This window comes from Lactuca serriola, chromosome 5 (assembly GCF_051521515.1).
Source record: "Lactuca serriola cultivar US96UC23 chromosome 5, Lser_US96UC23_V15, whole genome shotgun sequence".
NCBI lineage: Eukaryota > Viridiplantae > Streptophyta > Magnoliopsida > Asterales > Asteraceae > Lactuca > Lactuca serriola.
In genome coordinates, this window is record NC_136412.1 from 274,795,312 (window position 1) to 274,867,400 (window position 72,089).

Below are 72,089 nucleotides of genomic sequence, written 5' to 3' on the forward strand. Positions count from 1 at the left end.
TTGACTAAAGGTGTGCAGAAGAACATTAGTTATGTCCTGGAAAATGTTCCAATCCGAACTAATTTTTATATAACTGCGATACAAAAGTAAAAAAAGAGCACTATATATGTTTATGTTCGGTTTATGATTAAAAAGAAATAAAGATGTTAGATTTCACTACATAACCATCTTTTGAGATTATGACCTCAACAAAAACAAATACGTAACTCCTGTTTGTCATCAAAAGTTTATGTTTCCATATTTTTTTTCTTTTCTTTTTTTGCTCTTTGTTGCAGATTAATTGGTTTGTCTAGGACTCACATACTTACCATCCATTACCTCCATCCCCTATACTAGGAAGGTCTTAGGAAAAGTTGAAGCACGGTGCTATATAGGATTGGATGAATGTTTCATAGTACAATGCCTTAAGGAAATTTGCAAGTACAATGCCTTAATTAATCTGCAGTAATTAACCATCACACCCTCAGCTCCATAAAAATAAAAGCCAAAGTTCTCTATTTCTCATGGCCAGGGGTTTAAACACTAGATTTTGGTTAAATATGCAGGAAGTTAAGCAAGAATTCAGTTGAAACTAAGGATACTTGGAACTTTGAAACAGAAATACAAAAAGATTGCACGGAAAAGGGCATCACTAAATCATTAATATATATATATATATATATATATATATATATATATATATATATATATATTTTTTGAACGATAAATATAAATATATACTAAACTACTCATAAATTATTCTATCTATATCCCAAAGTGATATCTATATCCCAAAGTGAGAGAAAATATACGTTGTGCTTTTCACAACATTAAACCCATGAAGAAGTTTGCATGCACAACGACAAAAAATAAATAAACAAATAAACACATATCAACCACAAATAATATGCCACATATTTGGATATCAGTACCTTAGATTATCGGAAATCACTCAAAACAAACCTTTTAAGGTGAACCAATTTGTTAGGGTAGCAATTTAGTCGCCGGTTAATATATATATATATATATATATATATATATATATATATATATATATATATATATATATATATATATATATATATATATATATATATATATATATATATATATACTAGTTTATAACCCGTGCGAACCACGGTTATACAATTAATTAAACTTTTAAAATAAAACTAAAAATTATTAATCAATTATTTTAAATAAATTATTAATTAAGAGATTTTTTAGTTATATAAATTTCAATCATTTATTTAAATAAATATGTGAAATTATATCACTTTATAATGTGTATTAAGTTTATTTTAATTTTTATTCTAATGTTATTAATTTAATATAATTAGAGTGAAAATTTTAAAATTTGAAATTTGAAATGGAGAATTAATAGGTTTTCAATTGTCATGTATTAATTAGGAGATATAATATGATGACACATGCCAAAATGCGAATAAAATATGCATTAATTAGGAGGCTTAATAAGATGACACATGTCATAAGGAGAATTAAATTATTCTTTTATTAGATAGGGATATATATATATATATATATATATATATATATATATATATATAGGTAAAGGTTCAAATGAGAACCATAAAAGATTAAAAACCTAAGAAACACTATTATTAAGGCTATTTTTCTTATTTCATAATACCTGATGCATTACTCTCGTTTTACAAAAACAAAAGGAATTATCTCATTTATTTCAACCACGTGTGATAAATAACACGACCACCACTGCCGACGACCCAGTTCCGCCACCATGGCTGCTCCACCACCGCCACAGCGCCCACTGTCGCCACCATCATCGATGCCAGCTCCACCTCCTCTACCTCCCTTCCTCTCTGCAGCTTCCGATTACCTGCGAGAAACATACATCTATCGCACAAACTTCAGATCTGGAAGCGCCACTTTCAGATCTAGATATATTGTCACTGCCTCTTCTCGTTCATTACTCCGATTCTCCGTTAACGACCTCAATCTACCACCCACAACTTGGCCTCCTTCAGTTCCATTCTATCTCTAAATTGCAAAAATGTTTCAGATCTGGAGAGAGAGCGTTACCACCGACGTTAAATCACCTCCACCACCTTCATCGTTAAACAACCACCTAGATCTGACAGAGCACTAGAAAGCTTATTTGATATGCTTTGCAGGAACACTAGATCTGATGGAGAATGAAGTTATTTGTTGCCTCCAGATGACCGAACACCTCCAGATTTGTATTTTTTTAGCCAATCTCCTCTGGATCTGAAGCTAGGAAGCACTCTCAGATCTGGAAACAAGAGTTTTGAAGATGTTTGATGATATGCTCATGAAAAAGGTACGTTTTAAGTTGTGAATGATGTAAATGTGTTATTTCATGTTAGATTTGGTGTTTATATGTGTGGTGTATCTGTATTGTATCTGGTGGTAATGTTTACATAAAAAAATTCTGCAAAAAAAAAAAAAAAGATGCACACTAGGTGCTTGATGAAATGCCTCAATAAAATTAGATAAATTATTGAGTTGTAAATTTAGTTGTGAATGTTACTGGTAAAGTTTTTTTAGAGTTAAACAATGAATAAATTGTTAGTATAACGTCTCTTTGTATATTTGTTCAGATCTTCTGTTTTATGGTGATTATGGATATGACGTACATGGTGAAAACAACGTGTTTGATGAAATACTTCAACAAAATTCGGTAAGTTATTAAGCTATGAATATGTGTTTTTTTATATATTAATTTGTGAATATATAAGTTATTAAAATGTGATTATATATTTTGTTTATTCACTAAATTGTGAGTTAGTATCTGGAATATTGAATTCAACTGTGAATTCTGATTTTTTTTTATATCTTGATCTGATTTTTTTTATTCAATAAATTGTATATGTTTTTCTTTTGATGTTTGGTTCTGAAAGATGAGATAATTTATGTATATATTAAATTGTGGATAGTTTGTTTAATACAGTAACATATGAGATTATACTTGTAAATGAGCTATAAATATATCATATTAAACTGTGAATTTTATGTATTAAGTTGTAAATTTTATTCATGACTTAATATAATAAATTCACAATTTAATACATAGAAATGTCTGCATATATGAACGTATAAATGTAATTTTTAAGTTGATAATATTTATGTGAATAAATAATTTTACGTATTAAACTGTGAATTGACTATATTAAGTTGTGAATTGATTGTATTATGCTGCGAGTTTGTTATGAATTTTGTGTTTGCTTCTGAAATATAAGAAGAAATAATCATTATATACATATATGATTTTTTTCTAAATTTAAATAGATTATACAAAAACTTAAATTTAGAATATTATGTAAATTTAACTTTGAAAAAAAAAACACTAACCTTCATATATGAAAATATAAATGTATGTTTTAAGTTAAGAATATGACATTTCATTGTATTAAATTGTTAATTTAATATATTAAGTTATGAACTTTTTGTATTAAATGGTAATTGATTATATTAACTTGTGAACTGATATCTGAAAGTGTAAATGTAAGTTTTAAGTTAAGAATATAACATTTCTGTGTATCAAATTGTTAATTTACTATATTAACCTGTGAATTTTATGTATTAAACGGTAATTGATTATATTAACTTATGAGTTGACTCCAACTTACTGTGATTTTTTTATATATAAATTTTGTGTTAACATATAAATGATTTATAAATGAACTTTTGTATAAATGTTAGAATACATTTATTTTTTGTGTTGTATAAGTACGTAAAAATGCATTAGTTTTTTTAATTTTTTTGTATTAAATTCAATATGAGTGAATTAATAGGTTTATTAAATTATGAATGTAGTATTTACCCTCTCATTGCATTACTTTATATGCAAATCTGATTTTCAAGAAAAGATGGTTGCAATGTTGGCATAGGCGGTTGGTGGCAGCGTGTCCTGGTGGTGGTAGTGGTAGAGTTTGGGTTTTACTTCTTTAAATTTGTTAATTGGTATAAAATAAATTATATTAAGCTGTGAATTTTTTCTATTAAACTGTAAATGGACTGTATAAATTTGCATTTTACATAAATTTTAGGTTAAAAATATAAAATGATTGTATGAATGAAAATATTAGACTAAAAAAATACGATTTTGCTCCTATCTTAACAAACAAACCAAAATTAAGATTTTAACATAGTTAGTAATATTCACAATACATATTACTTATTAAATGTTGGTTCTTAAAGTTTTTAATCTTTTGTAGTTCTCATTTATATATATATATATATATATATATATATATATATATATATATATATATATATATATATATATATATATATAATGGTCAAAATTAACATAAAATAAAAAAGTATATATTTATTATATTTACTGTAAAAAGTGAAAATAGAAAGTATTTTCCTATGAAAAGCAAAATCATAAAGTTTATTGTTATAAAGTAAGATTAATTTGTGTATAAAAGCACGGTTAATAGAAAAATAGAAACCGAAATTAAAGACAAAAAATAGATTTGTTAAAAGAAAAAGGATGTGTAAAAGTCTAAAAAGACTATATATATATATATATATATATATATATATATATATATATATATATATATATATATATATATATATATATATATATATATATATATATATATATATAAGGTTAGATTCATGTGAGACGGCCTAATTTTGTCAGACCCTGAGATGCATTTTTTTATTTATTTTTTAATTTTTTTTAGTTAATTCAAGTTCCGAAAATAATATTTAAAAAAAAGAATTTGGATTTATCCATTTATTTTGCATTTTAAAATTATTTTTTAGAATATGTACAGTGTAATATTCTATTAGAATAATTCACGTATTTTTCAAAAAAAATGGGATTTTTTTTTATTCTTTTTATTTTTTAGTTAATTCAAGTTCCGAAAATAATATTTAAAAAAAGAATTTTTAGATTTTTCCATTTATTTTGAATTTTAAAATTATTTTTTAGAATATGCCAGTGTAATATTCTATTAGAATATTTCACGTATTTTAAAAAAAATGGGATTTTTTTTACTCTTAATTCAAGTTCCGAAAATAATATTTAAAAAAAAAGAATTTTTGGATTTTTCCATTTATTTTGCATTTTAAAATTATTTTTAGATTTGGTCTCACGGTCTCACAAAATTAGAATTGTCTCAAATGAACCTGAACCTATATATATATATATATATATATATATATATATATATATATATATATATATAGGGCTAGGTTATTTTGTTTTTTACATTTATTGTGTGCTAGAATGCACCAATAGAAATTTAGTAAATTAAATAATTATTTAATTAAATAATTATATATATTAAATGATTTCCATAATTATATGTATATTAAATGATATCCATAATTATAATTCTCTTTTTATGGAAACTAATTAAATCCGCCGTTAATGCCAGTAATAACATTTTTTCAGAATGAATTTGCATCTAAGTTTTTATATATGATTTTGTACTTTGTTTCAAGACTCAATCAATTAAAATACAATAAAGTTATATGAAATATGAAAAACGAGAGTGTATTCTACTAGAATACACTCTCATTCTGCTGCAATACACTCTCATTCTTCTAGATATGAATTTATTCTGAAAGAATATTATTGTTGACATTAATGACGAATTTAATTAGTTTTCATAAAAATGAGTTATAAGTATGGATAACATTTAATATACATATAATTAATACTAAATTCCTATTGGTGCATTCTAGCACAGAATAGATGTGAAAAACATTTGAACCTATATATATATATATATATATATATATATATATATATATATATATATATATATATATATATCAAGGAAGTCCTATTGGCTGGTTTTTTTTATTTTTTTTCTTTTCTGATGTGTTTTTTTGATTGTTTATCTATTTTTATATTGTTGGTGGATTACACGTGTAAACAATTGTTTCTCTACCATCTACGTGGTTGTTTTTCCCCTGTTCTAGCAGTTAGCGGTCGTTACGTGTTCTGCTTCTGGAATTTTCCACCGCCCCTCTTTTAAATTGCCTTTTCAAACAAGGGGGAACAAATTGGTTTTCACTCCATTGTCTGATATTCCCTACTTCTACTCGTTGATCTTCAACATCAAACGAACCCGTCACTACCTCCAATTGCTTCCCTTCTCTTTGCCGACATTGACGTAGGTGCAAAGCAATACCGAGAAACGAAGCATCGAGACGCACACCGAAGAAATTGAGGAAAGCGATTCCGATTTTCATTCAGGTAAACCCTCAATCGGGTTCTGAGATAGTGAAATCTTATATGCTTTCTAGCCCAAAATCGGTTGAAGGAATACCCGTTGATTTCCCATTTAGAGGTGAACAGGGACCACAAATGCACCGCCGCCTACCCCCTTTGGCCGCCTTGCTAAGTTAATTCGATCGACACTGAATTCGTTATCCAAAATGTTACTTCTACTATTTATTTGGGTTTAATTTCTATTTTCCTTCCTTACCTTTGTTTATCTGGAATTTCCGGGGATTGATTTTAAAATTTCATCTTCTCTTTCTCCAGATGTGCTAAAAACCAGCGTTTTCGAAATCGATTTGGGATAAAGTTTGATTCTGACGAGGATTATGATCTTGAGGCCCTGACTAAGCAGGCATTCGATCTAAGTTGTAGGGAGTTGATCGATATCAGTATACGGGGTTTTGGCACCAGTGATCTCCTTCATTACATTGTGCTACGGTAGGCTTCTTCCCCCTCACATCGTCATTAATCATATTCTTTTAATAATTTTAAGTTGCTAAATTTTGTTGGGTGATATCACAAACAATGAACTCAAGGCCAATCTTAGTGGTTGCCCTCACCCTGAATCCCTAGATGTTCGTATGTGTTATAACCTTAATCTTGATGGCAGTTTAGGAAAATTGTGCATGGAACGGATCAAAGACCTTTAATACGCTGATGACTTAGTGGACAACTCTTGGTTTCATTATTGGATACATGAATATGATGAATCTTATGAAAGTGATAGCAATTAACATTATCGTGCTAGTGTCATTTCCATAGAGAATGAAAATGATATCAATCATCATGATTTTAATTTTGATTACGATGAGCACCGTTGGTAATCTAAATTCAGGTGTTAGTTGGTGTTGTTTCCAATCTGAACATGGGTTAGCCATTAACGGGTGTGAAGATTTTTTTGACATATTTTCTATCTGCCTAGAATTGGTTTAATGTTGGTATTTGTAACATCATGTTCTCATTATACCCATTCTAATTTGATGATCAAAGGGCTGGGGATTAATAGGTTTCAAACCCTCGATAGGTTAGGTTAAGGATTTAGTTGGTGTGGTTTAGGTATTTCGGGTAGTTTGGGTATTCGGTTTGTGTTTTGGAATCAAATGGGCATTTTTGTAATTTGTTAGCTCGAGTTTTTATGGAAAGCGAATGTTCGTTCGGGATATCTTAAGGTGAGTATGAATTGGTATCAGTATTGAGCGTCTCGGTCCCTTTATTTGGACATAAGGATCATCGGAATCGGAGTGGTATCGAGAGAGTTACGACCTTCAGAAGAATTAGGGTTTGGGGAAAACGCTAGTACGCGGAGCGTACCAGGAAGGTACGCAGGGCATACAGATGTGAAGCCAGTTATGCAAGGCGTAGCATTGGGAACGCACAACGTAGAAACGAAGTTGGGTCGGGGTGCGAGTCCTCGTACGCTGGGCGTAAGAGGTGGTACGAGGGGCGTACGAGGGGCAGATTGAAAACCCTAATCTTAGGGTTGTACCCTATATAAGCATAATGTTAGCCTCTTTCTTCATTTCCTAAGTCAGCCTCCACCCTCTAAAACCCTAGAATTCATCCTTAAGTCTTCATGGTGGCATCTTGAGCTTATGGTGTCCATTTTGGTGTATTTGGTCCATTTCTATGAAGATGGAGCTTGGTACAGGGATGGGGATCAAGGAAGAGCTTATAGATCTGGCTTATGTGACTCATTTACAGCTTGTTGGAGGTATAAAGATTTGAACTTGATCTTTGATTTCTTAGATCTACCATTTATGAGTTTTGGTTCACGTTGGTCCCAAATATGAGATCTAGTGGTCTTGATTTCATTCCAGGATCTTTGAGTTGCCCCTCTTAGTGTTTATGAGTTTCAAGGTCCATAAAGTTGGCACCTTTAGAGTTTAAATCCATCCATGCATGAGTTATAACCATTTCCATGGTAGTGGAGTGTTATACTTTAAGTTTGGGTTCATTTGGGGTATGCAAAGTCATCAAGTCAGTGACATTATCGGTCTAGACGCTATTTGGGTCTCAGAACTAAGGTTTGGATTTATGGGCTAAGAATTAAGTGCTTAATGGAAAAAGTGGGATTAACAGGGGAGTACGATGGGCATACAAGCCAGTACGCGCAGCATACAAGCCATTAAGCGAGTATGCGCAACTTAGTGCTGAGTACGCCCTATGTACTCAGTCAGATTGGACTTCGCAAATGTGGGCCTCGGGTTGGGCCATTTCTTGGACTAAGTTGTTGTGGGCCTTCGTGGACATCTGGAAAACAGGTTTTTGGACCCAGGAAATTATTGGGCTTTAGGATAAGGTCCATTAGAGAGGTTTGGGCCCAATTTGGAAAATTGGGTCATGGGTGGACCGTATTTGGACTTTGCATGGTTATGGGCTAATGGGCCAGAGGAATGCCAAGTATTTTGGACTAGAAAGATGGTTGGACCTTAAGGTAAGGCCATGTAGAGGTTTGGGCCCAATTTAGAAAATTGGGCCATTGATTAGTTAATTGGCCTTTGGGGCCTTTTAGATTGTAGTCTGGGCCATAGTTTTGGTCAAGGCTAGGTTAGGGGTAAAATGGTCTTTTTATCCTAGGTTTGAAGTTATGATTATGGTTTATGACCCAATTGTTAATTGGGTATTATTTTTTTATTGGTAGTTAAGGATCTGTCAACCATCAGCCAAGGGTTTTCTGTATGTTTCAACAGTGCGAGGTGAGTTTTCTCATTACATCCATGGGTCGAAGGCACCAATACCGGCCCATTATGTGTTATGTGGTATGCTAGTTGTTTTTTTGATATGTGGTATGCTAGTTGTCTCTGTGATACTTGCATGGAAGACCTCGGAGGGGAGCCCGTGGCACTTGGATATCAGACCATGTAGGGGAGCCCATGGCATTCTAGATAAAGATCATGGGGGAGCCCATGACACTTGGTTATCAGACCATGTGGGGGTACTCAGTTTATGTTTGTGCTTACGGTTTTTAGTTTATGTTTCAGGTACTCTGGTTTTCAATTGGAAAGGCTCAGGATGATTGCAGAGCACCCACCGCATGTTTCCATTTTCTGTGAAGTACTCTGATTTGTCAATGCTATGTTAGAAAATAATTTACCTTGTTTTTATGGGAATGACGTGTTCTAACGCTTTATTAATCTAAAAACAAAAAAGTTTATGTCTTGATTTTTGGGATGTTACAAGTTGGTATCAAAGCCTTGGTTTGAGGGATTTGGACATACTCTCGGGCGTGCTTAAACTCAAACTGAGGAAGTAAAGTTTTAAAAAAGAAAAGTATTTTTAAGGAAAATGTTTTCTAAGATAAGAGAAGTATGGTGCATGAAATCTGTCGATCTCAAGTATTTTTCCCAAAATACCCATACATGTTATCTGTTCTGATTTGATTTATGAATTGGTAAATCGCATGCTATCTAGGGCTAAGGATTTGCTCATTTTTTGCATGATAGAATGCTAGGAGAGATGCATTTGTATGTTTATTGTATGAGTTGATGGACTTGCATGCTAGAGCTGATTAGTCAATGATAGATGGGCATGATATGTGTGATGCCTAGTAGTCTTGAGAGTATTGAATGCTATGTTGTAGTGGAAATATTTATTGGTATCAGTAACTGCTAAGTGTATACTTTACAAATTGTATACGGTTTGGATCTTATAGCCCTAGAATAGTTGATTTGGCCTTATTTCCTCTTCCTTGTTTAGTTGTGGTCCTAGGGTAGAGTCTATTATTCGACAGTCTATTTGATCCTATTCTGTGTATAATTTGCATGCATAAGGCAGCCGGCGGTGAGGATGGAAAGGGATAGCATCATTTGTGGTATATGGTTTGAATGTTCTATGATAGTTTTATAGATTGGAGAGTTACTGCACGAATGTTGCTTGCTTTGTGCTTTGTGGAACTCTTGGATGACGGGTGTCAGCTACTAATTGAATATGTTGGTATTCATGAGGTGGATGACTCGCAATATGAGGAGTTCTTCAGCAGCTGATGGCAGGGTGAGGTCGGGAACCTAGGGGGGCCTAGGAGGTGCTTCGGTGGGTTTTGTGTCGTTGTTTAGCGAATACTTAGTGCGTCAGTGGATTAGGTGACTTAGAGGATTTGAGATTATACTTGAGGTAAGTGTCGATAGGTGTGGAAGGTAGCATTGGGCCCGTACTACTAAAAGCATAGGATCCATACCCGAATCGAGGAAAATCTTGGAGAGTCTAAAAAGCTTGGGGAAGAGGATTCTTGAGTATGTTATGATCTTTTTCATGATTGTATTCCAGTTTGGTGATGAGCTTTCAGGAAGGAGGGTTAGGTTCTGGTTCCAGCTCAGGTAAGGGTACTGAGCCGATTAGCGAGCTGATGCGGGGATTCATCTCGTCGAAGACTACCCGCAATGTTTTGTAGAAAACTCATGTGAATTTTTGGTTCGATCGAGGAGGGGTTTTGGAAGATCTTGGATGAGAGTTGGGAGCGTTCCGTGCTGAGGTTGTGGCTATTGTTGGAGTTCGCATTATTTCTTTCCCTGAGTTTCGTGCTTGTGGAGCTCCTGCATTCCATGAGGGGAGGGACCTGTTGTCAACAGGAGGTGGTCAACGGTTATGGCTAACACATTCAGGTCAAGTTAATTTAGTGGAGGGTCTCTGGAAGAAACCCTAGACTTCTGATCAGGGTTCGAGAGGCCAGCAGGGTCGGGTTTAGTGCAGCACGTGTGGGAAACTACACGATGGAGTTTTCGTTCTAGGGGAGGTCCATGTTCTATCAGGTGATTTTGCGGGCATGTTATCTTTTGCGTTCTTCTCGGTTATTCTCAGTTTTCATGATGCTTGGGATTTGATATTGATTTAGGTAAGCGCATCTTCGGTTTATTGCTCTGTTATCATTGTAGTACATTTTAGAGAATTGAGTTATATCTTTTGCATGTCATGAATCATTAGTGAGCTATCAAAGGGTTTGTATCTTGTGTAATGGGTTCCAATGTGTTTAGTTGATATTATGGGTTTGGTCGAGATTGGTTCAGGGATTATGTGGAAGGTATATGGTCAGGATTCAGCGAGTTATTTATTTAGTAAATGCCAAGGTTTTGTGGTTCTAGTATTTGTTTCGGTAGGAGCGGAGTTGCTTATTGAAGAACTTTTGGGTTCAAGCATTGTCGTTGCTAGGAAAGGAGCGATAGCAGGGAGATGGTGGTGTCATTTGTGTGAGTTATTTTTTCATTGAAAGTGTTAGAGGAGCTTTATAATCGCATGGGTTGCAGTCAGTTAGAATCCAATAATTCTTTGAAATTGGAAGGGGGATAAGATCCGTTGGTTCAAGGCAATGGTTATAGTTTTAGCCGCTAGCGTAATAGATTGGGGAACTGGTATGGTATCATCAAAGGAGAATTGGACTATCTGATTGGTTAAGATTTCAAGAGCATCCTTCATGATTTTGAGAGTTGGGTGATCAATGAGTTTAGCTAGAAATGGAACGCTAGTATTGTTCAGCGTAGGGTAGGGGCGGTTCATGTTATTTGAGAGAGACAGGTCAGAGATACATAAGGATTAGAAGGTGGGAAACCCTAGTCGAGACCAAGTGGGGGAGAAGTTAAGTGGTTGTTCAGATTGAGGTTGTGTTAGTGGGGGGGTCAGGGAAGTCCTGAGCGCATGTCGACATCACCATTTTTGTTCATTTTAGGCTGTGGGATTTGAATGTGTAACCAAACTTCTGGTTGGTTGCAGGTTTTAGCTTAGGATGCATGGCACTTGGATGTCAGACCATGTGGGGGAGCCCATGGCATTCCAAGGCAAGACCATGGTTGGTTGGAAATGTTGTAAGATTGTGATGGGATCGTAGCATTCATCAACTTGAGGTAGACTATTAATAAGGATGGTAATAAGCATGGAAGAGGAATCACTTCATGCCTTGGGCATATTGGTCAGGCTTGTCAAGGAATATTCTCTATCTTGGGTTGAGGAGCGTTGGGGTCCGGATTTGGTCGGGCCGTATAGCTCTAGAGGATTAGGACTCATGGCGGAGGTGCGTGTGATTATGGTAGATAAGGTGGGTTCTGGTAGAGACCGTTGGGTCCACGTATCAGATCTTGAGTTGCAGTGTCATGTGGAGGATCGGTGTGTGACGCATAGGGGTTTTAGGCTAGGTAGCCTAGCTGTTTGGATTCTTGGGAATCTGGTGGTTAGACCAGGTGCGAGACTAGTAGTCTCAGAAATGGTTTGGGGGTAATTATTTATCGTTCAGGTGAGGGTTCATCGGGAATTGAAAAAGTATGGTATGGAATGCAAGTTTAGATTCATGAATCTTGGGTTATGAGTGAAGAATTGAATTGATTTTGGGTAAGATATCGAGTCGGGCATCAATCGTAGGGTTCGAGGGCAATGAATGAGTTTAGTTTTGATAGCAATTGAGTCATTGTGTTGTGTCTTGGGTTGGTTCTGTCTTCAAGAGGACCTTAGTGTGTTTGGAATCGGGAGAAGGTAGATCGTTGGAAACCGAGTATGTTATGAGACTATACTTGGTCTCGCGACATTCTTTTAGAAGTATGTTTAGTCTCTATGTGATTAGGGGTATCATCGCCATATAAGGTTGCTCTCGGAAGTCATGTGGGACTACTATGTGTTTGTATATCTTTTGGCTCAGCAATCGGGTAGGAGTTCAGTGATTCAGTTAGATGGGAGACAATTTGGGACCGGGAAGATCTCAGTTGTCGTTGGGAAGCAGATAGGTGGCAATAAGACGAGTCGGAATGGTTTCAGTTTTTCGAGCTTCATGTGAGGAGTCGCTTTTATTTCGGGATATATATATTAAATCGCTCACAGTTGGATTAAATAATCTCATAGAGGTTGATTGGACCCTGTTGCGCAGCTCTCATATGAGTCTAACTGTTGCAGGGATGAATCATTTACTTGAAGGATTATTTGAGCCTGCTGTCAAGAGTAAATATTCTACAGATGTATTTGATCATTGGTTTTGTTCCTATGTAAGCATCAAGATAATTAGGGTTAGGAGAATTTTGTTTAGTATGGTATTCATGAGGTCATGGTATGATCGTGGTTTAGTGAGGGCAATTTGTCGGGAAGTTAGATCAATTTTAAGTTTTGAGTTTCGGGAAAGATGGAGGTGGTTTTCTGCAAGGGGTTTAAGGTCCATTCCTTTCAGGTTTGTTAAGTTATGATAGAGTTGGTTTAGGCCTTGGGAAGGCTGTAGTATTCCCAAGTTATAAGGGTTATTGACGAGATTATTGGATGTGTTGGGAAAGGTAAGGACGGATTTCGAGGACGAAATCTAATTTAAGTGGGGGAGAGTTGTAATATCATGTTCTCATTATACCCATTTGAATTGATGATCAAAGGGTTGGGTATTAATAAGTTTCGGACCCTCGAGAGACTGGGTTCTGGACTTAGTTGGAATGGTTAAGGTATTTCGGGTAATTCGGGTATTCGGTTAGTGTTTTGGAATCAAGAGGGCATTTTTGGTAATTTGTCAGCTTGGTTTTTTATGGAAAGCGAATGTTCATTCAGGATATCTTAGGGTGAGTATGAATTGGTATCAGTATTGAGCGTCTCCATCCCTTTACTTGGACATAACGATCGTCGGAATCAAAGTGGTATCAAGAGAGTTGAGACTTTCGGAAGAATTAGGGTTTGGGGAATACCTAGTACGTGGGACATACCAGGAAGGTACGTAGGGCGTACTTATGCGACGCCGGTTACGCAAGTCGTAGCATTAAGAACACGCAGTGTAGAAGCAAAGTTGGGTCGGGGTGTGAGTCCTCGTATGTTGGGCGTACGAGGTGGTACGTAGGGCGTACGAGGGGCAGATTGAAAACCCTAATCTTAGGGTTGTACCCGATATAAGCATAATGTTAGCCTCTTTCTTCATTTCCTAAGTCAGCCTCCACCCTATAAAACCCTAGAATTTTTCCTTAGTCTTCATGGTGGCATCTTGAGCTTATGGTGTCCATTTTTGGTGTATTTGGTCCATTTCTATGAAGATGGAGCTTGGCGCAAGGATGTGGATCAAGGAAGAGGTTATGGATTTGGATTATGTGACTCATTTCCATCTTGTTAGAGGTATAAAGCTTTGAACTTGATCTTCAATGTCTTAGATCTACCATTTTGATTTTTGGTTCATTTTGGTCCCAAATATGAGATCTAGTGGTCTTGATTTCATTCCAGGAGCTTTGAGTTGCCCCTCTTAGTGTTTCTGAGGCTTAAGGTCCATAAAGTTGGCACCTTTAGAGTGTAAATCCATCCATCCATGAGTTAGAACCATTTCCATGGTAGTATTTTGTTATTGGTAGTTGAGGATCTGTCAGCCAGCAGCCAAGGGTTTTCTGTTATTGGTAAAATGGTCTTTTTACCCCAGATTTGAATTTTTTTATTATGGTTTAGGACCCAATTGTTAATTGGGTATTATTTTGTTATTGGTAGTTGAGGATCTGTTAGCCAGCAGCCAAGGGTTTCTATATGTTTCTGCAGTGCGAGGTGAGTCTTCTCACTATATCCATGGGTCGAAGCACCAATGTCGGCTCATTATGTGTTATGTGGTATTCTAGTTGTTTCTGTTATATGTGGTATGCTAGTTGTCTTTGTGATACATGCATGGAAGACCTCGGGGGAGCCCATGGCACTTGGATATCAGACCATGTGGGGGAGCCCATGGCATTCTAGATAAAGACCATGGGGGAGTCCATGTCACTTGGTTATCAGACCATATGGGGGAGCCCATAGCGTTCCAGGTCAAGACCATGGTAGTAGCCCATGGCAACTCTATGTATGTTGCATGATATTTTGTGGTTGTATGTTATATGGTATTTTAGGGGACTCACTAAGCTTTATGCTTACGGTTTTCAGTTTATGTTTCAAATACTTTGGTTTTCAATTGGAAGAGCTCAGGGTGATTGCATAGCACCCACTGCATGTTTCCATTTTCTATGAAGTACTCTGATTTGTTAATGCTATGTTAGAAATTAATTTACTCTGGTTTTTATGGGAAGGACGTGTTCTAACAATTTATTAATCTAAAAACAAAAAAATTTATGTCTTGATTTTTGGGGGTTACAGTATTTTTCATTTCGTATGAACAACCTGGTTTTTGTGGTCAAAATTGACAATTCTAAACTGAAGTACAAGTTTTAATTTCATGATATACACATCCTTTTGCTTTTGGAAATGCATTATGCTCATCTCATTATGGTATTTCTGACATTATAAAGTGAAATTTGATCAAATTGTTTGGCATAATGAAGTAGAGATATGAATCACACACCCATAGGGGCAGGAATTATTGTTGGTTATGAATCATCTTCGACTTTTTGCATTTGCATACAGGTGGGATGCAGTAATGTCCCACATGCACATCTTGTTGAATATAAGGGTTGTCAAAACTTAAGTTTCCTGTAGGATGTACACTGTTCATTGATGGTGCAGCCCAGTAGCTAGATCAAATTTCATAGGTATAACATTAAAGTACTCCTATTATTGATTCATGGATTTTTTTCTCATGCAATTGATACCAATATGTGGAATTTCTTCATGTTGTTTTCAGTCTAAAATCCTATTACAAATGAACGGTAAAACAAAAGTGATATTAATACTAGTGTATTTATATCATTTACAATTTTCCCCTAACTTATTGAAGTTTGGATGATTATATGTGTAGCGCTCGGTTCCTGGTACGTATCTTAAATAAAGAATATATGCATTTTATACTGAGACTCGACGAGTTGGAGGCTCATCTTGTCGAGTAGGGGTGGAGTTTGGGCGCGGGTGGAAGAGCCTACTCGCCGAGTCGGAAGCCCCGACTCGACGAGTAGACATGTCCGGGTGAAACCCTAAATTTTAGGGTTTGCACCCTATTTAAGCGCACTAACTCACCTCCCATGCAGCCCTCATCGTCTCCCTTAGTCCAGAACGCCCTAACTTGTGTCCCTTGATCTTTGTTGAGTGTGTGAGTCATTTGTGAGAGTGTTTGTGTGATTTTGAAGCTAGAGGAAGAAGAAGAAGGAGCTAAGAGGTTCAACGAAGCAATAGATCCAAGGTTCAAGCTACATTTCCAGTCTCTTAAAGGTATAAAGTTGCTTCCTTGACTTTCCTATTGATAGATCTCTCCGTGTTTGAGTTTAGGGCCATCTTTAAGCAAATCTATGAACCTTTTTTGTATGAAGTGTGATATGAAGTTGTAACCTCAGATCTAGATCCCTCTCAGCCCCTATAGCCATAAAGTCCACGAATTGTTATGCTTTAACCCTTCCCTTTGGCCTAGACTTCATTTTAGACATGGAAATGGTGTTTTTGGCTCATAACACCTAGCATGCACGTAAAGTTTGTAACTTTATGAGTAATATGGACCCTAGGAGGTCAGATCTATGTTTTAGATATGTTAAGCCCAACTGAAATTGGTTGTATGGATTTGGTCATTGAGGGACTCGACAAGTCGCTCATACGACTCGGTGAGTTCAAGGTAAAATCCCAACTTGCATGAAGAAGAACTCGACAAGTTCAAGGAAGAACTCGGCGAGTCAAGGACTAAACACTTCAACTTGTAGGAAGTAGGACTCGACGAGTTCAAGGATGAGCTCGACGAGTCATGAGAAAAAGGTCTCGATTCTGTATAAAGGAGAACTCGCGAGTTCTTAAAAGACTCGACGAGTAGGATCGAAGTTCCAATACTTTGAGGATTATGGAACTCAACAAGTTAGGGGGACCAACTCGGCGAGTTAGGTCAACCAAATGTTGACCTTGACCAATAGTTGACGTTAATCAGGGTGTTGACCTTGACTTTGATTTTGACCTGAGTTGACCCTTGAAAGGGTTAAGAGTATGAAATGGTAATTAAGGAAGGTTGTTATGTGTAGGAGTTGATAGGAGTTGATCCTGGCATCAAGGACAGTTCAGACACTTCATGACATTGAGGTGAGTTACCTTCCAGTAGAAGTGAGTCTAAGGCACCAAGGCCGACCCACTAGTAAGAGTTATAGTAAAGATGATTGTCTTTGTGATAATTATATGGTACGTTGCTATATGTTATGTTTATGTGCTAGTATGCTATGATGTTATGTGACATGTGATAGGAGGGGTAGGATAGACCCTAATACCGGTCGACAGGGTCGAAGGGGTATGCCAGCACCGGGACAAGCTAGACAGTATATGATTTATATGTTTATGCACTAGGATGATATGTGGTAGAGTAGGGGGTGAAATAGTCCCCGATACTGGTCGAAAGGACCGAAAGGGTAGGCCAGCACCCGGATATGCTAGGCAAGGTACCGGTCGACAGGACCGAAGGGGAGGCCAACACCCGGATATGCTAGGCAAAGTACCAGTCGTCAGGACCAAAGGGGTAGTTAGTACCCAGCTAAGTTATGCAGTATCGGTTATGTATGGTATGTGGTATGTGATGGGTATTGAGCACTACATCATTCCTATGGTGTACATGCAAACCCTAATAGCTTTTGGATCTAGTTTGTCTAATGAACATGCAATTGAATATCCAAAGCTATAAACCCTAGATCTAATAAATTATAACTGAAATTAGGGTTTAGAAAATACCTTTGATTGTTATGTAGCAATAACAATCTATTCCTTCCTTTGATTGGCTTCAGAAAGCTTAGTGCCTCAAGTGTTGCACCTCTAATGGAGTCACAAACACCATGAGCAACAAGGATGAAGAGGATAAGAGAGGAGGCAGCCAAAAACGTCTAGAAACCCTAAAGGAAGTCTTAGCCACGTTTTTGGGGCCATAGGGGTCCTTTAAATAGGTAGGCTATTAGGGTTTTGAACTTAGTAAACCCTAATCTGACTGCTTAGGCTCTAAGCAGCCCATGGACTCCTTTCCTTAAAGCCATGGACGAAATATTATGGGCTTCCCCATAAATTCCGTCCACTCTAGTCTATGGAGTCCATTAACCCATTCTTGCAACTATCTTATAATTACAACATCAGTCCCCTAAGTTTAATTAATCTCTTTTAGCCACAAAATTAATTCTTAATTAATTCTCGACTAATATTAATTAGACAATATGATTTCTCATTTAATATATTATTCTTATAATATATTAATAAATCATAATTAATCCTTTCTCTCCTTAATTCTTCCTACAAGTTGCTATGGTGAAGGCAACCCAAAAGGACCATGCTCATAATCGGGTCAAGTACATACCAAAATAGTTATGGACTTAGACACTAATCCAACAGTCTCCCACTTGGATAAGTCTAATAACTATTTTGCATAACTTCAGAACCTGATCAGCAATCATAGCTTTCAAAAGTCGTTGTCAACTCTGATCTTATCAGATAGCGTGTCCTTTAGATAAGGGATTATATATTCCTCCATTCTCAAGATATCGTATAGACACAAGACATGGATTTAAATCATTCTCTCCGTCTATGTATTGTTCCCCGACATCTGATTTATGACGACAGACAACAGACTACAATTGAACACGTCAACTTAGTCCCGGCTTGGCCAAACACTTAGTTTGTCATCACTAAATCATCGAGGGGCCCACAGATATCGCTTTTATCCCACTTTGGGTAAAAGGAATGGATAAACTTTGACTCAAATGCTTGCTTGCACCTACTAATTGAATCACACACAACAATACGTTTTATAACACCAAGTTACTGTTGCGTTTACTTATCATCAATGTGCAAGCGGCCAGCAAATAACAACTCACATGCCTTCGTTTCAAGAATATACAATGTTATCGTCTCAGTAATCACCCGTGATAAATCTATGAAGTGATTCAAGTGAGCGTGGGTTTAATCCAATACTTTAATCTTATCAAAGCACTCATGAACTCTGCAACAAACTTGTGCTATGTCTAAACACTTTAGACAATCTACAAACAGATTCATGACAGTCTTCCTTCATACCTACTTCCAACGTATGACCGACTGTGGAGGTTCGAATAACCCAGTTATTTTGGAAATCAAAACATGCAAAATGAAACACAACGATAATACTTAATACTATATCGCCCCAAAACTTTTGGGCGTAAATAAAACACTTTTATTTAAATACCATATTGATTACTCATTATTCATTGTTTAATGTTTCGGATAATCAACTTATTACTTGAATTACAATAATAGTTGTCCCATGCTCCGAGCATGCACACTATGTTACCTATGATCCTTACTTTGTGAAATAGATCAATTAAAAACCTTTCCAATGAAACTCATTTCGCAATTCCCAATCCTTATCATTAGTGTAAGAACACATCATTCTTGCCACTAATAGAATATGTTAGATTCTAACATTTTATGCAATGATCCTTTCGTAATGTCATAGCACAAAAGTCACAAAGACTCGGCTAATGAAATTCCAAGGTATTATATCGGAAATTGTTACAAGACAATTCCATAGACGCGAAGTCTCACATTCAAAGTACATTCCTTTGAACATCCTTCTTGTATAAAAGTTTCTAATCTGGACAGAGACTCTCAATATCCAACTCCCAATGTGGAAACATTTCAATATTTTCCATATGACAATTCATTCTAAATAGAATCTTATTTATTCAAAATAATGTCAACATGGTCCATCCAATACTATACTTCCAACTACTCACAAGCAACAAATCCTTAGCCAACCTCAGATTGTCCTTTGATGGTTGTTTAATTATTTTATTCAAACTTGGTTCTAGTCCTTTTCCCTCTTAATTCCCCAGGCACTTGGAAAATTAGAACAGTCGAATATTATGGCATATGCAATCGTTCCTATACCCAAAGCGTATAGAACACGATTGATATTGTCTCACATGAAGACGTGATACTTTACCAGTCTTCTGCTATAATATTTCTAATTGCCATGTTCTCACAATTTTGATTATGAAAAGGGATGCCGTAATCATAACCAAATTTTTGAGAATGCAATTATCCTTTCCATATATAGAATTTCCTCATGTTGAACCATTCCAACACAACATTCATATATATTTGACTAAATTTGATTAAAATTCCACAATCTAAGCCTTTGGATTTGAAATGAAGTATAATATTCTCTCCCTTAATTATAGCAAAACAACTTTTCAACCCCTACAAGTTGGCAAAGTGAATCTTTGTTTTCTATAATTAATACTGCTAACTTGCAATACTTGAAATAATAATCAAGCTCCCACTAACACGATGGTTATTATTATTACTATACAAGCATAACACTTATGCTCCCACTAGTTTTGACATATATATATATTCAAAAACACATATGAACTTCCAGAAAACAATGCTCATTGAATTCCTTAAGTTCATATTTCTAAATACTTGATGCTTTGATAAGCCTTTATATAGGCTTCTTAACCTCATACATCTTTGCCTTAGAAAGCTCACACGTGTGTCTAAATAAATTCAGAACTTATGTTACTGAGTCCCAAATGTTCAGACCAATTGCCAAATCTCACAATCCGAACCATGAAAAGGGATGTCGTAATCATAATCGAATTTGAGAATACAATTTTCACAATTGCAATCTTCTTAAAATCTCTCTTAGTGAAAGCATTTCCTCACAATCATTTTCATGATGGAGAGAAACCTTATGACACTTAGATTTTAAAGTGTATGTGTTCTTATCCATGTGAATTTGTCATAACAACAATCATAAGACAATGTTTGACAAATCCAACTCATATGGATTGAACTTGTTCAATCATGATTTCTTGCCTTATGGCAGCATGAATGCCCACCATTGCTTCCAGGTTGTTAAGCAGCTCACCCTTACCTTATCAATGTACTTTCCATTGATCAAGGTGCCTTGCCTTTATGCAATCCAATTGAGAACTCATAGAACTCGTATTTCATAGTTGACTTAATCTGGAATGGCATAGAAACAAAATTATGTCAACACGATAGGTCGCCAACCTCAAGTTGTGTGCTAGTGATTAACTATTGGTTTATTCTTATTAGCTCTTGAACTTTTCAAGACAATTGAGACTCTCACTGACTTCTTGACATATATGATTCTCTTGTCAAGGAACTTTCCTTGACAAAACAAATATTAAAGAGTTGTGCAAAAACCTATCAAGACTAACACTTCACTCAATTGGTTATAGTTGGTCTTTGTCTTCTTCAAGACATCACAACTTACCAAGTTCAAATGTACAAAAAAAAATAAGAAAAACTCTCCTTATTCCACATTTGATAAGTGTTACAAACCTACTAAAGACGAGTCACTGAATGTCACAAATTGAACCAAAATAATACACAAACAAATTAATTACCTTTTTAAACAATAAAAAAAACATGTGTTGCTAGTAATTCTGACAGAATGCATACCACAAGGTTAAATTCTTTAGATCCTCTTTCAGACATTTCAACAAACACTTGTTAGGCATTATCATCAAACAAGCCAAAATCTTGTGAAAGGCTTAATGTGATCGGAAGCAAAATAATAATTAAAAAAACATAAATTCTTTAGAGAACATCAAAGTTTAAGTTTTTTAATACCAAATAAAAACAAAGAAGACGAACCTGATTGAGATTGGTAATAATATAAAAAAGAATTAGGGGAAACATCATTATTTATGAATCTTGGCCAAAGGAATCATAAAATTAAAACGCTTCACAGATCGATCAATAGGTCCAGACACCACTTCATGATTATCAAGAAAACACCCAAATAAAATCACGTCTATCAAACGAGCCCTACAAGGTCAATTCTCGATTCTTTTTTCTGTTTATGAAGTCTTTCCCTCCGGTGCTCTTGTCATCTCTGACCGTGGGTGGTTTAGGATCGATTGCATAGCACGAAGAGTCAGTGATAGAGATGATCACGGTGGTGGTCGGCAACCAAGATGATGATGGTTGTGAACGATGGTTTTTAGAGAACGACGAGGAAAGGGTGGTGGTGTTATAGGGTTGTAAAACTGATAATCTAATTTAAAGATTTAAAGATGATATTATTTGATTTTATAAATTTACCATAATTAATTATAGTATAGATTACTATTATACCCTTATATTTATTATTAATGATTTATTTTTTCTTAAATTCTCATTGGTTCATATATGCACACAATAGTTGTTAGAAACATTTGAACATCTCTCTCTCTCTCTCTCTCTCTCTCTCTATATATATATATATATATATATATATATATATATATATATATATATATATATATATATATATATATATGGCTAGGTTATAATGTGAATGACATCTATTGTGTGGTCGTAAGGATAATTCTTGACCAATAGATGAATAGAATGAATGGTCATTAGTTGAAGGTCTATGATATTACTATGAGATATCATGTAATATATAATCACATAAATTTTAGTATAAGGGTATTTTAGTCAATTAAACTACATTTAAAAAAGGAAATTTTGGATTTTTAGGGGTTATTAATTCTCTTAATTTTAAAAATATGATTTTAATAGATAATAATTCTTTTATTTCGGGTCATTCTAACAAAATATGTTTACGGGTATCTTGAAACATTCTTGAACCATAGAAGAATAAATATTCTGACAGAATACATATTTTGACGGAATGAACTTCTTGAAAAGTAACAAATTCCTGAACCATCAATTGAAGAATAAAAACAAAAATTACACTAATTCTTAAAGAATATGGGCACTAACTGCTAAGAATTACATTTATTGTTAAAGAATAAAACTAAGAACGGTTAAAAATTGGAAAGCAAAAAGACAAAAAAACATCAAAATTTAACAAATGACACTAATACATTCTAAAAAAATATTGGAAAGAAAAAAGACAAAAAAACATCAAAATTTAACAAATGACACTAATACATTCTAAAAAAATATTGTTGTTGAGAATCACTTTCAATTTTGCAGTCCGTTCTTCAAGCATCTATGAAACCAAATTCAATTGTAGTTTAGAAGCCAATAATACATTAACAAATGAAAAAAAAAAGTAAAGTATTTTATACAAATCTGAAGACCTGTGAATTGCACCGAAATTCATAACCAATAATTGTAGAAAATGCACAAATTAGTGACGAAATATCATGATTCCATTCCAACATAATTAAATTTTCTGATTCCATTCCGACAGAATTGGATTCAATTCTGGCAGAATGACCCCTCACCGATATTATATATCCATACAAAATGAAAATTTAGAATGTTAAACAAACCAAAAAAAATGGAATGTAACATGTAAGAAAGTAAAAGGAATTTAAAAAATAGAAACAAACCATTAATTTGAATGGTTGAGATAGTCTAGATGGGTTTAGGGATCTTCATTTTTATGTACATATGAACCTAGCACAAATTAGTATAAGAAAAAACGTTCAATCAACTAAAAAACTAGAAATAAAGAATTAGTAGTATAACCAAAATCATAATTCACATCTCTCTTTGAGGCAAATTATCAGACAGGTTGAGGACATAATCAAAACAACCACTCTAGATCTCTCTTTGAGGCAAATTATCAAACAGGTGGAGGACATGATGACAATGTAGATTACATATCAAATTGTCAGATCAAGCAGCAACCAAAACACACGCACAAATGTTTTTTTTTCTATTTAAATTGCAGCAATAACAACACATAATTGTTTTTTTTTTTCTTATCAAACCAAGCAATACAAAACCCAAAAAATAGATTTTTTTTTCATTAGCTATGTGTGCAAATAATAGATTGCATAAATTTGGAGAATACAAAATCGATTTTATGAGTTCAAACTTACCGAGGGGGTGCTGGATGTAAGCGGCGTTGGTGGAGGGTGGTATTAGATGTGGGTGTTGCTGGTATTTGGTGGAAGAATCAGCAGTGGAATGAAAAGAACATACAATGTTTGATCTTTTTTTAACTTGAAGGTTAAGAATGATTTAGGAAGCTTACATACAATGTTGACTTTTGAGACTTATTACTTGAAGACCGATTTTATTAAACTATGTACCTTCTTATATGTAAAAACATTTGTCAAACAAATCCCTTGTTCTTGCCGTCAATACATGGACGACTGATTTCTTGCTCCTCCTTGGTGGTGTTGGTAGCGGACACGGTGGTGGCAAGGGGTTTCGAAGGCAACGGAGACGGAACAGGAAGAAGAATGTCGACGTCTTTTGGGGGTTGATCGATGTGTAGGGTTTTAAATAATTAAACAGACTTGTCTAAATAAAAGAGATTAATGAATTAATTATTTACTTACCAAAATTAATTAATAGTTAAGATTACAAATTAAACTTTATCCTAATTTTCAAAATAATTGGTCAATATTAATCCATACTATGTCTACACAATAATTGTCTATCCATATTTAAACCTACCTCTATATATACAAAATTACATAATTGCCCATTGCCCTCGTTAGGTTAAGACTATGCTCGTTCATGACTAAAACTCTAGTCGGTTGCAAGAGTAATATTAAATCAATGAAAATTTGGGAGAAAACCCACCGACAATGTGACCACATCAGATTACTCCCATTGGTGACCAAAAGGCTGGTTGGTTTGTCTATTATAATTAAAAAGAAATTGAAAAACCACAAAAACCCATCCACCCGTTTGGTCCACCAAACATGTACTTGGCCTTTCTTTCTCTGCCACTTGTCTATTTCTCAGTTTTTCTTTTAATTTAGTTTTTTAATATATTTACTTTATCAATAATTAAATGATATATTTGTAAAATAAATAAATAAAATATACTAAAATATGTAGAAAACAATTATCTACAAAATGATATCAATATTGATATATTTTTTTGATAATTTTGTATATACTTTTAATATAAAATGTTAGATTGGGTTTGGTTGGATAAAGTTGTTAATGAGTGTAAAAAATTAAAGATAGTTGGTTGTATAGGTGGAAGAGAAGAAAATTAATATTTTAATAGATAGTTGGGTTGAGTTTGGTTGTGAATGGAGATAGTCTAACTCCCAAGTTGGTATTACTTTTCTTTTTTTTAATCCACGTTCCCTCCTTTAAATTAACCCCTAGATTTTTTTAGGATAAAATTATATATTTAATAAAATTTAAAATTATCCATTTCAGAAAAATAAAATAAAAATACTGAAAATCGTAATTTTTTGTACATATAAAAAAGAGTATGATATCATATATCTTCATATCCAATCCTCATTTTGTATTTTAATCCCTTTTTTTGTATTTTCTAAATATGGATGGTGAGTTTCCAAATTTTTATATAAATTTTGGAGACTCTAAAAATCGTTCTAATGCTTAGTATTTTGAAAATTCTCCGTTTTTTTTCAAATCCTAACCAAAATCCTGTCACAAATAATCTTCAAACATCACAAAATACTGAAAAACAACCAGGATGAAATAAATGGGATGTTGCAGAAGATGTCACTTTAATGTCAGCATGGTGTTTTGCTAGTGAAGATAAGGAGCGTGGAAAAAACCAAAAAAGACATCATTGTGGGAACAAATAAAGCAACTGTATGATGTCGCTCGGGTTGAAAATCCAGAAAAGCTAAATAGCAGGAACGAAGATCAAATGAGAGGTCGTTTTAAACGACTTAGTGAAAATGCACAAAAGTGGGTTGGTGTGTGTCGGGTAGCATGGCGTCGAAGAAGAAGTGGAATGAGTCAAAAAGATATTGAAAACGAAGCTCATAAACTTTATGAGGCAAGTGAGAGCAAGTTCAACGACATTATTGTTTTTAATGAAGTTATGTGTGAACACGATAAATGGGCTTTAGAGTTAGATCGTGACACAACACGTTCTCGTCCTGAATGTGAAGTGGGTAATAAAGAAAGTGGTGGTAGCTCGAAAAGATCAAGGACTACTGAAGAAGGGGAGTATTGTGTCCATTCCAACCCAGAAACGGTAACTAGTGATGGTTCAACAGTTAAACATCCAACAGACAGAGATGCAACAAAAAAAGGGGAAAGGTAAGGCTTCTAACGAAATTGTTATAGAACTTCGTGCAATGAGGCTTGCTAGAGAAAGTGAACTTGAAGTCATGAAAAAAAGAATCGACTTGGATAAAGAAATGCAGCAACAAAGAATCGACTTAGACAAGGAAAGGGAGCAAAAAACAGATGAAAGGGAACTCGTCAAGATGCAACTTGTGCATTTGAACACACTGCTGCAAAAGGATCATCTATCGCTTGAAGAAGAAAACATGAAACACTTTCTAATGTCGAAGTTTTATGGAAACTAATTATCGGTCATTATGTGTTTTATATTTCCAGTTTGTCTTTTAATTAACTAGTAAAATATTTTATTATGTAGTTTTGTATGTTATGTATTTGTAGGATATTGTACTTTTGTATTTCACGTATTTGTAATATATTTTATTAAGTAGTGTTGTTTATAAATCTGTTTTGCACATGGAGTTGTCAGGCCACTAGCACACTTTGTCATCTACCAAATCGAATATTATCTTTATTTCCATGTGTCACTTTTGTATTGGATGCTTAGATTTTATTTAGATAAACTAATAGAACATTATATTTATTTTTTATCATTATCTTTTTAGTATAAATAGGTATATCACTAGCATACTTTGATATCCAACATTAACTCTTCATTTCTTATCTCTTTGAAAAATGTCACATAATGAAAACTCATCGAGTTCAAATGAATATTCGGAATGGGAAACACAGGTTGTTCAAAATAATCGACAACTCGATGAAATCATCACTAAATCACTCGTACAAGATCATCCTCCCAGAGCAAGTAGGAGGTATTGCGATCGAGAACGTGAGCAAGGTGAGGCACGTTTAATGGAAGACTACTTTGTCGACAACCCAACGTATGATCAAGCAACCTTTCGGCGTAGATTTCGTATGCAAAGACCACTATTTCTCCATATAGTGACAGTTGTTACAGCCAATGACCTATATTTTCAACAAAGGCGTGATGCCACAGGTAGACAAGGTCTTTCACCATTGCAGAAATGTACGCCAGCTATGCGGGTCTTGGCATATGGGACATCAGCAGATGTACAAGATGAATATATGAGAATTAGTGAAATTGTAACAAGGGATGTTGTAATAAAGTTCGTAGAAGGTGTCATTGCATGTTTCGGTGAAAAGTATCTTAGAAGGCCAAATGAAGTTGGTTTGGCAAGACTACTTCATGTGGGGGAGGAACGTGGATTTCCGGGTATGATAGGAAGCATTGATTGTATGCACTGGACATGGAAAAATTGTCCCACTGCTTGGGTTGGACAATATGCAGGTAGAAGCGGTAAACCAACAATCATTTTGGAAGCCGTTGTGTCGTATGACTTATGGATATGATATGCATTCTTTTGAACACCAGGTACGTGAAATGACATTAACGTCCTCCATCGGTCTCCTATTTTTTATGATGGCTTAGCAGGCCGGGCACTACATGTGAGTTATGTCGTGAATGGTCGGGAAAATAATATGGCATATTCACTAATGGCATATATCCCTCATGGGCTGCTTTTGTCAAGTCAATAACTTCCCCTCAACTTCGAAAACACAAGTTGTTTGCTGAACATCAAGAGGCCGCTAGAAAAGATGTTGAACAAGCATTTGGAGTTCTACAAGCTCGTTTTGCATTTCTTCAACACCCATGTCTTTTTAGTTTTAATGTTTTATATTTAAAATAAATAATTTATTAATAGAACTAAATTAAATATTTTTTAATTTTTCTAATAAATATTAATAGAATAAAAAATAATCTTAAAATTTATTATTTATATAATAAAAGAGTGATTTGAATTGGTTTGCTAATGGGTGTAAGAAATTGGATTTAGTTGGGTTGGATATGTAAAAAAAGAGAAAAACTATTTAGTTAATGAATAGTTGGATTGATTTTAATCGTGAACTATCCATTTTTAAGGGATATATACAGTAAAGTCCCAATATTTTCATCGATTTGACAAGAAAGTCCTAAACTTTATTTTTTTGACAATAAAGTCCAAATTACCGGCAGTTTTTGACACTTTTACCCTTTTTTCCCGGTTAGCCGGTAATTAGGACTTTTTTGTCAACAAAATAAAGTTTAGGACTTTTTTGTCAAATCGTTGAAAATATTGGGACTTTAGTGTATATATAATTTTTTTGGTTAGAAATTTAATGGTATGATACTCTTTAAGCATAAGAGTTATTGAAACCTTCTCTAATCAGCTAGATCCTATTAAAATCCTTTACGTTTGCTTCTTGATAAATCGTTTTTTTAATCTCAACAAACAGATATTGAAAAAAATTGAGATAATCAAGAAAGAAAGAAAGAACCATGGTTGTGTTGGCTTTTTGCAGTCTCAAAAATGGAGAAATTAGAAACCTAAAAAAACGAAATTGCCCTGGCTTTATACAAACACAAACAACACATATCTAGTCGAAAGGGTGTGAATGTGGAGAAAGGAAAGAATGGCAAATTCGTTTTTTTTTTTTTGTTTCTTATTTCTCCATTTTTGGAGTTGCAAAAAGTCAACACTACCCTGGTTCTTTCTTTCTTTCTTTCTTAATTATCTCAATTTTTTTCAATGTCGGTTTCTTGAGATTAAAAAAACGATTTAACAAGAAGCAAAACGTTAAGGATTTCAATACGATCTAGCAGATTAGTGAAGGTTTCAATAACTCTTATGCTTAAAGAGTATCATACCATTAAATTTCTAACCAAAAAAAGTTATATATACACTAAAGTCCCAAAATTTTCAACGATTTGACAAAAAAGTTCTAAAGTTTATTTTTTTGACAGTAAAGTCCTAATTGACGATTTGACAAAAAAGTCCTAAACTTTATTTTTTTGACAAAAAAAATCCTAATTACCGGATAACCGGGAAAAAAGGGTAAAAGTGTCAAAAACTGCCGGTAATTTGGACTTTACTGTCAAAAAAATAAAGTTTAGGACTTTCTTGTCAAATCAATAAAAATATTGGGACTTTACTGTATATATCCCCATTTTTAATTGTGAACTATCCATTTTTATATTTTACCAATTAAAGCGACATAAAACAAAAGTTTCTTTCTTAAAAAAAATTAACAAGAGATATTTGTTTAAAGTAAAGCCGAGAAGGTACACCGGATATGGCGTTCTCTGCAAATCCGTTGGCTCTGAGCGTTCCCGATCCTGCCTTCGAGTCCTGGCTCCGGGACAGCGGCTACCTAGAGGTTCTCGACCAGCGAACTTCCGACCTCCACCGTGTCTCTTCCACTGCCGCCGCCCCCAGCACCACCGGCGATTCCAATTCTGCAAGAGCCGATCCGCCCTCCGTCGCTGCCGCCGTCAGTGGGGGATATTTCCTGTCGACTGTGTTAAACTGCTTCGGAATTCTACTCTCTCTATTAACAATAAATCCGTTCTCAAAACTCACAAATGAAGACTTCTCCGGCGATACTCCGCCTTGGACTTTAGGGTTTATTGGTTTCTCTGACTCCTATTCTTTTCCTTCGTCTCGGCCGCAAGCTCGTATGAGAGTTACTGAGAACATCAAGCGTTATTGCCGTAATTACGCCAGTCTGTTCATCCTCTTCTTCGCTTGCTCTCTGTATGTAGCCATGTACCAATTTCTTGCCTCATTAGTCTAATCCAATTCAATTACTCGATTATATAAAATCATTTGCATCTTCTTTATTGTAATTTGAGAGGTATTGATTGTTTGTACTAGGTATCAGATACCAATTGCTCTTGTTGGTTTGGTATCGAGTTTGGTTCTATGGGATTTGTTTGCATACTGTGGCAAGCGTTGGGGGTTAGAGAATTATCCTGTTATTCGTGAGTGCTTGCTTCGCCTCGTTCAATGTGGTATGTTTTCGTATCTGCCAATTGGTAAATTATGTTTGCATCATTCATGTTGATTTGATTTTATTAGTATCTTATTGCAGCGACTGCAGTTATTATATTTTTGTGCAATGTTCAAATGGCACTGCTATGTGCACTCGGAGTTAGCTATGGAGGTAAGTTGAAGAAGCTTTTGGACTGGGTTCACCATTTTTACTGTATTTTTTGTTTCTAAATCAAGAAATTTTTGCAGTGATGATGTTGCATGCCTCATTCCGGAAGCTGACTCCTGTGAAGCAACAACCAACAAAAGGGAAACAGAAATAGAGATATACACAAGGTAGAAAGGTCATCTGAGGCTGTGATGCATAGTTAGGGCGAACCAGTGGTTCACATAGGCAAAATCATTTGAGTATAAGAAAAGACCCTTGTTGTCTTGTTGTCTGTTGAGGTTGAGGTTACTTTGTGTTTGTATAAATTATATAACTTGTATAATTCTTTTCTGGTCTTTCTTTATTTCATCGGATTCCGGCACTTGCTTCATGATTCATCATTCCCAAAATCATGAAAATAGATGTTTAGAAGAAGCATGTCTGTGATGTTCATTACTGACATAACAAATGACATGTTGACATTTGTTATGAATATAGATAACTTGATCTAATAATCTATTTATTTAATCAATATGGAAACAAACAATTATGAAAAGCTTTTGCAATAATCTCTAACAACGAAAACATCAACTCCATGTCAAAAATCATGATCAAACTACCCCAACCAAAGTATACAACAATATTTCACTACAAAAGGCTCAGTCAAAGAAACTGACACGGAGATATAAAAAAAAAAAAAGATAAATATATAAGTTACTATATAATCTTCTCTTGATGTTATGTACACTTGAATAAATTAATAATAATTAACATAGAAACCACCGGTTGTTATAACTCCTCTAAGTTGGGTTGAGATCCCGCCAACTTTGCCCTTGCCATCTGCACCACAAACACAAATGACAAAGGATGTAATGGTGAAGGTTCATGAGAAAGGGGGGTAAATAAGTAAATTCCACCCACCTTGAAAGCAAGAACCTCGCAAGGGGGCTTATGTTGGCATTTGACTGAGCCTCTTTGTTGGCTTGCTTCTTTTTGCTATCGGCTTCTGCATTTGCATTCTCCGGCTCAATTGCCTTTTTACCCTTGGAGAATCCCCGTGTCGCCACCTCTTGTAGATCCTTCAACGCCGCTTCTTTTGAACTGGAAATGGAAAGCAAGCATTTTCATAAGTCAAACTACACCCAATTCACAAGGGCATAAGCGTGTCATTTACCTAGCTAACCGGTGAAGCAGCCTGGTGACAAGAAATTCACAAGATCCAGGCTTTGTGTATTCCATATCCATCAAAGAACTTATCACAGATCGAACCACAGATGCTTCTAAATCATCCGCAATTGCCTACAATCAATCATAAAAATAAAGTCTTTCAGTCTCATGGTCACATAAACTAGTCTTTTACAAAATTGCCCTTGACTTAGAGATGGATGATTTATTCACCTCTTTCAAGGAAGGAACTATCAGAATAGACAAAGGGGCGGATGCTGATGTGGCAGAGGTTCTAGCCATCTCTTCTTCGTCACTACTTGCTTGCCGAGGTTTCGGGAACGCTTTTATCGCATCATAATAATCGCTCGAATGTCTGAAATCCAAATTTAAATATTTAAAAAAGGAAAATATAATATTTTTTTACCCCAATAAAAGAAAAAAATCCAAACCTTGTTGAATCTATGCTACTTGTTGACTTTTCAACTCTGCTACCAGTTTCTTGGACTATACCCTTTTGAACCTTGCTTAAACCAGACTTATCTTTGGTGTGTCCTTTCTTCATTCCTCCTTGTAGTGCAGCCTTTGCCTGAAACAAATATTGTTAAATTACTCTTATATATATTTTGTTAAAACGAAGAACCAACCTCTGCTAGGTTTAATGCACTATCTTCATGTGAAGCAGTTGATGTTTTTTCTTGGATTCCAAGTCTAGATTTTGGTGTTCGGGGGGAATCGAAGTCATCGTGTGGGCCCCGGTAGACAAAAGTGCCACTGATGGATGCATCTTCAAAAGAGCTAAATGTGCTACTCGACTGTATGGCCAATAAAAACAAAAAGATTAAAAAACATTTTGCTACATCACATGCAGTTTTATTTATTAAAATATATTACCATTGTACTTTGATCACTGAAAAGTGAGGAGGTTTGAGCTCTTGGAGATCTCACAACCACAGTTCCAGTGCCATCCATTGGCATATCTTCCTGTTGAAACAGCTTCAGAAAGAGAAAAAGAAAGAGAACGTGTAATGGAGGGAAGAAAAAAACGCACATCGCCCCTGTAATAATCTTGTTTTTTGTCATGAATATGATCGGAGTCTCTGTTTCTAGAAACTTCTGATGATGATCTTCTTGTAGTACCAGTAGCTTCTGTAGTAACTCTCTTCTGTGTTGCTTGATTTGAAGTTGAAAGAGAGTCTGTTTTTCTGTCTCTAATTTGAGGTGGCCTCACAGCGCTTCTAACTGTCCCTGTCCCTGTCCCGGACCCACCACCTATGCTAAAATCCCATCCAGCATTTCTTGTCGTTTTACTACTCTGGTTACTACTGTGTATTATTTATTCATAATAAACTGTCAGCTATTATAAAAGTTTACCATCAACAAGGGTAAGATTGTAAATTCACATTCACCTGACTCGAACAGTAGTGTCTTCAACTCTAGAATCCCTTGTTGTCACCTTCACGGTGTTAGACCCTTCCCCTAAACCACCACCCTGTGTACCATTTCTAGGCGAATCCCCATCTTCCTTGATGTGGAACTTTGGTCGTTCTCTGACAACATACAAGGCCATTATCGTCAATATGGAAGCTAAAGAAAACGGGTTTAATGAAACCATAAATAAGATCACCTGATTCTCTCCAGTAGTCTTGGATTCTTCCTAGCATTTCTAATAAACCGATGTTTCAGAAGTTCCTTTGCACTTGGTCTCTGATAAATAATTAAATATAATCATTAACATAACAAAAAAAAAAACAGAGAAACCATATGCATACCTCAGCAGGCGACTTCTTTAAACACAATGAAACAAATTCTTTCATTGGGCGAGAAAAATGTTCATCTAGCTGTAAGAATCAAAGATAAAGCATTGAAGAATGAATTAATACCAATAAATAATCACATGGATAATGGAATAAAATAATTTCCAAAAAAGAAATAATAATAATAATAATAATAATAAGACCTCACCTGGGGTGGATTTTCTCTAGGTATGATGAAAAGGACTCTCATGGGATGAAGATCAGCAAGAGGAGGCTCCCCTTTAGCCATCTCAATTGCAGTTATTCCTAAAGACCAAATATCTGCCTGCATTCACCAAAGTCAAACACCATTTAAATAACCATAAGTATATATATATATATATATATATATATATATATATATATATATATATATATATATATAAAATCAGTATTTAAAAAAACGAGTGATAGTGGGACCTTTTCATTATATCCATCTGAATTCTGAATTACTTCTGGTGCCATCCAAAATGGTGTTCCTACAAAGGTCTGTCACCAGCAAACATATCAGTGACTGAATTTTTTTTCCCAAATTCATAACCTTTTATTGAAGTATGAAAATTAATAAATGAAGTTTCACATTTGTAATAAATGAATATAATTAAGAACCCTAGAAATAGAATACCTTTCTTCTAGAAATGGTGCGGGTTAGCTGTGCAGACACACCAAAGTCTGCAACCTTAACATCACCATTGGCAGTCAACAAAATGTTTGCAGCTGTCAAATAAATGTGAAACAACTTTTGTCATTACATTTACACCACCACTTTTTTAAAATATATATATATATATATATATATATATATATATATATATATATATATATATATTTATATAAAACAATAGGGAAACCTTTAATGTCTCTGTGGATCTTCCCTTCATTATGGAGATATTCAATTGCATGCAGCAAGTCACGTAAAATGCAAGCAATCGACATTTCATCCAACGGTTGATTTGGTTGAATCTGTGGATAGAAAGTCCACATCAGCACTGAAAATGCAACCCCATGAACTATATATATATATATAGAAATTGGTAAAAATAACCTACCAGATCAGCAACAGAGCCTCCAGCCATGTACTCCATGATTATCCATAGTTTAGTTTGGTGAAGATATGATCCATAGTATTCTGTAATATATGGAGATCGACATTGTTGCAGAACTGCTATTTCCTGAAAGTGAAATAAATTAATAATGAATTTAATTAATGGAGTGATGGATTTTGTAAGGACATGGATGGATGGATACCTTTTGGATGTCTTCAATCTCATCCTCTCTGGAAAAAAAAAATAGAGAAGAAAGGTTTAAAATATGGATAAAAAAAGACCAGACATTTCGAGTGAGTGATTATTAAAATGGAAAAAAGATTAAGAGCAAAAACTCACGATTCTTCCAAATCGATAACTTTAATAGCTACCTCTTTGTTGTTTTCCTTATCAAACCTGAAAATCAAGGAAGACAATACAACTGGTAGCTTAGCAAGAATAATATAAAAGCAATTTATAGGAACATGTGAGAAAATGGAAAGAAAATTGCAACATTTCCTTTTCTCAAAAGTTTAGAAGTTATGTTTCTTTTTTTCTCTCTAGTGATTATAACAGAACTTGCTTTAATTTGAATGATTAGAATTCATGGAAGATGTTGTGATCATTTAGTTATCACTACTTGAATAAGACAAGGTACCTCTCACAGGTAGTAATCATGAATATCTTTTTGATAGAAATGCTGAACCATTTCAAAAAAAAAAAAAAAAAAAAGACTTTGGAAACATCAATTCCAGCCACATTGTTATTAGCAGTTTGTGAGTGCAGTATTAATACGGTTAATATTAAAGTGTCTCCAATGTAGCAACAATCAAATTTACTGAATTACTTTACGTAGTAAAATACATAAAAAAAAAAATCATGCAAGTTAATATGTACTCTCTTTCATCATAATTACAGTATCTTGATGAATTATGTACATCATGAATACTCTAGTTAGGGCATGCTTCGTGTCACGTATATATGTTGGATAGGACTTGTTAAATTAGGTTATTAAAGTTTAAACTTCGATAATCTGATGATTTATGGTATTGATTTTATTTGTATTAAACTATATTTATAAGTTCTGATACCATACATGTATATTTAAATTTAAAGTTAAACCAATGTTGTGCAAGCTTTTAGACTTCTACAATTACATGTATGATCACAATTCCGAACATGACACATACTCATATGGTGCATGATCCGATTTAATATATTTCATATGGGCTGTGATATACTGAGTGGCCCTAGTCGAGTGTATTTCATGGACACCTTTAGTGAAAAATTTCCTTAATGAAAAGCAATATACGGTTACTTTTTCAAGATAACCTAAATACAGAAGTAATGACCTATATCAGTTTCACCAAACTAAATACTAGATTTGATGCAATAATACCTGGTAAAATTACATTTGTACTAATTTTATGATCCCATGAAGGATGCCACTCATGCCATGAAACCACAGCCCACATGGCTTTCATGTCACTGAATGCTCTATTTGAGTTTCAACACTCTCAATACAATATATTCAACTTGCTCCTGATATGTCCAATTGTCCACAACTCCTAAACTTTTTCATGGACTTATAAAACCTTAGCTAAATCATGAATATGCAAGAAGTCACAATTGGGCAGGAACATTCCAATGTTCCCAATTTTTTAAATTCAATCGACTGTTGTTTCTTACTGTGGTCCTATAATAAACAGAAATGCTTTAATAACCCATGCTAGTCAATCCTCCAGTGTTAATTAGTTAATACATGTACATTAAACATATGATGAAAGGAGAATTCAGTACTTGCAGAATGAATTTCCAAGACTTACCCCTTATAGACATCCCCAAAAGATCCCCTTCCAATGAGTTCCAAGTCGCTAAATCGGGATCCTGCTGCCTCCATTATAGCTACTGCGTCTGCCATCTCCACTAAAAGAGTAAACCCCTTTCCTTCTTCAAACAATCATATGGATAACAATGACATGGTATCTGGAATTCCCAATTCCAGCTTGGACTTCACAATGCTTATTGGCCGAGGGTCAATTCACTTATGCTTGAAATCTGAAACACGCATTGAAAAAAGAAAGAGAGATCGCCGCACGATCAGCGATAACTTCGTTCCCACAATTCACACACCTACCAAGTAAAACCAAATAGTATACAATAAGCGTGAGTGGATGACGAAATGAAATCGCAATGTAGTAAGCAAAAGACTCGAAGACGCAATCAATAGAATGATTAGGTATGAGTGAAATGACAGTCAAGCGATTGATTTGAAATTTTTTGCTAGAAGAACAACAATTGAAAGCGAAAGACTACCTTAACCTAAGGATTCTGTGAAATCACTTATTAGGGCTTGGATTGAAGCAGGAGTTAGGGTTTGTGGGATGGAATTAAACACTTGGTGTGAAATTCAAGGAGCTTGAAAGGGGATCAAGATTCAAGAAAGAAACAAATGGAAATGAAAAGTTGTCTGATTCCTGTAAATATTTGGCAGAAATTCTGTAAAAAAAGCCGTTATTTAGGGTACAGGAAGGATGGTAAAAACACATACTCGCATACTCCAAAGCCAATACTCGATTTTTACTTTTTCTTTTTAGTTATAAAAGTTTTTTTTTTAGAACTGCAAATCTACTTTGCTCCTGAATTACTTTTAATTTAACTTATGTCTTTAATGAGACTTGAATCTTCAACCTCTAGGAGGGAGAATAACATCCGATACCTGGGACGGAGCTTCAACATTTTATTTGGAGGGCCAGAAATATAATATGCATAAAAATCAGTGAGCAGGGGAGCCACAACTAAACTTTTATATTTTTTGGCCTAATATGTATAAAATTAATATATAGGGGTTACTTCTAACAAAAAATCAAGGGAAGCCACAGCCCCCCCCCCCCCCCCCCGGCGCCCTAGATAAGCTTTGTTCCTGCCCGATACCGTTAGGCTAGAATTTATTATTGAATTTTTTATTTTCTTAAAAAAATGTAATTTAAACCGTTTATTTGGAATCCAATGGAGTATTAGTCTTTTTTTTTGGAAACTACGGAATATTATTGAAAAACGAAGCCACTACCCAACAAGCAAGGGACGACAAAGAAGAAAATTACAAAATACTGAAAGGAGAACAACAATAATGCAAAGAAGGAAATTACAAAATACTGAAAGGAGAACAACACCAACTGGAGCAATTACAATCACCTAATCTACCCCTAAACTTCATCCAATTGAAGACCATAGAGATGATCGGCTCCACCGTTTTAGAATTGGAGATGACACATTATTGAAGATCAAATTGTTCCTAGCTCTCCAAATACTCCACAGGGAGCCATAAACAATAGAGAGAAGATTTTTTTCTTTTCTTATGGCATTGACCCCACTGCACCGCAAAGCATAAGATGTCATGAACCGTGTCGAAAGTAGGTGGGGGGATACCACACCACTTGAACATCCAGCCAAGCCAATGTAGTATTAGTCACTAATTTTCTTTCTACATGAATGAAAATAAAATAAAATCTATCATAATAAATAAATATTATTTTTGTCAAATGTCAACTTTTCATTGAATTTGACATGTGTTATTTTTTTAGAAATTTTCAAATTATTTTTTCCGCTTGCCGTTTTTGTGATTTTTTCTCTTTTTATTTAAATTTTACCTATTAAATGTCACATCACATTAATTAATTTTACGATCTGTTTTTTTAATCATTGTCAATCTGTAATGTCGGTTCACCATGCGGCAGTAACCATTTAGACAAAAAAAAAAAAAAAAAAAAAAAAAAAAAAAAAAAACCCTCACATTATGCCCTTATAAAGTCAAAAAAAACAAGTTCGGAGATCAAATGTTTATGCCACAAGATCTAAGTGATTTTGGAGAAGAAGAAACCTGAAAATGAGAAGAAACACTTTGTTTCAGAAATAGAATGAGCTATTGGAGCAGGAATTTTGAAAGATCATGACATCAACATGCATGTTTCTTCATCTAATTAAGTCAAATTCAGTAGTTTGTTTCTTCGATCTTGTGGAATGAGCATTTGATCCCCGAACTTATTTTTTTTTTTGTTTTATAAAGGCTCAACGTGAGTTTTTTTTTTTGTCTAAATGGTCACTATCGCATGGTGAACTAGCTATTACGGGTTGACAGAGACTAAAAAAGCAGGTTGTATCCTAGTTTAGGGACCCATAAAGTCTGACAAAAATTTTAAGGACTGAATCGACCACTCTTGAAAACTTTATTGGACATTTGTGTCGTTTCCCCTTAATTTTATTAAAATATTTATTAATATAATTTATAACCTTCTATTTGTGAATTCTTATTTTCATGTGTGAATTCATATTAATTAATTTCATTAATATAGATTTTTTAAGAAAAAATGATATAAATGGTTCTTATGGTTTATCAAATATCACAAACTCAGTCTTTGCTATTTTTTTTGCTGAACATAGTCTCTGAGGTCTCAAAACTTACATGAATGATCATTTTTGCTCATATCGTTGTTTTTGGTCTTATTGAACAATTAGGATCATTTATGCAATTTTGTCTATATTTTATGTTTAAGAGTTTGTGGTTTTTCCACACTTTTATTTTTTAAAATGCCACTTTGACCATCCTTTCATTTTGAACTTTATAAAATATTATTTTTACCCTCTATGTTTTAAACTTTTGTGTTTATCCTTTGTGTTATATCTAATTTGATTTTTAACTCGTGAACATTTATCTTTTTTTGGTTTTTTTGTGTTTTGATAAATTTGAACTTGGCTTAGCCGAATCTTTTAGGACGGTATAGTGGTATTGGTTTTGAAAGTTTGTGGCCAAAAAAAAAGTTCTCACGTTTTCATGTAAATATTGGTTCTCACAATAACATAACAATATATATATATATATATATATATATATATATATATATATATATATATATATATACTAGGTTACAACCCGTGGAAACCACGGACAATAAAGAAAAACAATATTCATAGTTAAAAATGATAATGAAAAATCAAAGATTTATAAGATTTTATTAAAATAATAAGATATAAGTTTTGTTTGGACTTTTATATTGATTGTTTAAAATTAATATATATTAATTTGAGTATCCGATATATGTTCTTTATGTGTACACATTTAATAAAATTATGATTTTTATATTCACCCCTACTTATAAATAAAATGGATTTGAAATGTATTACAATCATTTAGAGAGCATACTTCAATCATTTACTTCCATGTGACCATGTACTCATTTTAAAACATCAGCTTTGAATATATTTTTTTTTCAATAATAGCAGTTTACCTTTATTATCTTTTTTGTTACAACCTGCAACAAAACAAAAAATCAACGATAAATAGCATGAAATACATAGTTTCTATAAAAATGTGTTGGAACATCATAATTATGCCTTTAATTTTACTATATCATTATGTTCTATTAAATAAAATAAATTACTAAGTTGGCATAAACCAGATATTGTTTTGTCATTTTATCATATATTATCAAAAAGAAATGATACTTTAAAATTTTTTAACAATGCTAATGTTTCTTCTGTAGGTATGTAAGGTTTCATCTTTGGCAGTATAATTGTTAGCATAAAGAGATAGGTCAACAGTTTTGCAAATCAAACTATTACAACAAACACAATGTACCGTATTTTATTTGTTTTGTGGGTTTGTGTCTTGATCATTCTATTTTCTTTTTTCTTTGAGGTTTAGAAGATGTGATTGAACCTAGAAACTTGCATAATAAGTGGCTCATACTTCAAACCTTTAACTTCATTCCAAAAATGTTGAGTAAGATAAGGTTTCCAAAGGTATGGGCTCATACCTGAATGAACATTAATCATTGAACTTTTCACAAATCAATCTTTCACTTCGTGTTTGCGATCAGGGAAAAAAAAACCGTTATCTTATTTATTTACTTTTGCTAGTCAAGACCAAAAGTGAAAATCATTAGTGTCAACAAAGAGTAGAATTTAACATAACACAAAAAGATATGTACGGATCATATCAAATGTTCTAAATTCGACATTTAAGAATTTTTTTTATGGTAATCTTCATTCTTCACAGAACATAACATGATAATCTTCTTTATTTTAAATGGAAACCAATAGTGTCAAGAAAAGAAAAAAAATAGATAAGTTTTATTACCTTGAACTTGAATCATATTCCCATCTGTGACATCATCTTTGATGCTAACTACAACTATAAACACAAAGTTTATTTCCAAATACTTTGGGAAATTAGCTCATGCATTTATTTACTCACTATTTAATTTCTCTTGCACTTGTTCTACACATTTTAATGTCATTGCATCATAGTATATAGTTCAATTACAAAGATAAGCTTTAGAAAGACAATATTATGTGTGCTTTTTACATGGATTTCCTATTTGTATTGATTATACAATATATTATGGATGAAAGTGGGTCCAAACCCAAACCGGATGGACCCGGACCCGGAAAACCCGAAACTGTTTAATGAGATTTTTTAGAACTGAAAACCGGACCGGTATGTAGGAACCGACTCCGGTTCGGTTCCGGGTACGGTACGGGGTAAAGTGTGTCTAGAACCGAAAAACCCGAAAATAGGGAAGTGGGTAAGGTGCAACCGGGTAAAATGGGTTTAGAACCGGAAAACCCGGATTTTTTTTTTTATTATTATTACTATTTTTTTTTGTAATTACCTCAATCGCATAATCTTTCAACCGTTATAAAAAAATTAATAAACAAAAAATTACATTTAGGTTATTGACGACATTGATTTTTTTTTAAAAAGTAACATGATATAACAAAATTGGTTTAATATTATTGTGAAATATGAGCTTTTAGTTATGTGATTGTAATATATAGTGTACGTTCATAGGGATGAATTAATTGTAACATGATTAGAGGTTCTAATTAAAAAAAAATAGTTAGAATAATTAAACAATAAAATGAATATATAACTTTTTGTAAAAGATCCACTATAAATATAGGCTAAAAGCTTATAGAACTTTAACCCATTAAGCCAACAAAACAAATTGATACTAAAAATAATAAAACTTTCGATTTCACTCTTTTTGATCAAATACGCTATTATATAGTTAAATTCACTCATACTTATTACAAAAGTTATTATAGTATAATGTATTTAAACGATTGCATAAGCCAATTTTTCAAAATTTCCTACAAATGACGAAATCACCCTTGTTAGATGAATGTCATGGTTCATGAGTTTTCCATTACTTCAATGTTTTCTCTTTATTATTATTATTATTATTATTATTATTATTATTATTATGAGAGCTCATATGCAAATTGAGATTATGATAAACAACCATCTTCAATCCTACATCTATTTTCTTTAGATAAAAAATATATAAATAATATTTCATCTTTAACTGGTACTATTTTTTATACAAATTTCTATACCAAAAATATATTCCTAGTATATTCATTTTTTAAACTTATATAGATTATGATAAAATACCCATCAACTTATAAGTTTTTTTACATATTTATTTATATTTCCTATATAAAAACTTTATAAAACGTACAAAAATCGGTTTCAGTCCATTAAACCCAGTTCCGGTTTTTTTACATATCCGGTTCCAAAAACCGGTTCCTGTTTTTTTACCCTGAATACCCGGACCCGTTGGACCCGTACCCGAAATACCCGGAACCCGGATAAGACTAAATTTGGAACCCAATACCCTGACCGTTTAAGCATTTTCCGGTTATACCGGTTCCGGTTCCGGTCCGGTTTTTCGGTTTTATAACTCATCCCTACAGTACATATAAGAAAATATTTACAATACAAAGAAACCTAAGCTAATGATTATATTGATATTAAAATTGGTTTAAGCATTTTATCAAACAAGTGGTGTGCAAACTATGTTAATGATTCAAGAGACCAAAGACCTAAGAGTTGTACAAACTAATTTATTGATTCAAGACACCAAGAACTTATGGATACGTACCTAAAGTTGAGATGCTTATCTCAAAAAAAGAAGAGGCGAGAGAAGGTGTTCATGTGGCCAACAAATGAAGATTGGTAAAACCATATAGTAGACACTAAAATTGAACCTTAACTTAAAACCTAACTATCATATTTTTCAATGGATTAAAGTAGTGTTTGTTGAAGTATGCCAATTTACAACATGAAAAATATTTGACCTTAAATCACTAACGGTGAAGTGTGAACATGGCAACATGCAATAACCTATCGCCAACTTAAATTAATCAGTTTTACATACATTTAACAATAAACATGAAGTGAAATCAAAGTATACACAGAGAAAGAAAGATGATTAAACATACCCTCTTTTCCTCCTCGTCTCTCTTCTCATGAAAGCATAACTTGAAATCAAAAATCAAACCCAAAATGAAATTAACCTCGCAACATAAAATGTCGGAATTCAATATAGAAGAGGAGTGAAAAACATAGACATATTGATTTTGTAAACTACTTCAAATTGCTATTTAAAAAAAAAAGCATCATATATTAAGCAAAAAGTAGGTTTTTTAATGTACCCACTCAACTAAAATTCCCAAGCAAAAGTTCAAATACGGGAGTATACTCGATTTTACCTTGGTTAGTCGACATCAATTCCTTTCTCTTTCTCTAATTAACAACAATTCCAAAGAGTGTTGAATGACTTTTAGGGTTTTCAGAGAGAGAAATAGGAGGTATATTTTAATAAATTTTCATCCTGATTTTTTAGGATTGTGATGAAGATATTGCCGATTTTATGGGATAGTCTTAACTAATTAAAAACACAGACGGAAAATTGAAATTGGAGAAGCAAAACAACAAGTGGCGTAATATTGATTTAAGAGTTTGACATATAGCACGAGAATATTAACACTATTTATTTATTAGATAGGGATATATATATATATATATATATATATATATATATATATATATATATATATATGTTTTTGATGTATAAATCATGTATATATGCGTTAAAAAATATATCTATTTATATGTAAAAACACATATTTCTTTGTAAAAGTATTTTATTTATATGTAAATATATGTTTTACATAAACATTTATACATATTAGTACGTAATATTATGTATTTATATTATGTAAGAGTAGTGGTAAATTTGTACAAAATACAAAAAGATTAATGATTGAATATGTATAGAAAATAAGATTTTGTGATTAAACGTGTAGAAAAAATTATTGACTAAATATATATAAATAAGTTTATAATAGATCATAATGGTATTGTAAAAAAATTAGTGACTAAATATATACAATGGAGTTCATAAGAGATCATAATGGTATTGTAACGTCCTGTTTTTCGTCTTATTTTTATTAAAAGGGTATGACAAATGAAAATTTTAATTATTGAATTAGGAAGTGAAATAATAAAATAAATAAATATGTAAGTAAATAAATGTTAAAAATATTAGTTTATGTGAATTAATAATTTTAAGAAAAAACATCATTAATGGTCCCTATGCTTTACAAAAATCTGAGATATAGTCTCTAAGTTCAAAAAACTTTCTAGATGGTCAATATGCTTTCAAAACTTTTAACAAAAGGTTTTTATTGCTCACTCCGTTAAGTTTTGTCGATTAACTGAATAGCATTTTCGTCATTTCACTACCATATGGACCACTTATGAAGTTTTTTGTCATATATATATATATATATATATATATATATATATATATATATATATGTGTGTGTGTGTGTGTGTGTGTATGTATGTGTGTATAATATACAAAGATAATAATAATAATAATAATAATAATAATAACTGATAAGTTATTAACAAACTTAATGATCGATTAGATCTTTTTAACAGGTAATGCGATGGATGCAAAAGCAGTAAATAACACAAGTATGGATCAATATGTGTCGAATGATTAGATCAAACAATCCTCAGTAGAGCTCGACTAAGAACTTCCGCTGTAGAGGATTTTAGGGTTACAAGAACGATAATAATAAACCTGCTGAATAATTACTTTCTGATCGCTCTATTCTATCGTTACTTTCTAGGAAGCATGCAAGCTCCTATGTATACTAAACCCTACTAAACTCACGGATGGACAGGCCCATACCGGAGATACAAAATGGACTAGCTAACAAGCCCAATAGACGCAATACTTAACACAAAACACGACCCAACAATCTCCCCCTTTGCGTCAAATTGGAGCGAGACTACTTCTTCTTCTTGCTTGGGCCAGCAGCGGGAGCCTTCTTTACAGTATCAAACAGACGTGTGATAAGAGCAAGGATAGTCTGTCTGAACCGAATGTACCATTGAATCATATCATCAAAGTACTTGATATCATCCGCTGTGTTCTGCTTGCATCTGTGGATGATCCTTAAAACATGTTCCAAACATGCAGTGGTATAGAGATGTTTGTCTGCCAAGGCAAAAAGACATTTCTGTCCTTCGTTTCTGGTAAACATGACCGAATTCCTCCTCGAGTCAATCTTCCCCATCTGCATTTGGTTGAGATCACTGGCAGAGCCAACAGGAGATATTGTAGGTTTCTTCTTAAATACACTCGCAATCTCCTGATCCATCAATGCAACTTCCATGATGTAACACACGAGCATCCTCTTGAAATGGTCGATGATCAGACCGTATTCAGCTTCGTTGGTGAGGAGGATGTTGTGCAAGATAATCCAATCATGGGGATTAAGGTTGGGAAGATCTGCAAGGGAAATAGTATGTTCTGTTTTGGCAGATCCCCGAAGTACCTTGAACCGAACGTTGATGAAGTTACCTTCACTGTACGGCTTCAAGACCCGAACGTTGACAATTTTCTGAGCACTCCAAGTCTGATATTGGGGTTGAGCAGCCTTCAGATAGAAATTGATTAAGTCCCGATCAACCTGTGGATGAGGATGAGGGAACTCTGCAACGTTGGAAAAGGCATGAAAGATAAAAGCCTTTCGGGTCAGTGACATGTCGAACTGTGAGTCGACAGTGTTAGACCGATCTAAAGAGATCACAGGTTCCAGCCACAAGATACTTGGTGTGTCGATGGCTTCTTTCATCATCCTCTCAAGAGTCCAGGAAGGAAACAGAGTTTTCCTGCTCTCAAGAAGGTCGTGGGCTTCCTTCTGTTTACGTTCGGCTTCTTCAGCCTCTCTTGCCACACGAGCACTGATGTCAGCCCCATTGTTCCGACTTTTACGCTTCAACAAGTCGGCGATTGTCTCATTATCTTCTTCTTCTTCCTCCTCAGCAATCTTTTTGCCTTTGTCTTTCACACCGGAACCGGAGGCTTGGCCTACTGGAGGAGGTTCGGTAATGTGAGTTGCTGTGGAAGTAGGAGGTGGTTGAGACATTGTTTCCTTCTCTCCCCCTTGTTTCGGAATGGACACGAAATCAAGGAGCCCTTCGATTTTGCTGAGTAGAGCGAGGGCGGGAGCGAGCTTCTCGGCAAGGGCACGACGTACTGAATAATTGATTATGGGGTCATGTGCTTCAAGGATGTTGGAGATAGCAGAGTGGACATCCGAAACACACGATTTAACCACCTCTCTTTCAGATCGAAGAGAGTCAATCTCCTGTTGACAGTTGGAGAGTTGAGTACTCTTGACCTTCAGAGTGGTAGTCTTCCTTGCGAGAGCATCCATGAGAGAGTTCTCGGCAGCCAAATCTTCTTGAAGCTTGGAGAGACGCTCTTCGATGGTTGTTCGGAAAGCTGAGTTGTCGTAAGAAATTGTTTGACGAAGAGAAGCGAAGGACTTCAACTCAGTTGCGACTGATGTTACCAGCTGGTGGACAATAGGTTCCAGCATAGTCTTGGCGGCGTTGGCACTCTCCTGTAAAGACTTCAACAGGGAAGAGGCATCAGTAAATAGTTTATCGACTTTTTCGGTCGCAGTCTGACAGGCTTTGGTAGAGGCATCTATGGCGGTGGTTGCAGAAGCAAGGGAAGCTTGTTGAGCTTTGGAGAAAGCATCAACAGTTTTCTGAACTGCAGCTTCAGATAGGGATGACTGAGAAGTGGAAGAGGAGGCGATGAGTGATTCAATCTTGTCATGGAGCTCCTGGAGATGCCTTTTAGTGACAGGAGCGTCGTCATCGTCATCGCTTTGTACTTGAAACGGGCTATACTAGACCGAGTCAAAAGTCATATTCTCCCCGCCAAGGAGTGGTTCTTCTCTCTCTGATGCGTGACTAGGAGAAGATGGTGGTGGTGAAGCTGGTGGTTCGGTAGTATGGGTAGGTTCGGGTTGGGTAGTTTGTTCGGGTGTAGGTGTGGGTTCGGTTTCTGGAGTGGTTTCGGGTGCTGGGGTGGATTTAGGTGTGTCAGTATGAACCCCCGTATCAGATACGTTGGTTCGAACATCTGCAATGGTTGTGGTGGTTGTGTCGGTGAATATTGGTGGAGGTATTGGGATGGACGTGGGTGGTATTTGAGTAGTGGAAGTTATGGGGGAATAGAAATAGGAATGGTTTTTGGTGGAGAGGAAATTGGAGAAGTAGAGACATGAACTTCAGGGGTCGGAGATCTGGGTGGAGTGTTGCCACGTGGAGAGTCATCAGAATCAGAACTCTCACCCTCAGATTCGCTTGAGGAGGAAGCGATAACCAGCTTTCGCCTCGGCTGAGTTTTTCTCCTCTTCTGCTGGGGAGACTGAGCAGCCCTGGTGGGTTTCCTCTTCTTTGGAGATGGGCCTTTTGCCCCCTTGACCACCTGTTTTCCCTTATCAGCCTTCTTGCCTCTTGGAGCAGGCTTGTCGGCGTCATGAATGGATTTCAGCATCTCCGGAGTAAGATCCCTTGGACCAGAACGCTTGAACTCCTTGTACGTCTTGATAATCTGGCTATCAGCGGGAACATCCCCATACATGGTTTCCGGAATAGACCCGTTGAACGGAAACTTTGAAGCGTCCGACACAATGATCTTCGTGGTATGAAAGGTACCAACCGAAGACATTGGAGCACCAGCGACAATGGGGACGTGGTACTTGTCCATCACCCATTTCGTGATAATGGTCCAGAACCGAGCATACGAAATCTCTGAATGTCTGGAAGTGGAGGAGAGACTCTGAATGAGTTGTTGCCACAGAACGGACCCGTAGTCCATGTTGATGCCATTGTAGATACCATACATTATGGAGAGAAATAAACGGCTGGCTCCATCAGACCCGACGCTTCGTTCAGATAAACCCTTGAACAAAACAGTGAACATCCCATTCCACTGTGGAGGTAGGCACGACTTCTTGAATTTCGTCACCGTAGTAAGCACCTCCGTGTATCTCATGTTGTAGAACATGTTGAACAAATGACCCATGGGGATTGATTCCAGATTGACCCTGGAAGAATCTGCGTCAAACCCTAACAATGAGCAGAACCGCTGCTTTGAAATCGACGCCTTGTGCTCATAGACATCAAAGAAGATTCTGTCGACGACCTTGTCGTAGTGAGCGGTGGCAAAGATCTGTGACAAGAATTCCATCGGAACAGTTTCAGCCCTGGTAAGTGCAGGAGCGATTGGAGAAAACTTCAGACACTTGATGATGGGAACATGAATGTGTCATACGATTGAGGAGTTAAATCGATAATCAAGCTTTGCTGTGGGCGAATGGGCAAAATGTGGGATGTTGCGTGAACTGAGGAAGAATCTGCCATTGCTATGAAGAAAGCGGAGGAGATGATGAACAGTGGATTTCTTGCTCTCTGGGAATTTTAATTGCAGTAAAGAGGTAAACGGTGGATGATGTTGCCTTTTATACTGTGGGTTAAGGAGAGAGAAAGATCTTCCCAAATCTTCAATTGAAAAACGAAGGGTTTTTCGGAATTGACTGATGCGTGACAGTTGGGGTTGCCGATGATCACGCATGAGAGATAATGTCAGGCCCCTAATAACACGCCTTCCCGTCAGGCGCCGTTTGGAGATGAAACGGTTCAGATTCGCACGCTTCCCTCTTGCGCTGTTTGAAATCAAATCGATTAGACTCCCGCCTGAGTCATCATGTCGTCATCTTATCCCTTTAGAATAAAATAGCATCTTTTAAAAAAAATCCTCCCACGTGGATCAATATTTACCACATCCTTTAATAAATCATCAATCCAAGTAAAATGCCTTGTAATTAATAGAACCAGAATTTTGGAAAATCAAAGATTTTCGTGCTTAGGGTGTAAAAGAAAAGAAATAAAGCAACACTTTTGGGAAAATATGTGATGTCAATAAAGACACGAAACAAATGATCCCGGGCACGAATCTCTTCCTTCAAAGTCAAGAGAGACTTTAAAGTGTTTGTGTGGTTTCCCGTTGAATATCGATCAGACACTTATTAAGAAGTGTTGAAAGGCTTCTTTTAATTAGGCTTATGAGGGTGGATATCGCTTCGATTCAAAATTCCTAATCTTGATATAAGACAGAAATCGAACGAAGTACTTGTGAGACCGGTGTAGTCTGTTGAACAAGTAGGTTGGTGATAATTTAATTTGGCTAGGAAATTTATAAAATCTCAACAAAAATTAAAACTGGATCCTAAGGAAGAAATGTTATGGTTTTTAACAATTTTATAAGAATCACACAAAATAGAAATAGAGATTTCATGTTGTACCCCCATGGATAAGTCCGTCAATTCATCAGTGAAAGCTAGAACAAATTAATTGTTCACCGTCAATGCATCTTGGGTATTTAAATGTTGGGTTTCACTTAGCACGTAGTGGCACGAAGCTAAGATCATAAACACAGAAATTGTGCAACCATAAACCTCAGTGGTAATTTCTGAGAGTCTCAAGGGTTACGGTTGTGAAGCGAATGTGATGGAGAAATGCAATATAGACGGTGTAAGAAATCAAAGTACCTCTGCTATAAAAAAATAGGACCAAGCAGAAAACTCATATCTCATGTGAGAAGAGAGTTAGGTAGCTCATGATTAGAATAAATAAGAAAGCCTAATTGGGAAGACAATGTTTGTTTATACCAAGTCAGTAAGGCCTATTATTCAGAATCAGGTGAGGCTTTGGACACATACAGCAGCATGCTTCTAGGGACACTTAGCTAATGAAATTATATACCCACAAGAAAAGAAAAATAAAAAAAATAAAAAAACAAGCTAAATAAGATAATAAAAAAATATATATATATTTTTGGAGTTTTTGAATTTATGAAAGAAAAGAAAAAAATATTTTTGGAATTTTTGATAAAATAAAAAAAATAAGACACAACCCGAGCGTTCGGGCTATTTCGGTTGAGAAAAAATTTGGAACCGAACCCGAGCGTTCGGTCTATTTCGGGTGAGAAAAATTTTGGAACCGAACCCGAACGTTCGGTTGATTTCGGTCGCCAAAGAAAATAGATTTGAAAAAGAGAATAACTTTGACAATAAGAGAAATGAATTTGGAAAAGTTTTACATAAGATCTACAACCAAGGAAACTACCTTTGAGTGATGAGCGAAAAGCAGATAATACAACCGAACCCGAGCGTTCGGTTCATTTCGGTACATTAGCACAAGACCCGAACCCGAATGTTCGGTCTATTTCGCTTCTTGCTTTTGAGCTTGAGAGGTAATTTTTGGTACCGACTCTGATTCCATCATACCTAGCCCTTGTAGTATTTTGTTAAAAGATGCTTCAGGAAGAGCTTTGGTGAAGATGTCAGCTAGTTGATCAGTGGTTCGAACAAAGTGTATTTCGACGTTCCCATCTTCCACATGATCCTTAATGAAGTGATACCTCAGTGCTATGTGCTTAGTCTTCGAGTGTTGCACTGGGTTATGACAGATTCTAATTGCACTTTCAGAGTCGCAATATAGTGGGATCTTTTTCATATTGAGTCCGTAGTCCCGGAGCTGGCTTTAGATCCAAATCACTTGAGAAGTACAGGAGGCAGCTGCGATGTATTCTGCCTCAGCGGTAGACAGAGATACACAGGTCTGTTTCTTTGATTGCCAACTAACCAACTTCCCGTCAAGGAATTGGCAGCCTCCAGTGGTGCTTTTCCTGTCGAGTCCACAACCTCCAAGGTCTGCATCTGAGTAGGCTTGAACGAAAAAGCCTGAGTTGGATGGATACCATAGGCCTAAAGAGGTAGTTCGCTTGAGATACCGGAGTATGTTCTTCACTGCAAGCATGTGAGGTTCACGAGGATTTGCCTAAAATCTAGCACAGTAACAAACAGAAAACATTATATCAGGCCTGCTAGCAGTAAGGTACATTAAAGAACCGATCATTTGACGATATAGCGTAATATCGACTGCTGGTTTATCCAAGGATGTAGTGAGCTTGGTGCCGAACGCCATTGGAACTTTAACCTTTGAGTCTTCCATCATGCCAAATTTAGCAAGGAGAGTCTTCGTGTAAGCTTCCTGGTTAATAAAGATGCCTTCGGGTCCCTGTCTAATATTTAAACCAAGGAAAAAGTTAATTGGACCCATTGAGCTCATTTCAAATTTAGTCTCCATCAGCTTTCTGAATTCAACCGTTAAGCTAGGATTCGTTGAGCCAAAGATGATATCATCGACATAGATTTGAACAATCATAAGGTGGTTACCTTCCTTCTTACGAAAGAAGGTTGGGTCAACCGAACCTTGTTTGAATTTGGACATCCTTAAAAACTTGGTTAGCATTTCATACCAGGCCCTCGGTGCTTGTTTCAGTCCATATACCACTTTGTCCAAAATATAACAATGATTGGGGTATTTTTCATTGACAAATCCAGGTGGTTGCTCTACGTACACCGTTTCTTCAAGTTCTCCATTTAGAAATGCGCACTTTACGTCTATTTGGAAGACCTCAAAGTTCTTGTGTGCAGCATAGGCAAGAAATATTCGAACAGATTCCAGCCTAGCCACAGGAGCAAAAGTTTCCTCATAATCGATTCCTTCCTCCTGGCAGTATCCTTTCACCACTAGACGAGCTTTGTTTATTATCACATTGCCTTCCTTGTCCATCTTATTTCTAAAGACCCATTTGAGACCAACAACCGAGGCATCTTGAGGAGTTGGAATGAGGCGCCAAACTTTATTTCTTTCGAATTCATTAAGTTCGTCTTGCATAGCTTGAACCCAATCGGAGTGATCAAGAGCAGTGTTAACTGTCTTTGGTTCAACTTTTGAAACGAAGGAGTTAAACATACAGAACTCTACTTTTGAAAATAAGGAAGTTTGCTTTGCCTTTAGTTGAGATCGGGTCAGGACCTTTTCAGAGACATTACCGACAACCTGTGAAACAGGATGATCTCTGGTCCATTTGACAAGAGGAGGGTAATTGGGATCATAGGATGGATCCAATTCAGCATTTACCATCTCTTCTAGTTCAGATTGACTATCATCGTCATAAGACATATCAGCATTCTCCCCCTCGACATATGAGCTTTCAGGTGTATCTTGACTTTCCGGAGCTACAGGAGTTTCGGGTGGTGTTGAGCTTTCGGGTACCACAGGACTTTTGGGTATAAATTGGCTTTCGGGTATAGCTGGGCGTTCGGGAGCAGCTGGAGAACAGTTCTCCCCCTCAACATGTGAGCCCGGCTGTGTTAAAGAAGGTGGATCCTCCCCCTCAACTAAAGCACCGTGTTGTGGCGGGTTGTTTGGACTTGATTCTCCTTCATTCATTTGTTTGGCAGCATCTTCGATGAGTTGCTTCAGATGATCTACTTTGTTGTCTGCTGCACTAGCTTCCGAGAGAGTAGCCTTCTCTGGTTCATCGAATAACTTAACAAACTTCTCAAACAGATTTGCAATCGAGGCTGTGACTTGGCCTGTTTGAGAAAAAATTTCTCCAACTGTGTCTTCACTGGCCTTCAGCTTTTTGACATAGCTGTCATCGAAAGTCACATAATAAGTTTCTTCAATCTTCCTCGAACATTTGTTCAAAACCCTGTATGCTTTCGAAGTGAGAGAGTATCCCAGAAATATTCCTTCATCGGCTTTGACGTCAAACTTGTTACGATGTTCTTTAGAATTGAAGATGAAACACCGTGAGCCGAATACGTGGAAGAATTTGACATTTGGCTTCCTGTTGTTGATGATCTCATAAGGAGTGAGATTAAAGCGTTTATTGAGATAGGACCTGTTCTGCGTAAAACATGCTGCAATAATAGCATCAGCTCAAAAATATAAAGGTAAAGAGGCAAAACTTAGCACGGTTCGGGCCGCCTCACACAAAGATCGGTTTCGTCTTTCGACAATTCCGTTTTGTTGAGGGGTGTATGGAGCTGAGAAGTTGTGACTGGTTCCTTTTTCTGCCAAGAAGTCTTCGAATTCTTTATTTTTGAACTCCAGCCCATTGTCGCTCCTGATGTTGCGAACGACTTTCCTCAGCTGCACTTCAACCTGCTTGATAAACATCTTTAGCTTGAGAGTTGCTTCAGATTTGTGCTTCAGAAAGAACACCCATGTAAAACGTGAAAAGTCATCAACAATGACAAGAATATACTTGCTACCGCCGATGCTTTCGATAGATGATGGACCACACAAGTCAATGTGAATTAACTCTAATGGTTCAACAACTTTAGTGTTTACAATCGATGGGTGACTTTGACGACTCTGCTTCCCCATTTCACACGCAGCACATAAATGTTCTCGATCGAATTTGAGCAATGGAAGACCTCGAACATGACCACCTATGACAAGTTTGTTGATATCCTTGAAGTTGAGATGAGAGAGCCTTCGGTGCCACAGCCAGCTTTCGTCAGATTGTGCTTTGGATAACAGGCAGATAGCTGGATTTCCTTTGATGGGTTTGAGATTCAGGGGAAACATTTCGCCTTTGCGCTCCAATTTGAGAATTACTCTTTTTGTTTTCTTTTTAATTATCTCTGAACCCTCATCGTCGAAAGAGACCTTGAGACCGGTACCTCCAACAAGCTGAGATACACTAATGAGGTTATGTTGCAGTCCTTCAACGTATGCAACCTTTCTGATTGTGAAATCTCCATTTGTTATCATTCCATAACCTTTTATCATGCCGAATGAGTTGTTCCCAAACTTGACATTTCCACCGTTTGAAAGAGACCGAAATTCCCTCAGCTCTTCCTTCCTTCCTGTCATGTGACGTGGGCAGCCACTGTCAATATACCATTCTTCGTCAAACTGCTCGTCACTGATAACCTGCAAAAATTAAGCAGATTTAGGAACCCAAAGTTTCTTGGGTCCACGTGAGCCTTTCACAGGAACAGGAATAGTAAGAGAGATGTCAACAAGATATGTTCTTTTTATTAAAGTTGTTTCATCTTTCTTTTTAATGGTGAAAACCTTATTTTTATTAGGATTTGTTACTGTCGATTTGGATTCAAGTTTAGGCATTTGGACTTTGGAATGATTTTGATCTGTTTTGATTGAGGAAACCTTCGATTTTCCTTTCAAATCTGTTGAAGATTTTGGATTTTGAGTGTGAACAGAATTGGATGTAGAATGAGGTTGAGAGGAATTAGAAGAATTAGAACGAGAGAAGTTAGACTGAGAAGTTTTATTGATTTGAGGTCCTGAGTGACACTTTTGTTTTTGGTCATTTGTGGGACCGAATCTCGAACTTTGGTCGCTTTTGCTCTTGGAACCGAACTTATGCTTTCGGTAGCTGGTGTTCTCTGAACCGAACCTTTCCCTTCGGTTGTTATGATCCTCAGAACCGAACCTTTCCTTTTGGTTATTATTACTTTCTTGCTGCCTAACAACACTTTTCTCTGACTTTGAATTTCTGTCATGATAAGAGAAATGGGCATTTTGAGATTGCCAAAACTGTTTTTGTTCATGGAGATTCTTCTTGTATCTCCGATTCCTTTGCTGTTTTTGATTCTTCACTTACTTTGGCTGTCGATGGATATTGGCTTTTTTGCTTTTGCTTCTTGTCAGTCGGTGCACTTTGTATTGATGATGTTTCGCTTGAAGGAGTGACATCTTTTGCAGGAACTCCTTTTTCTTCAGGAACATCTTTTGTACCACTAGTACTTGGTATGTCGAAGTTATCAGGCTTGTTCAAAGGCTTTGGCACATATCTGCCTTTGGTTTTCCAGGACGTCCGTTCTGACAGACCAACGGTTTCATCAGCATTGTCGATGGGGGCGGACCAGAAGAACTCATCACAACCATCAACATTATCTTCATTTACAATGGCCGTGAGTTCGGCTGTCTGATGTTCGGTTACTCCTGTGACCTTATACACCTGATTTGGAGTCGTCCTTACCTTTTGGTATACAACAACTTTTTCTTCAAGGATCGGGGACTTTTGTTAGGACAAACGAGCAAACTCCACAGAATTTTCTGAAATAAGATTTTTGTGGTTTTCGGGTTCGATCTTGACAAACTCAGAACAGTCAATTTCATCCTCTACAGAAATTTCACCCATATCATCATCCTCATTAAGCTCAGATGCATTTTCAACATCAATTTTATTTTCTGAGCTCAAGTTGGCATTCAATGAGTCAAACTTTTGTATGGTTTCGGTCCTTAGTTTCATTTTATCATTTTCATCCAAAAGATTTTTCAGCATGTCCTTATGGTCCTTGGACTTTATGAAAGATTCGATTTTGTCTAGACCATACATATACGTCGGATTTACATCCTCAGACAAAACTACACTTTCGCAATCATATGCTTCAGCGTCAATTTCATCTTCCTTAAACTCAAGAAAGGGCAAAATCATGCGATGAATTTTCTGTCATATTTCACAGTTAAGATGAAGTTAAGTGATGTTAGAATAAAGACGCTTAGCAATCAAACAAAACACATTTCTTTGTTTCAAAAGTTTTAAATTGTCTCTTTGTAAATAAATGTTTTCGTCTTTGGATTTGATCAACTCCAACTCCTTCAGCTCTATCCACATCCTCCGTTCCTCATTCTTTGAAGACACCCTACTTAATTGGTCAGTTAGGTTAGAATTGGTGACCCGTGTTTGAGTTAAATTGCTGTCTAGATGAGAGATTCTTGAATTTACATTTTTTAATTCCTTTTCATATGAATTTTGTGGGACTTTGAATGAAAAAAATGGATTGTACCTTCTTGATTAATTCATCAAGCTCATTAAACTGCATGCTGAGAGGTTTTGCTGTGAAACACAAGTCCTCTCGCTCCTTCTTGTCTTCATTCCCACCGTCTGTGTTGTATCCCCTTATTTGAGATACATCAGACACCATCAGACATTTTCCACCGCTTCCTTCACCTTTCGCAACATAAGCCTTTCCATGAGATGGCTTTCTAACTTCATCATCCTCATAATCGGTTGACCAGACTTCCATGCCACCGAACTCATCATCCGCTACCGAACCCTGCACAATTAAAGCATTCATAGAAGGGTTAGTAGTAGTTTTCTTTCTCTTGATCTCTTCCAGCTTTTTCATCAACACAGCTTCTTCATCTTTTTCTTCATCCTTTTCTGCCATTTTCTTTAGGACACATTCTTTGGCATAGTGGTTCTTTCCTCCATAGTAGTAGTAGTTCACCCCAGAATCCCCTTTAGCTTTCGGCTCTTTCTTTGCTTCTTCTGCCTTCGGTTCCTCCTTCACTTTTTTAGAACTATAGCTTCCCTGCCAATTCCGGTTCTTATTGGTAGGAAACCTTTTCTTAATAAACCTCTTTGGATTTGACACCATCATTGCATAGTCTTCAGAGGTAAGGTCATAGTCTTCTAAGTTAAGGTCTTCATCTTCCATCACACTTTTGCTTTTAGAAATAAGGGCCAAGGAACCCAAGCTTGAAACCACATTTTTCTCCTGCGAGACAATCTTTTCTTGGGATTTCAAAATTCCTACCAGCTTAGCCAATGAATAAGATTTGAATTGCTCATGAGCTTTAATAGTGGACACAACCGCTCTCCACTCAGATCTATGACCATTCAAAAATGTAACCTTTTGTTCAATCAACTTCCTTTCAATATCGTGTTTAATCATCTTACTGAGAAGATGATTGAAGCGATCGAATGTCTGAGTAACAGTTTCCTCGGGATTCTGCTTAAATTCTCCAAACTCAGATAAAAGTAGGGTCTGAATGGAATGCTCCAGATCTTCGTCTGTGGAATATAACTCTCGTAGCCTATCCCATATTTCTTTGGCAGTGCTGCATGAACTCACTAGCCTGAAAGTATCCGACTGAAGAGCGAATCTGATTAGTCTCAATTGCTTTAATATTGCACTGAAACTTATCTTTTTCGTCTTGAGCAATATCTTTTACGTCCTTCAATAGATCATTATACTCTTTCTGAGTTTTAATGATTTTAGACGTTGCTGAATGAGCGAATGGTCCAGACACGATTGCTTCCCAGATAAGATATCCATTGTCTTCAGATCCAATGACATAATATTCAAAGTGATGTGCCCAGACTTCGTAATCCTGGGTGTAAAGGATGGGAATCTTCGTTGTTGATCCAATGCTATTTGAGATGTTTATGGGATTTGATTGTGACTCGTCCATGCTTGATCGTATAACCTGTTTGAAAGATCAGACTTGTAATATATATAAGATTAGGGCAAAACAAATAAATGCTGAGTTGCGTCAATTATGGGATGATGGCTCAATAAATATTAGTTAATGCGGAATAACCCTAATCGCAACCTTTTTCACAAAAAAGATGTGTATGAATTACACAGCCTCCTGCTCTGATACCAATTGATAAGTTATTAACAAACTTAATGATCGATTAGATCTTCTTAACAGGTAATGCGATGGATGCAAAAGCAGTAAATAACACAAGTATGGATCAATATGTGTCGAATGATTAGATCAAACAATCCTCAGTAGAGCTCGACTAAGAACTTCCGTTGTAGAGGATTTTAGGGTTACAAGAACGATAATAATAAACCTGCTGAATAATTACTTTCTGATCGCTCTATTCTATCGTTACTTTCTAGGAAGCATGCAAGCTCCTATATATGCTAAACCCTACTAAACTCACGGATGGACAGACCCATACCGGAGATACAAAATGGACTAGCTAACGAGCCCAATAGACGCAATACTTAACACGAAACACGACCCAACAATAACTAGAAAGGTTTCCCATGCTCTGCATGGGTCAGGGGTAGTCGTCTGAAGGTTTCTCCATGAGGGTCCTGTAGTTGCTGGATGCATCTATAAATATTTCTTTGACTCTCTATGCATGACCATTGATAAGAATTTGCAAGTTAAATCACAATTGGGCAATTGAAAGTAAAAAGTAAATAAGAGGAAAGTTGTGAAAAGTTTTGACTTAATAGGGGAAGCATTAGTTCCTCAAACTTCCTTATTAAGACAAAAAGAAATACCAATATTGGTATTGATACACATAGTAAAAAAAACATGAAAACCATGATTATCCCTAAAACCCAACATCATATAGCGATAAAAAATAAAACACGGTGGTTCTTGCTCACCTGAAGATCAATAAGATAGCATACCAATTGCACAAAATTGAAACATGCAAAAAAAGGCCAACTTCAATATAAACAAATCTAATAAAGATGTGTGTAATAGTAACATAATCACTTTATGACTTTTATATACATTATATAAATAAAATCAACAACAAAATTCATAAAAATGATAACTAAAAAATAATTAAAAATATAATAACCAACAATTCAAATTACAATATTACCTTTATATCTAATAAGTTGAATCTCTAATAGAATCAGGTCATTGTTATTCAATAATCTTCGTAGAGTGTTGCACATATGTTTGGAACTTTGGTTTCATCTATGTCAAGCTCATTCAACATATGTATTCATCTAACAAAGTTCGCAAGTTAATGTTGTTTACTATTTAACAAAATGTAACGATCATGAAAGTTTTGTGAATGTAAGTATTATGCAATACCTCTTGATGTTTTTGGTGCACTGTAATGATAATATGTTGCTTAGAGGATATACAAAATTGACATTATGTGTAAATACAAATTGCACAAAATCCACTGATTAAAGATTTAATTTTCATAGAAGAATGAGGAAAGTTTACCTCTTTGTACTTATTAGTTGTATTAGCAACGAAATTTGTCTGGATTCAAATGGACTTGTAACTGAGTAGCTTATTTATGAGGCCGGTGAAGAATCAAATCCATTTAGGTTTGCAGTCAGCAGGTCCATCGTTGAGTGAATGACATGACTTTGTGTTCAATGATGCACCAATGTGAATTTCTGACCAGTCAGGACTAAATGAAAAGAGAAAAGTCACCACTAATAAGTGAAAATACCATTAAGAACATTGGTTATATATGGACATGTAAGAAATATGATGACATAAATTGCAGCTAAGATTATCAATAAAAGTAGAAAGCAAAAAAAAATATCAGATTGAGATTTAATATATGGCTTAGTTATAGTATTGAGGCCAAAACCCTCAATCAACATATGTACTTCCTAGTCCATGTTAGTAAAAATTAAAAGAATTTAAAGAAGAAAATCCAAATTAGAGAAGTAGTTCTTCTTTGTTCTTTCAATCAGTGTCTGAAGATATTATATATCCATTCAAATTTTTAGATATGTTTGTTCAGATACTCGTACCAATCATTATATACCTATTTTCGTTGATGATTTCGGGACGTAATCATCCTAAGGGGGAGATAATTGTAACGCCCGTAGATCCGGGCTAGTCAATTTAGAGACGATAAGCATCAAAAATGACTTTTGATGGAAGATTATTTAGAATGATTAATCTTAACTAAGTTATAGTGTATGTTACAAGGATTCCGTACATATAAAGAACGCCGAAATCCAAGTTATAACGAAGAAGTTATGATCTGTCGAAGTTTCGCGACAGAACCGACACAACATAGCGCGACGTAAATAGTGAATTTACGTTAGAGTGATATTTGGCCTTAGCTATCTAAATGAAAGTAGTATAATATTTTAAACCGAGAGTGTACATAAAAAGAACGTCCAAATATGACTTCGTATGAGTAAGTTATGATTTTTCTAAGTTTCAGCTTAGCAGTATGCAACACAAAGTTCGAATATGAGATCGAGGGATTTATAGCCGAAACGATCTAAACGGGAATCAAAGATCTCGTCGATAGTAGTTCAACGGTAAAAAGACAGACGAAAACGGAAGTCGGATGAAGAAGTTATGAGTTTATAAAGGAATTTTCCTGTCCCAGCCTACTAAAAATAAAATAATAAAAATTAAAGTCAAAATTAGCCGACGGAGTCTAAAAGAGAGTTGTAGATCATAATCTCACCTACGCATGGATATAAAGAATGTCGAAAACGGAGCTCGTATGCGAAGGTTATGAATTTCTGAAGTTCGGGGTGCGAACCCCAACAATGTGTCAGAGTTCACGACGTGAACATAGTGTTCACGACGTGAACTCAGTATTTATGACTTCTGGAGCCTGACAGAAACAAGTTGCGATGACGTACTCTATGACTACTGAGCTCACGACGCGAACATTTGAGATTCACAACGTGAATCCAGAAAAATGGCCTTATAAATAGAAATCGAAGGGCAGCCGACCATAGTTGCTAATTCCTTCACTCTCTCACTCCCGATACCCTATCTAGCCCTCTTGAAGTACCCTCGAAGCCCCGGTATCATCCCGACACCCGAAGCGAGTCCCGAAGCCCTGAAGATCCCGAGAGAAAGAGTTTTCGAGATGAAACTTTGCCCGCGAGAAGTCCGGTTTCTTAGAAAACATTTTGGTTTCACCGAAGAATACTACTTGAAGAGCCGTAGTGCTGTCCGACAATCGTCTTAATAGGTGAATGTATATTCCCTTTCATAAACACGATTTTAGTACAAGTATTGGTTGAATGTATTATATCTATGTTATGAGTGAGTGTGTAGTTACTTTCTCCTAACACATAAATATGAAGTATTTGCTATTAAATACGTGCTATGTGTTATGTATTGTTTGTTTATTTGAGATGGGTGTGGAATGGATGTTTTATATAGGTTTTTAATGATTTAAACCGTATATGTATTTTATATCTACAAATATGTTGGGTAAAACATGGATAGATGAAATATTTGGTGACTATGAGATGTAGTGCCTATTGTGTAAACCCTGGTGACTATGAGACGTAGTGTCTATTGTGTAAACCATGGTGACTATGAGACGTAGTGCCTATTGTATAAACCCTGGTGACTATGAGACGTAGTGCCTATTGTGTAAACCCTGGTGACTATGAGACGTAGTGCCTATTGTATAAACCCTGGTGACTATGAGACGTAGTGCCTATTGTGTAAACCCTGGTGACTATGAGACGTAGAGCCTATTGTATAAACCCTGACGACTATGTGACGTAGTGCCTGTTGTATAAACTGTGGTAGCAAATGGACTTTGTGTCAATCCCTTAGGTCAGTCCTTAGGAATGAATGAATGAAAGATAACCGACTCTTAGGGTACAACTTTAAGAAAAAGAAGGAGGTAATGGGGATGGGTAATTTGGGTTGATTGTCTGATGATTAAATATAATATAATATCTTATTGTGGGTTGAAAACCCTATATGCTCACTAGGATCCCAAGCCTGACCCACTCAGTTTTCTTTGCATTACAGGTAATGGCACAAGAGTATAAGTTGGTGGACTTGACGAGAGATTTTGGATTATAGATTAGTAGTTATAAATAACTGGTGAAAGGTCTATTTTATATTGTTTATGCTTTTGGTCTGTATCGGAACATGACATCCCGAGATTTTGTTATTTAATGAAAATACATTTCGTTAAAGAAATGCTTTGATAAATTCTTATCACATTTTGTTTTGGGACAAATTCCGCAGCAGTTTTCTTTAAATGATTACTCTGATTTTAAAACAAAGCATAAACAAATCGGTCTTTTCTGGTCGTGAAATTGGGGATGTTACAGTTGGTATCAGAGCATTAGTTTAAGTGAGCTAGGAATTTGTAAGATTTCTAGACTTAAACTTAGAATTCTAAGCGATGATTGTGAGATAAGTGTCTACCATATTTTAAGACATGAGCACTAGTATATTATAGGAAAGTTTCCTAAAATGATTTTATGTACTAAATGTTATATGTTTTCCATATATGATATTTTTTTGGTTCGGATCTATGGTATGTTGCCGACCGGGTCTGGAAACCTTATGTGTTTAGGATTCTAAGCGTACGACTACGGTACTAGAACTAGCATGTAAAAGTTTCAGAGTGATAAGGAGATTTATACGTCTATCGTAAATAAAGCTTTCTTATCTTAAAATTCTCGCCCGGTACATTGAACGTCTGCTTGGATGTACAAAATGTTATGGTGAAGACTCGTAGAGAATTGAGTAAATGGAGGAAATGAAAGGCTTATGATAGTGAATGACACCTATCGAAAGATATCGTAAGAGTGGTATGTTGCATTTAAAATATGTCTGATAAAATAACGAAACGTTTAGAGGAGTACGGTACGTCTGAAGTACACCTTAGATTGGCAGGGTGATGGAACGGTTGGCGTAATTCTTGAAGTTGTCCCATCGCCTGGAATTTCCATCGCCAACCGAGTTGAAGTAGAATTGATGAGTGAAGATGCACGTGGAAGAAGTCCTAGTAGAGTCTAGGGAAATTTTTATGATTAATTGGACACATTCGTATGTGTTAAATTGTTTTGTGATTTTAGGACTTGGGGACTGCGAGACAATACTTGGGACGAGTATGAGTAGGTGTGAATAGTAATAGAGATCTATACTACTGGAAGCACAGGACTCACGCTTGGATCAGGGAAAGTGATAAGGTTACCAAGAAGCTAGTAATTGATTATGTTTTATTCAAGTATGTCATTACCATTGTTTCGGTAATGACTAGTAAGATGGTTGTTATTCCGACCCTAGTTGTCATATCGAATTGAGTCCGACTACAATGAGTTTGTTACATGGTTCGAAGAACCAAGTTCGATGTTGTGACAACCCGAAATTTCCATTCTAAACAAACCATTTGAAGCCAATAGAAGTAGAACAATTACAGTGAAAACGCAGATTTCGAGTATAAGTTTGGCAGTTTTCAGGATTTTACACTTAAGGAGATATTAGGAGAGTGGATGCACTAGGGTTTTGTGCAACACTGTTATTCCAACACTCTAGGACATTAGAATTCGTTTCAGGAATAAAAGTATTTTCTGCCAAAAATATCTCAGGACTATAAATAGAATTCTGAACCAAATTGGTTCATTAGTTGAATTCCATTTAGGGAAAAGTCAATATTCTCTCTCACGGATCTTCGGTTTTTTATCCCATATTGTGAGTAACTCTTTCTAGTAGTGTTAGAAAGCTTTAAATGTGTTCATAACATAGATTACATAGCTAAATCATTCGATTTAGGAGTTTACTCCCCAAGGTGTTCTTGGGCGGTAAACTCCTGAAACCAAGCCTAGATTGTCCCCCGTGATATACTACTGCCTTGGACTTGTATAGGAGTGTATTAGGGACATGAAATCAACCAAGAATCACCCAGGTTTGGGAGTTCACGGCCCAAGAGTATCTTAGGCCGTAAACTCCAAAAAGCATGTTCAAAATAGTGCTTTTAAGGCACCTAAGGCTTAGACTTGATTTTAGACATGTACCCTAGAGTGTTTAAAGCCTAGAAAACATAAGGAATCACAATTATTAAGGATTTTACGGCCAAGACAAGTTCTTGGGCCGTAAACCCCTATAAAGGGGTCAAATGACACCCTAACTCCTTCCTTATGCCTAGAACCCAACATAGATCATAACCTTGAAATGTTAGAGACTTGAAAACACCATAAACACCCTCCCAAGGGATTTTACGGTCGTAAACTCCAAGGGAACATGGTCCCAGGGCCGTAAACTCCTTAAAGGAGTTAATAGAAAGCCCAAACACTTGATTTAGCCTTGAAACAATTCACCACTAGAGTTGTAGTAATTCTAAGCTTCATCTAGTGACCCTAAGGAGAGTTTATGGCCAGGAGTTTACTCCCCTGGGCCGTAAACTCCAAAACATATGGTCATTAGACCTTAAATTCCCATTAGAGGCCTTGCACTCCTTTGTTGCAACCCATTAGCCTCCTAGCACTTGACCAAAAGTGCTTTCCCCGCGTTAAAATGTTTATACTTGTATAATTAGTGTTTTAATCACTAATTATTTATATACATATGTATTCATATGTAATTAGGATCATTGTGTGTGTCTAAAGTCTTCACTTGACACCAAGCACTTGCCCGATCCTTCCTTACGATAACAGTCCGTTCAATTCCAGTCACTTACTACAGGTGAGTTCATACCCCTTAAATAATGTTTTAAACTATTTTTAAATGTTTATGGGGGGGGGGGATACAAGTAGAATTATGCTAGTTATTATATCAATCACATGTGATTAATAAGTAGAATTACGCTAGTTATTATATCAATCACATGTGATTAATATGCAGCATTCAAATGATTTACTACACGTTAGCCGTTTTACCAAACAGTTTCCTTCAAATGATTTTTATAAACATTTTATATGTATTAAACTCTTTATTACACTGTACATTTTACTCTGTATATCACATTTCAAACTTATTTACAATTGTGTTTCAAACAAATGTTTCCTTATACTTAAACTGTTTTATCAAACCTATGCCTTCAAACTGTTTTATAGGTTGACATCAAGTCGATCTTTTCTGAAGATAATAATTATGTTCAGATGTTTTTCAAAACTTATTTATGCTTTTATATTATAAATTGCATGCCACTATATGTATAGTTATATAAGAAATGTTTAAAATACTTAGGAAGGCCATCCACCCTATTTCCTTTTCGCGCTTGAGATGTGGTCTGGTGGGATATCGGGTAGTCGTCCGAAGGTCGTTTAAATATTAGTTATATATCATGTGTACATATATAGTCATAAAAGGTCCTTCCAGTTCATCCCATGCCCTTGGGTAGCAAGGGTATAAATCCATGTCCATACGTACCGGTTAGATTACTAGTAAACTACCATATGGGTAGTTTAGGAAGATACTAGAACTATTACTAAAACGCGATATCATACTATGAGTCAGTTCATTCATGAGTCAATACTTACTACTAGATGAACATATACAACTATACTAGAAAGAGAACATATACAACGATACTAGAACGATTATATTACTATACTTGCTAGATAGAGAAAGAACACACATTACAGCTAGCACACGTAGAACATTTCCGTACATTACACTTACATTAATACGTTAATAAAATTGTGATCCACTGTATCAGAGCATGCCTTAAATGTCATGGCCCGAGTTGTTGCCAGAGTCTCTTGAAGGGAGAGCGTGAGTTTGCGTATAGATCTATACTGGATTGACTATCCTACACCTTGCTGCTAGCTACAGTCGGACCTGCAGGTCTGCATGTGCCAAACGTCATTCCGTTATTACGACCATTCTTATGTCGTTGTTACCAGTCAATAGTATGGTACAATTAATCAGACGATGCCTTAATATAAATCCGGTTTAAGGTAAATAGTACAACAGTAGTTCTTATAGCACTACGTTTTAGTACTACATTAATTTTCCCTGTACACATATTTAGTGATCTTTTCACTTAAACTATAAATGTAAAAACTATATTTTGTTAATAATAGTTACACTTGGGAAAATTACACACTTTTACATGACACGAACATTTAGAACAGTTAAGTCTTGGTAGAAGACTACATTGAGAACAGTTAGGTCTTGGTAGAAGACACCCTTATATAATAGTAGAAATCATAGGGATTTCTAGAGTTTTTCAAACGTTTACAATTGTTTCACAAACATTTCCATACTTACAGTTTACAAACTTACAAATTCTTACATTTACAGTTCATATACATTTTCCAAACTTACAAATTCTTACATTTACAGTTCATATACATTTTCCAAACTTACAAATTCTTACATACAAATTGAGACACTAAAATACTTATGATCTCACCAGCTTCAAAGCTGATACTCGCTTTCAAAATTACTTGTATCCTCAGGTCATCATAGACAGGTACCGATGCAAGGAGAAGGGAAGATTGAGCTTGTTCAAGACTCATCTTTCATTTTGATTTATACTTTAGTGTTTATCAAAATTTGACAGAACACTTGTATAATAATTATATTATTAATGCAATGGATGATGTTGTTGCTTGTTTACTACTTTTCATTGTTGTGATACTGTACATGACGTCCTCCGCCCCAGAACGTTTCCACCGTTCTTGGTTTTGGGGTGTGACAGATTGGTATCAAAGCATTGTTTATAGTGAATTAAGTATATCAACCCATAAAAGATATACTAACTATAAATACATAAGGGATTAAAAATACTCTGACCAAGAGTTTATACTTTAAATAATAAAATATTTAATAAAGTATACGTGTCTGCATCCATACTAAAATCAGTGTCAATAGGACAGTACAAAAGAATTACGATTGTTGGGCAACACTAGTGGGCTTAGAGACATATGATCAAAACTGGGAAGATATAGCCTGATCACCTATATTATCCGAGGGTTGACTAGCATGTGCCTAAGTTTAATTGTGTGGTTGCAACAATGCTAAAATCTTACCAACCCTACCACAATGAGAACAATAGAACATAACATTAAACTTAAAATATTATAGGAGTATTTGGTGTTACTATAAGTACTTTATACTTGAGAACTAAAACGGGATCTTCATTACTAAGTTGATAGTTGCTAAGTGGATACACTAAGGCTATATGTAATTAGGATATTATAGACTGAGAATCTATGAAAATTTTACTTTACCCCTATTCTGTGTGAATTTGGAGTTAAGATCATTTATTCGAAGGTCTATCCTGTTTAGATCACACATAGCTGGTATGCACTTCAGAAATAGCGATGTAACTAATGAAGGTTTTCTAAATAATTATCTAGATAGTTCGTCTAATAATTATTCTCTTACCCTAAATTCTCGCATAGAAAACATGGCTGGACTCCATCCCCACGGCAACCAGTATCTTCCGAACGAAGTCATAGCTGGTTGGTTTGGAGAAGAACCAGAGAATGATCATCCTATCCCCTTGAATGATCATCATGATGAAGACCTTTCGTATGATGCTAACTCCGAACCAGAGGTTGAGAACCTACCCCGAGCAGCTCCCTTTCCAATTCCTAACCCTCGTCCGACTTTTCATGGCCCGACCCCTGAGTGGGTGGAATGCTTGGAAACAAGGAGCCAAGGACAAGATCAGCCCATGCCATTTAATAGCGACTAAAGCTTTGACGACCTGAACAATGGGGGCTCAACATGCAGAATCTTGCCAATCTTGGTCCGCAGAGTGGCCCGAAATGAGATTCAAGGCAGGACAGCCTAGGGGTGAGCATTTGGACCGGTGAACCGGACCGGACCGTTTTTTTGGACCCTCGGGCCGGTTCTCGGTTCTAAGATTTTTCGCCGGTCCGGTCCGGTTTTTTTTCCCGGTCCGGTCCGGTTTTTACCGGGTTTAGAACCGGTTGGACATGATTAAGATTTTTGTGACGTTTTTTAAACGCACATAACTCATTCGTTTTAAGTCGGATTGACCTGCGGTTTTTTCCAACATTTAGTTTACAGTTTGTAGATGAATTTAGACTATAATTTTCTTTATTTTGGTATTATATTCACCGTGTTACAATCCTTCAAAGTAGAACTATCAAAGCTAAAAAAATTCAGCTTTTCAGCAACATTTTGTAAGCTGTGACGTTTTTTAAACACCCATAACTCATTCGTTTTAAGTCGGATTGACCTACGATTTTTTCCAACATTTAGTTTACATTTTGTAGATGAGTTTAGACTATAATTTTTTTTATTTTGATATTATATTCACTGAGCTACAATCCTTTAAAGTAGAGCTATCAAAGTTGAAAAAATTCAGCTTTTTAGCAAAATTTTATAATCTGTGACGTTTTTTAAACACCCATAACTCATTCGTTTTAAGTCAGATTGACCTACAGTTTTTTCCAACATTTAGTTTACAATTTGTAGATGAATTTAGACTATAATTTTGTTTATTTTGGTATTATATTCATTGAGTTACAATCCTTCAAAGTAGAGCTATCAAAACTGAAATATTTCAGCTTTTTAGTATTATTTTATACTATAATTCCGAGTCCGCGTTTAGCACTTGTGGTAGAGTTGTAAATGAGTATCAAACTAGTTTATCGACATTGATAGTTGAAGCTTTGTTATGCACCCAAGATTGGGTGATAAAGTTTACAAATACGATAGTTGACAACATTGGTGACATCTTGAACAATGATGATATAGCTTTGGGTAAAAAAATTACAATCTTTATTCTTTATTTATACAATTATTACTTTTTATTAAATACTAACAACATTTTCATTTGTGTTTATGTAGAGATTGCACAAGCTTTAAATATGTTACATATGGATGACAATGATATGGGGAAGAGGTCAATGGAAGATTAGATTATGAGTTTATGAAATTTGTTAGTTTGATTGATTTTAAAGTTTAAACTATGATTTTTGTTGTTACGGTAATACTTTTATATGTTTGTAATAAAATTGTTTAACTTTTGTTGGTGAACTTGATTTATATGTTAGTTGCTTTTATTTGGAAAATTAAATTTTGCAAATTGCAAGTTATAATATTATACATCAATGTAGATTAGTTAGGCATGAAACGGAAACATATTAATTTTGCAAGTTATAATATTATACATCAATGTAGATTACTTATTATACTTTATGCAATTAAAGTTGTACCGATCCAAACGGGTCCAAAAACCGGAAAACCCGGACCTGGACCCGGACATGGACACGGACACGACTCATCCGGTCCGGTCCATGGTCCACAAAATTTCCATAACCGGTTCGGTCCAAGAGCCGGTCCGGTCCGGGCCGATCCAAATGCTCACCCCTAGGACAGCCTTACATCAGATTACCGAAGTTGTCGCCGATGCGAGAATGCATACCCTCCGCACCATTCGTCTAGAAGATGCTCACGAGTGATCAGAGAGAAACCATGAAACCCTGCAGCAAACACTAGCTGAAACTCGAGCCGAAGTCATAGAGCTCCGAGTACGCCAAAAGGTGTACGAAAGACACCTACTTGACATGTAACGTCAACTGGCTGAACTGAGAGTTCACCAGAGGGGTGACCGTCGTCAGTAGTAGACTCTTTACTTTGCTTCCCTTGTTAGAAAGTAATCGTTTTCTGTCTTTGCCCGATGTGGCATTTTATATGAAATTACCTTGTACTGTAAGTACTTTAGGTTAGGTCTTTATGCTGTCAAGAACTATCTTCTCAGGATATGATGTAAGACCTTTACAAGGTCATTTTCCCGAATCTTTACGTCGTGAATATCAAAGATATTGACAGCCGGCTAACTTCTGTGTCATTCTTCATTCAAGTACTCTTATCATACTCTCATTGGAGTCTATCTGAAACCTGCTTTAGTCAAGTCATTGGACTATAGCAAGTTAGATATGGAGACAATTCCAAGTCTCTTTTAGTGGTCGGATCATGTTATTCGCCAACCATCGATACCTCGGCTTGAACGACAAACGTCTTGAGACCATTCTACGAACTTACTTCTACTCATTACTAGGACTGCATCATAGGGATGTAGGTCAAACCTTCGCGAACATACTTCCATTATGTACTAGGACTGTATCATAGGGATGTAGGTCAAATTTTCGAAAACATACTTCTATTCTTTACATAACAGTCGAACTACACCTACGGTCAACCAGAACCGCTCACAAAATCCTCATCTTTCGTGTTACAGAATCATGCCGTCATCCGGAAACAATAAGTCGAGCAACGAAACCCCTATCCTCCATATCGACACCGCTACTTTACAAGCTGCAGTAGCAGCTGCTGTGACAACTTTCCTTACACACATCAACTCAGGCAACACAAGCAAGACCGACAAAGGGGTCGAGAGTTTAGATGGTAGTACCAAACCAGGAAACCAACAAACAGTAACAGTCACTGGCTCGCAAAGCCAAAAGACAGAGAACAAGAAACGAAAGCGTCAAGCCCAAAAAGAACGCAAGAAATCCCAAAGGCTGGCTATGCAACAACAACAAGTGGAAACCCCTGCCATCCCAGTACCGAGCAGGCCATACGAGGGAAAAATCCCGAAGTGTGATAAGTGTAGTTTCCATCATCATGGGGCTTGCCATGAGATGCAGTGTTGCAATTGCCTAAAAATAGGGCACCATGCTCGTGGCTGTGGAGCACCGGCACGACCCATCACTCAGGTCCCTTTCATTAGGACTAACCCTACACACGAGAGTAGTTATAACGCCGAACGCTTTAGGAAGAAATTTTCAAAGTGGAGTAACGAGGAAGGAACTCGTGTCCACATAACACTGGCTAAACACCGCAATCCCGTCACCAAAGCTAGTACTAGCCAGTCATGCCACCAATGCGGGGAGATAGGGCACTTCAAGAAGGATTGCCCTATAGCAAAGAACTCTGGCGCAGACGGGAAGATTCTCAGGATCACAGCTGCAGGAGAGCCTACGCCGAAACCCTCGTTAATGTAACTTAGGCGTGTTGTTGTAACAGATTTATAAACTATCCAGAACTAGTGCAACTAGAGTCTTACCTCTTGCGAGATCCTGCCTGTATAGGGATTCTCGTGCTGCGTATACTTGTCTTTTGTAGTATATCTTATTCGCAACAATAGTCTTGTGGTAAATCTAAAGTACTGTAACTCTGTTCATGGTTTCACGGTTGTGTTTTGTCTGTAAACGTCTTATGTTCAAATCTAATGTCTTTAAGTTTCAGTATGATTCCGACATTATCATACGACTCGATTCAATTTGATCCTCACAAAAACAGCTTCATACGTACATCTCTTTCTTTTAGATCACTTTTCCAGCGAAGCCGTCATATCAGAACACTGAAGTACTCATGCCAGGAGTACCTCTTAGTTATTTTTTGTCCGAAGAAATCCCCGAAGTACCACTCGTGCAGTACGTCAAGTTCAATTCAAGGATTTATATGATTGATCTATCACTGAGGAATGTATGCATAAGAGTGATATATAATCAAGGTTCTACAGGTTTAGAATTGATGATTCCACTTTAACTTCTTTTTCCCCCAGGGGATGTGAGCTTAAAGAAGAATCAGTTATTCGACTACCTTTTCAATCTTAATTATATACGACTCGTATACATGAAAAAGTGATTGTGAAACCAGGTATGAATTCTAATATGAACTTCAGGAAGGAGAACTGCCTAAGCCTACGAGAAATCGCATCGTCATGTGAACAAACTTAGAACCCAGTACGACTCGTGTAAACAAATCACCCTATAGTTTAAACACCTACGAAGATTCGAGAACAGTCCGGACAACTTAGCGGACTACACAGAAATAGAATTAGAAGACTAGATTTCTCACCCTAGACAACCCCAGTCATATTCTTCCAGAGATCGACGGATCGCATTGTATGTACCTCGGTTATCGAGGACTCCATCAAGATTTTTCATTGGGAATCATTATCTCTGCCTCGCATAAATGAAATGGTTGAGCAAACGCAAGGAAAGAATTTCTTTCAGAAATGGATCTGAGATCCGAATATCACCAGTTCGAGTGTTAGGGAAGGATATCCGGAAGACTATCTTCTGAATTCGATGCAGACACTTCGAGTCCGTAGTGATACCCTTCGAATAGGACCAATACGCCCATAGCTTTCATGAGATAAATGAGTAGGGTACGTCTTTCTTACTTGGATCAATTCGTCAGTTCTCCATGTAATGACTTACTTATCTACCCTCGTAGTAAGAAGAAAACCCTTGGAAACATTTCCTACAGAGGAACTTTTAGCGAAGTTCTCTAGGCACAAGTTTTGAAATTGAAGAGTCGAATTTCTAAGACACACTGTTAGTAATGTGGGAAGTTTTGAGTACTTTTTTCAATTTGTCAAAACTGTTGAGCATTTGTCGACACCGGAGACGCCGACAGCCATTCGCCAAATTCTAGGTCTTACCGACCTACTGACATAGTTCATTCAGAACTCCTCGCAAATTACAGAAACCCGTACGACTCTGACCCAGCAAGGGGTGCCTTTGACTGGGAAGTTAAGCAAGAAAAAGAAACCTTGGAGATTCTAAGTGAGTAACCAAATTCTTTAGGAAGTCTCACCCGGGAACGACTTAATACGCTTCGTAAAGCGTGGAAAGCTAAATCCAAGATAGACAGGACCTCCGAGACTCTTATCAGAATCGGTCCTATGCCTTGCACAAACTAGACCTACTCCGCGAACTCAGTAACGTACGTTATACACTTAGCGTCTCGATCGTGAAACCATACCTTTCCGTTAGGACTCTTGTAAGTCCATTCGTCGAGATCCTCGCCTTCGTATTAGAACCGTAGTGACCCTCGACCGAGAGGTCAAGCAGATGAAGCAGCGCCATCGCCCGATAGTGAAGGTTCGTTGGGATTCCAACCGAGAACCCGATTTCACTTAAGTGCGCTAGAACCAATCGATTAGGAAGTTTCCTCCTCACAACTCGATCATTCGTACATACTTCCTTGCCTAAATTCTAATTTCGGGACGAAATTCCCTTCAACAGGGGGATGATGTGACAACCCGAAATTTCCATTACGAACAAACCATTTGAAGCCAATAGAAGTAGAACAATTACAGTGAAAACTCAGATTTCGAGTATAAGTTTGGTAGTTTTCAGGATTTTACACTTAAGGAGATATTAGGAGAGTGGATGCACTAGGGTTTTGTGCAACACTGTTATTCCAATACTATAGGACATTAGAATTCGTTTCAGGAATAAAAATATTTTCTGCCAAAAATATATCAGGACTATAAATAGTAATCTGAACCAAATTGGTTCATTAGTTGAATTCCATTTAGGGAAAAGTCAATATTCTCTCTCACGGATCTTCGGGTTTTTATCCCATATTGTGAGTAACTCTTTCTAGTAGTGTTAGAAAGCTTTAAATGTGTTCATAACATAGATTACATAGCTAAATCATTCGATTTAGGAGTTTACTCCCCAAGGTGTTCTTGGGCGGTAAACTCCCGAAACCAAGCCTAGATTGTCCCCCGTGATATACTACTAGCTTAGACTTGTATAGGAGTGTATTAGGGACATGAAATCAACCAAGAATCACCCAAGTTTGGGAGTTCACGGCCCAAGAGTATCTTAGGCCGTAAACTCCAAAAAGCATGTTCAAAATGGTGCTTTTAAGGCACCTAAGGCTTAGACTTGATTTTAGACATGTAACCTAAAGTGTTTAAAGCCTAGAAAACATAAGGAATCACAAGTATTAAGGAGTTTACGGCCAAGACAAGTTCTTGGGGCGTAAACCCCTATAAAGGGGTCAAATGACACCCTAAC

The 72,089-nt window shown here is 35.8% G+C and overlaps 3 protein-coding genes across 4 annotated transcripts; 2 read left to right on the forward strand and 1 right to left on the reverse strand.

Moving 5' to 3' along the window:
• The first annotated feature begins 26,695 nt into the window (after positions 1-26,695).
• On the forward strand, positions 26,696-27,391 carry LOC145050516 (uncharacterized). The gene has a single exon (XM_078998752.1). It carries the CDS (start codon positions 26,696-26,698, stop codon positions 27,389-27,391), a length of 696 nt encoding a protein of 231 aa, XP_078854878.1.
• Positions 27,392-29,090: 1,699 nt separating this feature from the next.
• Positions 29,091-30,362, forward strand: PRA1.H (prenylated RAB acceptor 1.H). Its single transcript, XM_079002521.1, has 4 exons — positions 29,091-29,613; positions 29,734-29,870; positions 29,951-30,022; positions 30,100-30,362. The coding sequence occupies exons 1-4, from the start codon at positions 29,153-29,155 to the stop codon at positions 30,171-30,173; spliced, it is 744 nt and encodes a 247-aa protein (XP_078858647.1). The 5' UTR covers positions 29,091-29,152; the 3' UTR covers positions 30,174-30,362.
• Positions 30,363-30,571: 209 nt separating this feature from the next.
• On the reverse strand, positions 30,572-36,456 carry LOC145054357 (uncharacterized). Of its 2 annotated transcripts, none has more exons than XM_079002520.1 (20): positions 36,300-36,456; positions 35,810-36,116; positions 34,344-34,400; positions 34,207-34,234; positions 34,008-34,130; positions 33,810-33,921; positions 33,584-33,675; positions 33,379-33,447; positions 33,128-33,244; positions 32,935-33,003; positions 32,790-32,869; positions 32,572-32,712; positions 32,214-32,484; positions 32,057-32,146; positions 31,810-31,977; positions 31,615-31,751; positions 31,397-31,538; positions 31,173-31,297; positions 30,920-31,099; positions 30,572-30,838 (listed from the first exon to the last, which is right to left on the reverse strand). In XM_079002520.1, exons 2-20 carry the CDS (start codon positions 35,902-35,904, stop codon positions 30,799-30,801), a joined length of 2,136 nt encoding a protein of 711 aa, XP_078858646.1. In that variant the 5' UTR covers positions 35,905-36,116; positions 36,300-36,456; the 3' UTR covers positions 30,572-30,798. The 2 variants fall into 2 exon arrangements, with proteins under 2 accessions (XP_078858646.1, XP_078858645.1); XM_079002519.1 differs by having other exon boundaries at positions 32,214-32,487.
• Between the last annotated feature and the right edge of the window lie 35,633 nt (positions 36,457-72,089).

Bases quoted from the DNA above. Each gene is read 5' to 3' on its own strand.
- LOC145050516 (XM_078998752.1), top strand. From the start codon at position 26,696: ATGTCACATAATGAAAACTCATCGAGTTCAAATGAATATTCGGAATGG.
- PRA1.H (XM_079002521.1), top strand. From the start codon at position 29,153: ATGGCGTTCTCTGCAAATCCGTTGGCTCTGAGCGTTCCCGATCCTGCC. The intron at 29,614-29,733 runs GTATGTAGCCAT...TGTTTGTACTAG, and splicing joins CTCTTCTTCGCTTGCTCTCT to GTATCAGATACCAATTGCTC. The intron at 30,023-30,099 runs GTAAGTTGAAGA...AAATTTTTGCAG, and splicing joins ACTCGGAGTTAGCTATGGAG to TGATGATGTTGCATGCCTCA.
- LOC145054357 (XM_079002519.1), bottom strand. From the start codon at position 35,904: ATGGCAGACGCAGTAGCTATAATGGAGGCAGCAGGATCCCGATTTAGC. The intron at 32,713-32,789 runs GTGATCTTATTT...GTATGTTGTCAG, and splicing joins AGACTACTGGAGAGAATCAG to AGAACGACCAAAGTTCCACA. The intron at 32,147-32,213 runs GTGCGTTTTTTT...CTGTTTCAACAG, and splicing joins AAGATTATTACAGGGGCGAT to GAAGATATGCCAATGGATGG.